Consider the following 51,697-nt stretch of genomic DNA (forward strand, 5'->3'; position numbering starts at 1 on the left):
GAACTTCACTAAGAGACTGTATTCTACTTGCAGCATGTGAAGCACATGAAACCCTACCACAAAGTCATGAGTTTCCTGCTAATGTCTTCACTTCTTGCCTTACAACCCCCATCACCTGTTAGTCCACCTGTAAACCATAGAAATATGCATCAACAAGTGGACATGTACATGCTATGCAAACCAACTAAACCATCATGTTGTCATTCCACCAAACTGCTCTTCTTACTGTAACTCCATCTCTGGTATGATTTGACCATTTAAATTGAATACATATATTTAATAGTTAATACATATTTATGAAAAAAAATGTTAAAAAACACAGAAAATACAAGTCAAAACAGATGTAAATGCACATGTCCCAGTGGTAAACTCCCTGAAGTGGCTACAAGTCATGAAACTAATTGCTTCATGTCCTACAATTGCAACTCTGGTAAACTAAATCTTGATTCCTGATCTTTCGTTATTCGTAGAATTACTAAATATAAAAATCTTACACATCATGTTGTTGTTCACAGGATCTTTGAGTGAGGCACAATCTTTGAAGAAGCAATTTTCCAGCAAAGCTGTATTAATCATCTTATTGTTATGCATGGTGATCACAACTCTTGCAATTTTCACTTCAGTAATGTGCCTCTACATATATCGAAAGCATACATGCCCTAAACATGCACCCTCCTTTATCATCATCATCTGATAAAGACACAAGTTACAACAGGGAACAATCACAAGCTTTCCATATTCTGAATTAGTTTGTCCATAATCTATTTGATAAAACTGAATTAGTTTGTCCATAATCTATTTGATTAGTTTATTCACAATATGTCTTTTTTATTGTTTGAAATATTTTCCAAACAAGTAAAAGTCTTGGTATTGGGATCTACATCAGTGCTAATGTTGTTCCATGACAACAGGGACAATAAATTCAAAAGAAAAGAAAAAAAGGTAACCTATTACCAAATTTACAAAAGTCCAAGACAATTACCAATCCAAGGTAACCTACTACCAAATCTACAAAACTATCTTCACATTCATCCCAATAATTACATCACCAAAATCATTCCAGGAATATTAATTAATGCAATTGACTAATATGACCTTATGTAGTATAGGTATCTTTTTGCACTTGTTTCATGTGTCCTTTATGGCCTTGGTTAATCTAGTACAGGTATTCTTGCTTACCATATGTTGTTTATCCGTAACTTTATAAAGTTAATTTATACCTTTCTTATTTACATGGCAGTTGCAATTTGTGGAAGTGCTCCCTAAAAAGGTTGTTGATATCTTGAAGGAAATTAGGTAGGCCTCAAAGAATAAAGTTTTTGGAATCCCTCATGGATTACAGTCATGGTGATGATTTGTGCCTTAAATTGTTGCTTTCCATGATAAAAGCTGTTCCTATTAATGTTTTAGTTGGTCGTTTAGTTACAAAACTTCTTTCAACCTGCATGAAGTTAACCAAGAAAAGAAAAGGAATAATTATTTAAGTTCCCATTATTAACAACTGAGTATTTTTTTATTTGCCCATTGTTGTTTCTTCTTTAGAGTTGGGCTTTATATATCACCATCCTTTATTGTTGTCTAAATTCCATATTTGCCATTTCTCATAATGATTTTCTTCATTTTCCTTAGATGCACACCTGCTACCTGTTGACTTGCCAGAGCTGAAATCTTTGACCAACAGGTAGTTACACCTTCTTAAATTATGGAAAAATTTGTAGAAGGTTGAATATGTGTTTGGATAATATCATTTGTATAGATTTATTTATTCTGTGTTAGGTAATGGTTGTTGAAATCCATTGGTATAGGTATAGGTAAAGAAGCATAATTATCTGTCCTAATTATATTTGGTGTTATTTATGTTTATCTTTGTACATAATATAATTTGTTTGATGACTAATAAAATTTAGCAGAGGCAAAGTAAAGAATAAATCCTATTTACAAAATGATCCAAAGAATCATTTTAATATTGTATTGTATTGCATGTTAAGTTACTGATTTGCCATGTGCAGGTTCTGATAGCTCTAGCAACCTCCTTCCATGCCCAGCAGCCTCTCAAAGTTCCTGCAATACGTTACATTTACTTACTGTTCTATTGTATTGCATGTTTTGTTTTCCATGGAACGATTATTTGTATGACATTAAATTTATGCAATGGATTCTATTTTTGTATATGATATTTTATTATCTATTATTAAACATTAAATACAAATTTAATTTGAAAATAAGCAAATCTATAAATAATATTTTTTTAAACATTTAAAATTATGATACGCAAAAATGTGTGTCATCTTCATTTATGACATGGCCTTTCTTGACAGGGGCTTCCTTGATACGCATTGCGTGTCATAAACACGCGCGTCGTAAGGTTACGACACGCAAATGCGTGTCGTCTTCCTTTATGACAGGGCCTTCCTTGATACGCATTGCGTGTCATAACCGCGCGTCGTAAATGCGCGTCGTCTCTCTTTATGACAGGGCCTTCCTTGACACGCATTTGCGCATCGTCTGAGCGTTTTACGATGCGCAATGAGCGTCGTAAAAGGCCTTTTTTCTAGTAGTGCTATTATCATTTTTGTATGTCGTATACATGGTTTTCGGGTATGGGTGACCTTAATATTGGTTACGGAAGTATTGTTTAGAGCGGGCTTGGGTTTGACAGATGTCCTTGGTTATTGGAAATTCGGATGTTGAGGCAGGATTGTTTAGTTTTTCAGGTGTGGCTTTGGATCTGCGTAGAATTCAATTTTGGCATGTCGCGATGGAAGGGTTGGTACTTTAGATTAATCCAACCAGTGTTTGATAACATTTTTGTTGGCTTTGGAAGTTTTATCGAGCTATTTTCATATTGGTGGGATATGTTCGGTTTCAATCAACGTATGAGATCGTATTCTTCCACCAATCATGAGGAGGTTTCAATTAGTGGTTAAGGTTCATCATCTCGATTAGATCTACTGGAACCACACCTGATGCGTAAGGTTTTTGAGGAAGAAGGAGTGTAGTAGATCTAGGGTTGGCTATGTGTTTTCCCTTGAGGATATATGTAAACACTTGGCTCGAGTTATTCGCATGGTTTGTTAATTGGTTTGTAGCCCTTAATTTGGAACAAGAGTGCAACCTCCTATCTCATTCTATGGTTGTGTGCGACCATGTTTTTGCCTAAAATTTGAATTCGTAGCTGCTTGTACTGTGAAAGGAGTTATGCATGATAGAAGGGTATGACCCGTATTCGTGTGAGGTTAACATTGAGAGGGATGTTGATTGGGTTCATGCAAGTAAGTGGATTGATGGTTGGGTATCTTTAGGCCCCTATGGTGCTGGTCGTGAGTCTCCATGATAGTAACGGAATAACGGCAAGATCGGCTTAATATCATAAGCCTATCGTTTTAGTGGTTAGAAGGTGTCACGATGTATCGTGAACCAGTGGTCGTATGATTCTTATGGGTGGGACCAGGTAGTCATTTGAATGAGACTCTTATGTCTCGGAGCGTTAATCCTATTGGCATGCTTGGGTTTTAGTGCATTCTTGGGAGTCGGGAGACTCAGTGACCAGCTGGTTTGGATCTTAAGCATAGTAGAAGTGTGTTTTGGTGGGTATATTAGTTATGCATCGGAAGTCACTTGATGAATGTTTGCAATAGGGGACCCTGTTTTCTTGAGGATGGTTTGTTATGGGTTTGGTTACCAACATTGGGTCTCGGTTCTAAAATCTCGATTCATGAGGTTCATCGTAAATATCTCAAGTGATTTGTTAGGTGAATGTACACCCGAGTTGATAAGGGATTCGGATTCAATGTGAAATTCTTGGATGGAGCATCGTTATGCTTGTAAGAGCAGTGGGTTGATGATGACTTGGCAGGAAGTCAAGCGTGTATTTAAGGTTTTTGGGCACAACTTCCGGATTTGAGATTTTTGGAAATTCACGATTGGGATGTTTTAAGTATTCTCTCGGCATTAATTGGTGGTGTTCATGGTCAGGGAACTTGGGGTGGGTATGACGAATGGATGTTCATCAGTCTCAGGGTATGGTTTCTGAAGTCAAAACTGACGAGTTCCAGGTTTCGGGAAGTGTATTGATGGAGTTGGTTTGTGGTTATAGTTTTGAGAGTTTTTTATTTGAGCGATTTTCACTGAAGTTGGGTGTTATAGGTTAGTTTTGAGAAATTTCATTGTCAAGTTGCATATTTCTTGCTTATGATGTCATCCGGAGTTTTGGAAATCATGGTATTCCCAACCTTTTGGGTCTCTTAAAGGTTTGGGATGTGCGATCGGATTTGGAATTCATAAGTTCTTGGTTACTATTCAGGATGTGGAACTACAACAACTTGTATATAAGGAATGAGACTTGGAAGAACCCACAAGGAATTCAGAGGAAATTTAAGAGTAAGTTGTAAGAGTGGATTTTGAGAATGAAATCTAATTTAAGTGAGGAAGAGTTGTAGCACTCGTTTTCCAGATTGGTTAAGCCTTTTGTCTTCAAGGACTAAAGATGGAGTTTTGAAGAAAACTTTTTCCCACGACATGATGTTAGGATGCCTACGGCGTGGCCATGTTGGAAAGGAGTGTGTATTTTATGGAGTTCCCACGGCATGTATAAGGCCACAATGGCATGGTAGTTGTTCAGACCCAATCCCATGTATTTTTAGGGTTTCTCCCATATTTAAGCATCTTAACCCCCAGTCTAGGTCTTCTTCTTCAGCCTCCATCCCTTCATCTCTGATGTGTGTAAAACCATCTAGTTTTAATCCTACTAACTTAGACACAAATTAAACACACGAAAGGCAGTGTACCTAACGATTATTAATATAGTTCAAGCAAGTAGGGTATCAAACACAGGGAAGGGGAAACAATTAAAATAAATGCTAATATTATCTAAATAAAACAAGTAATAGAAAAGGGGGTTTCTCTAGTTTTGCAAGACTAGAGAAACCCCATTTTCTATTACTTGTTTTATTTAGATAATATTAGCATTTATTTTAATTGTTTATCGTTCCCTGTGTTCGATACCCTACTTGCTTGAACTATATTACTAATCGATAGGTACACTGTCTTTTGTGTGTTTAATTTGTGTCTAAGTTAGTAGGATTAAAACTAGTTGGTTTTACACACATCAAGTTTTTGGCGTCGTTGCCGGGGAACGGTTCTAAATAGTTAATTTTATTTGCTAATTGTTATCATAATTTTTATTTTATTTGTTGATTATTTTTTATTTAGTTTAATTTTTATTTTTATTTTTATTTATTATGTATTTTCCAAATCTCGATGCTTTTGATGCTTTTCTTGAGGAAGTAGTACAGGGAATTGAGCAAGAAGATGAGGAGTATGACTCAGATGAATATTTGAAGGAATTTGGAAGATGGTTAGATAACATCTTGACCAACACACAAGAGCAATCTGAGTTACAAGAGCTAAATCTACAAGATGAAGAATTTAATCCAGAAAGAGATTTGGAGGAGCTAGAAAGGTTGCTGAGAGAAGGGTTAGACAAAGAATAAGAACAAGCTGAATTGCAGGAACCAACTTGTGGTTTGACCATTACCACGACATGCCCCCCCCCTGTATTTTCAGTTTGTGTTTCGAAGCATGGGGTGATGATTCCAGCTTTGAAGAAAGTTCTGAAGCGTGATCCATTTTTGATTAGTACCCGACGAGTCCTAACCCTTATCAAGATTCTTGGGTTTTACAAATTCAAGCTCGTTTGGCCAATTTTAGAAGCAAAGAGCCAAATTTTACAAATTGGTCCACCAAAGAAAATATTCAATGCAACGAATGGATTGGCATTGAGTTTATTAGAAGTTTATTAAGTTGGGAGTCCAGCTAAAGACTCGCACAAAAAGAAGCGCTTGCGGGAGGCAATCCGTCATTAGAGTTTTCTTTTCTTTTTCTTTTTAAACTTCTAGTTTATTAGGTTAATTTAGGATTTTAATTTTGATGTTTGTTTTTGTTTTTCTATTACTTGTGTGTTGTTTTAATCTTTTCAGTTTGAAGCTTAGGATTGCATGTGAGGGTCGAGAGTCAAGGCTAAATGAAGCAAGAAATTGAGTCTAGGCGAGAGAGGAAACGAAGTTTTGAGTCAAGCTATGAGTCCAATTGATAGAAGGGTTATAGAGTGTTTATTCACTTAAGAAAAATGAGGGGAAGTATTAGTTTATATAACCCCCATACATCAGAAACGGACCTAGGCAGAATACAAACTTGTCCACACAACGGTCTACTCGCCGAGTGCATCGTATGGACTCGACAAGTCCAAGTGAAATTTCGCGACTTTTCTACCAGTCAAGCTACAACTCGGCGAGTTAGCATATCTACTCGACGAATCACTCTTTAATTATATTTTCAAGATTTGACCACATTTGATACGGGCATTGGTTCTTTTCTTTGGAGATCATTTTCCGAGCATTTCCAAGATTTTTTCCCTTATACTTGGAGCTATACCACACGAGATTTTGACACCCAATACATGGATGAGCTATTCCCATGTCTAAAGTCAATTGAAGATGAAGCTTAAAGACGAAATATCAACTTTGCACTACTATCCCAGTGGAGTATGTTCCAATTCTCTCTTTATTTTATTGTTCTTTATCATGCATAATATGCAATGGGCACATTGCATAAATTAAGTGTGGGTAGGGGTTGTTTAAATTAGTTAAAATTTTAGTTAAATTTCAAAAATCTTGAAATTTTAGTTAATTTTGAAATTTTTGCATTAAAATTGCTAGGGCTAATTTAGAAAATTTTGGTAAAGCAATTAGGGATCATGCTAATAGTATATTTGATGATTCTATGAAGACCCAAATGTTTAGTTGAGCCAATATACGTTATAATGCATTTGTGGCCTCCCTTATTCTAGTGAAATCATGGGACAAAAACACAACCTCGCTTAGTTTGAGGATTGCAATATGTTTAGTATCGTGTACTAGAAATGTATCCAGGAAAATATTTATCTTTAATCAATAAAGGTTGAAGTTGAGCGCCCCTGCTTAAGCATGTAGGATTTGAGTGAAAAAAAGTGAGTTACATGTTAAAAGAACAAAAAAAGTGAGAGAATTACAAGAAAAGTTCTAAGAATTCTGGAACAATCAAAGTGAAGATCAAAAGATCAAAATTCTGAAGAAATTCAAAAATTGAAGATACCAAAAATCAATCAAAAAGGTGGTGAATTCAAGGAAGTCAAGATCAAATTATCAATGAAGTGAAGAATTCCAAAGAGCTCCATAGTGGTATCGAAAAGTTGTAATTTTCTAGATTATGTATGCTTGGGTTGCTTGACCAAAAATACCTTGAGGTTAGGAAGTTTTCTAGGGATGGATTCGGAGGGATGCATAAAATGAGCATTGTTCAAAAGAAGTGGGCGAGTGTTTATGAGGATTGTGAGTCTTTAGAATTGAGGAGGATCCTTAGGAAAAACTTTAGACACAAATGCATGCGTTGCGGTCTTGGCATAATGGTTGGGTTCGATTGGGATTGTCTTATGTAATATTAGTGTACTAAAATTCAGTTTTTCTTGGGGGCCAGCAAAAGTCAAGTGTGGGGTATTTTGATATGGGAATATTTAGTTATAAAATTCATAAGGTTCTTTAAATCCTACTAACTTAATCACAAAGATGAACACACGAAAGGCAGTGTACCTATCAATTAGCAGTTTAGTTCAGGTAAGTAGGGTATCGAACACAGGGAACGGTAAACAATTAAAAGAAATGCTAATAGTATCTAAATAAAACAAGTAATAGAAAGGGGGTTTCTATAGTTTTGCAAGACTAGAAACGTAAACAATTAACTAAAACTTAAACTAAGAAACTAAGAGCTAAGCAAATAAAAATCAACTAAATTCAATAATAAAGAGGACTTCTGTATAGGTTCGACTCATTTGTCCCATGGATGATTTCAATGTATCAGATTAATTCTTCATTGGCTACCGACTAAGATAATTAGTTTCACGTTCACTATTACTAATCCTTAGGAAACAAATTAACTCAAGCAGTGGTCAGTTGTCTAAATTAATGGATTTCCTAGTTATTGATTCGGGTTAAATAAGACTTGTAATGGTTAATTAAATTGGTCCTTAAATTAACCTCTTGCTGATGTTCATCAAACAAGCTCAAACATTAACTTACCTATCTTTTAGTTAATTCTAGTTTCACATTCTCTATTCCTAGACATACAACTATGCGGTCACAATAAATCATATGAAATTAATAACTAAGAGATGTTCATACAACTTAATTACTGATTTATTAACAGAAGAATAGTTATTGTTAACACATAAGGTTCTTTAACAAGCTTAATAAAACATAATCACCAATTAAAATTAATCATAATCAAATAACCAATCCATGTTCACAAATTCATCTACCTAAACAGAAGTTATGAGTTTTACCTCATGATTACAGCAGAAAGTTTATCCAAAACGAAATCTAATAGTTTACACATAGTTTAAACAAAAGATTAAGTAAAGAGTAAACCTAAATTGCCTTTTATCTTCTCAAAATTGAAATCTAGGGTTGTTCCACGAGTTCCAAGGATTCTAGTTGCACCTCCAGTAGCAAATTAACCCCCAAGGGTTCCCCCATTCATTAGGGTTCGAATGAGAAGCATTTCTATATATATATATATATATATATATATATATATATATATATATATATATATATATATATATATATATATATATATATATATATATTCTGAAAATAGGGGCTACTCGGCGAGTCCAGTGACCTACTCGATGAGTCCATCACTTAAAATCCCGTGTATGGCAAGGCAAAGTCAAGAATCGCGAAACTTCTGACCAACTCGTCGAGTTGATGACCTACTCGTTGAGTCCATTTGGAATCAACATTTTCTCAAAACATAAAAGTCGCCTGAAATTGTGTCTAGTTTTCATAACATTTTAAATCTCGTCAATCGGAGTTACGGTTCTTGAGATATGACCAAAACACTGACGATGGGTCAAGCTGTCCAGCAACATCCTTCTTTCTTCAAAATTCAAGATCCAAGCTTTCAATCACCAATTCCGCTTCCTTTTCCTTTCGATCATGTCTTTATTTCTGAAAAATGAAATTCTAAACTAATTAAGCACCTTTTGTTCATTAAATGAGACAAAAACAACATAAAGTATTAAGATATTGCATGAATTTTATAACTAAATATGCCCATATCAATCACGAAACCCTTTTCCATGGAAATGAGCTTGGTGGGTTGATCCTGAGGTTAATGTATTATTTTGGTGAAACTTGAAAAAGAAAGAATTCCATCTTGGTGCAAGGAAGCAAGGAGCAAGCTTGGATCCAACATCTTCTTAACATTTCTAAGTTATTGGAGGTATAAAATTCATATCTTGACCTTTTTGTTTCTTGTTTGACGTTTGAGCCCGTTTTTGGATGTTTTGGTACAATTTTTCGATACTCTTGGAGTTTGAGGAAATATAGAGTTTGATATGGTTTTCTCATGGTAATGAACTTCTGAGTAAGTGGGAAAAAGGTTTTATCTTAAGTGTTCTTGATCCCATGTTTGAGTTTTGGTCATATTAAGTGCTTATTGAACTTAGGGCTCATGATTTTACCTTTGGATGAGGTCCTAATGGATAATGTTGGAAACTTTATCCATTAAGTCATTGAGAAGGAGTAGATCTGATGTTTTGGATTTAGATCTATAAGGATTAAGTGCCTGGTGAAGAAATAACACTTATAACAGTTCCCACGACGTGGTAAAGGTGACCACAGCGTGGCGGAGTTTGAAACCTCGATTGTTTTGTCATGGCATGGCCACGACGTGGCAATAGTGTGTATGTTGACTGATTGACGTTGACCGTTGGCTGTTGACTTTTTGACGAATTTGAGTTTTGGTTAAACTTGAGTAGAATTAAGTATGTGTCTAAAGATTGATTTCGGTTTGGCTTTACGAAGCTTGGGTTAGCTGTTTTGTTGCTAAGGCGGCGATTGACCTTCTGGTGAGTAGTTAGGGTAAGTTTGGTCACTATACTGTAGGACACTAGAAATTGTATGTGCTTGTATTATTTGTGACTCATTTGGTATGTGTTATAAGCCTGTGTGCCTTATATATATATATATATATATATATATATATATATATATGTGTGTGTGTGTGGGGGGGGGGGGGTGAAATAGTCCTGATACAGCCTTGTGCTAACATATGAGTTGTAATAAACTCGGGGGGTGAAATAGACATGGTACAGGCTTGGGCTGACATATGAGTTGAAATAGACTTGGGGGTGAAATAGACCCGGTATAGCATTGTGCTAACATATATGTATGGTATGCGGTATTTTGGGGAACTCACTAAGCTTTGTGCTTACGGTTTTTTGTTTCAAACATTTTCAGGTACTTCTAGTTTTAAAAAGAAGAGTCCAGCTTGATCACACTACACCCCCTGAAGATTTATTTTACAATGATTATTTATGATTTTACTCTAATGTTTTGAGAATACTTTTACTCTAATCGTCTTTTCAGATAATGTATAAATGGTTTTGACTTATTTAAAATAAATGTTTTACTCGATATTTTTGGAACGTTACACATAGGGAGTGGTAACACTCCTAGCATTCCATTTTTTCAAATTTAATTATCTTATATTTTTTTAAAGCCAAAAAATTAATATTAAATAAATTTTATTTTTTTAAACCACAAAAATTTAATTTCAAATAAATTATATTTTTTAAAACACAAACATTTCATATTAAATTAAAAATGTTACAACAAATTATAACTTAAAATACTTAGAAACATGTGTTAATATATCAAACTACCACATAATACTTCAAACAACCACTTAATACCTAGAAACATGACTTAATACCTAGAAACATGAGTTAATATATAAAAAAAAATACACTTCATAACTAAAACAAACTTCATAAAAAACACACTAAAGCAACAAGTCTTCCTCTAAAAATTGACCTTCCGATTCGTCTTCTAGAGGCATATTAAGATGAAGATTATCCATCGTCCAACGATGATCAATCAAATGGCAGCAAAGATCGGCATGTATGACTACATTGTACACTATCCTCATTCTCCACATACATTCTCTTCGTACACACATATCACGTTTCATTCATGTTTTGGTATCATATTGTGCAATATGATACAAGTATACATCACCTCTATCATAGTAGAAACATCACAAAACTAAGATGCTTTGGCAACTATCTGCCAATGCTTTTTAAGTGCTTCAAACACTGGTTCAATATCTATTCTCGCTTTTCTTGGACTCTCTTAAATCTGTACCTTTGACTATCATCCGGACATGAAAATGTTTTTACAAAAGTAGAAAGGTTGGGATAGATCCCATCAACAAGATATAAATGAAGAATTTGGGGCAGTACCGTTATACACCTTGTTGAATATTGGTGAATTATTGAGAATATTAATCTCATTAAGTGGACCTGCACTACCGAAAAAGGCATGCCAGAACCATAAATTATGTGAGGCTACAGCTTCAAGTACGATCGTAGGATAATGATAATTACCCTTTATGTGTTGTACATGATACACGTTAGGATACAAATTCCATCTCTAATGCATGCAATCTAAACTTCCTAAAATCCCAGGTAAACCATCCATATTCGCATGATGAGCATACGACTTTTGTATGTTACTAGAAGTAGGATGATGCAAATATCGTGGACCATACAAAGACATGACAGATCTGAAAAATTCATGAAGAGTTTCTCGTGCGGTACGTGCAAACATCCTAAAACTCTTGTCTAGTACACCAGGGGGATGCCATATGATAACATACGAAATACAACAGTGCATTTTTGAATTGGATCAAAGCCTAACTGTGACATCCCCAAAATCACGGCCAGAAAAGACCGGTTTGTTTATGCTTGATAAAATCAGAGTACTTCATTTGATAAAAATGTTGCGGAATTTGTTCCCAGAAAAACATGGTAAATACGTTATTAAAACATTTTCGAAGAAACGTATTTATTTCATTTTTAAAACGTTTGGGATGTCATCGTTAATACAGGAACATAAGCATAAACAAAACTTACAATTATTCACACTAGTGGTCTACATCTCTTTAAATCTCTCAGTGTAATGTCACTTCATATCAACACCTGTGATATAAATAAACTGAGTGGGTCAGGTTGGGAAACCTGGTGAGTACATAGGGTTTTCAACCCACAATAATATAATTATTATTTTTAAACATCAAACAATCAACCCAATTACCCATTCACGTTATCCTCACATTACGTCCCTAAAACATCTAACACAAGGGACCTAGTCAAAGGACTATCATTGGGATGGAGTATATCTGGTGAGCACACAGTTCACACAGTTCGAATGAACACACAGTTTCGAATAAACACACAGTTCAAATAAACACCTACAGGTTGCGAGCCTGCTAGTGTTCCACTGGACTGTCTAGAATAGTCCGTGATCGTCATCTATACTCCGCTAGATGACTAGATCATCAAGAATCGCTATAACGAGGCATCTCATTATTTCATTTTATCACACAGCAACTAATACATCTACCCATGTTTTACCCAACACATTTTGTAGATATAAAATACATATACAGTTTAAATCATTGAAAACATGTATAAAACGTTCATCCAACATAGATAGCAAGTATACAGATAATATACACACACAGCACGTAATTTATATAAAATACTTCATATCTATGTGTAAGCTGAAAGAACTATGCACTCACTTGAGTAGGTGGTGACTCAGTACTCGGACAACGCTTCGATACTCTCAAAACGATATTCCTTCGATAAAACCTAGTACCGATACCACTAGGGTTTAGTTTAACGATAACCGCGACAAATTAATAGTCTGACTATTATTATTATTATGTAAGCATTAATAACACTCAATATAACTCATAATAATAGCCCAAAAAATTATTTTAAGGACCTAATAACATTCTTATATTAAAACATAAGCTAAACTAAAGATAGGATAGGTACAGCTCACTTACAGCGGGTTTTTCTCGAAAACCGGGTTTCGCTGGAGCAGCATTTCCCGAGCCGAAAGGCTCTTTTCTCAGAACTCCGGGAGCCTCGGGGCTTCCTTCGGGTGCTAGGGGGTTTACCTAGGCTTTTAGGGGGGTTAGGGAGCTTAGAGAGAGAGTTTAGAGAGAGAAAGAAGAGGGGTGAGGGGTGAGGAAATGAGGGAACCCAGCACCTCTATTTATAGGGGTGGAATCTGATGGACTCACCGAGTTGGTCCATGTGGTGGCCTTCTGGTGGTGCCACGTGTCCAATTCTGGTGGTGCCACGTCACCCCCTATCGCGTATCAGCCTTCAAACTTAGAAAAATCATAACTTTCGCATACGAGCTCCGTTTTCAACGTTCTTTATATCCACGTGTAGGTAAAATCAATATATACAACTTTCGTTTAGACTCTGTCGGCTAATTGTCGACCGATCTCAAATTTAACACTAGGAGGCGTTTAGACTGTTAAATGACCGCGAAGAATTCATAACTCCTTCATACGGACTCTGTTTTCGTCTGTCTTTTTACCGTTGAGTTTCTATTAATGAGACCTTCAACTCTCATTTAGGTCGCGTAAGCCAAAAACCGCTCGAACTAAAATTCGAGTTTCGGGCTGTACACTGCTAACCCGAATCTTAGAAAAATCATAACTTCCTCATACGAAGTCAGATTTGGGCGTTCTTTTTATCGACGCTCTTAATTTAACATATTCTACGACTTTCGTTTAGATTGCTAAGGATAAATCTCGTTCTATCATAAATTCACTATTTACGCTTCCCGATGTCGTGCCGGTTTTGCCGTAAAACTTCGACGGGCCATAACTTCTTCGTTATAACTCGGATTTCGGCGTTCTTTATATGTACGGAAACCTTGTGACATATTACACAACTTGGTTAAGATTATTTATTCTAAATAATCTTTTTTTCGAAAAGTCATTTTCGACCCCTATTGCCTCTAAATTGACTAGCCCGGATCTACGGGCGTTACACTAACATACCTCTTGCGTTCGGGCGTTGTCGTATATACTTAGGCATTGAACTCATACATTTGACAATATGCATAAGCAAATCTTTATGAACCCGGAACCATCAGCGGAAATAATATCCTTAAAAGAGAGCATGCTCGTCAAAATAATTATTCATGAGATGTTAGTGGGATTATGCACATTGTCTTTAGATATACCATCTTCATTTATGTTGCACATTACTCGATTCATGGTTGTTAAGATATTGTTCTAACACATTACGTATGGAGATGACAAACTGTATTACGCTATCAAAAACATTGCTCAATGAAGATGACGATGATGATGAAGACAATACGAATTTTTTTTTATAAATGAAAGACCCAATTTGTGAGAGAAAGAATGATAGTTTGTGTGTGTGAAATGTTAAGAGGGTAATGTTAATTTATAAGGGTTGGATTGAAATTTGACATTTTGAAATTGGGTAAAAAAAAGGCTTTTTTCAATAAAAAAAAATGTGAAATTTTGTCTGGAAAATGGTGGATCCAATGAAAGTTCTTAAAACCAATCAGATTCAAGCAATTCTTTCTAACTCATCTCTCCAAACTTGTAGCAAGCCTTTCATAGCGAGCCCCTTAGCAAGCGCTAGGGGCGGTTTTCCAAATGTCTAGTGACCTTTAGTGAGGGTGGTTAACGACTCCACTCCTCCAAGCCTTAACCAAGCAGATTTGCATACTTATTTAAAGTATAATTTGAAAAAACTAGCATACGTCATATCTTCATTTTAATTATCAATTTTCTCCAAGCATCAATTTTGCTCATTGTCTCCATTCTAAATTACACTCACTGAACCACCACTTAATCATCAATGCACCACCAGCATGTTGCACGTGTGATTTAAGATAGAAGTTTTGACTGTTAAGCAAGGTTGTAGAACTCGTTACTCGGTACCTGCTCGACCCGACTACTGCGTAGCGAGTACTCGGGGAGTACTCGGATTTGGTAATTAATGTAGAAATATACTTAGGGAAATTATATATGTCAAAATCATAAGTTAAAATCATAAGGTGATTGAAATATATAACAAAATTAGATACATGTGAATACATAAAAACTGAAAAACACATAATGGTCTCACTTCGTGAATAATTACTAAATATTTAAAATATATGTAGTAATAATCACATGTGTGTGTGTTAAATAATAACTCATTAAGTATATTATACATATTAATCACCTAGTTGATCAAGTTTTACAACACTTCTCAGGTCAGTAAGGGGTCGATCGGGGAATACTCGAGATTTTGTAACTCACCTCGGTAAGGGGCCGAGTAGTGAGTACTCGGAGGAGTAATCGGCCAACTCGACGAGTTTTACAACACTGCTGTTAAGTATAAAAAATTATTTGTAAAAAGTTAGTTTGCGATGTTAGATTATATAACATGGCGTTATTTTTATTATTATTATTTTTAACAATATCAATTATTTAAGATTGAAATTTCTTTATAATGAAATAAAGATATGTTGGAAAGTAGTATATTATCATTTTCATAATAGCCATGATTTTGTTATCATATCTTGTGTAATGAATTAGGCTTATTTAAATTATTAAGTTTATCTATGTATTGGGTTTTCTAAAGTTTGGTCTTATAGTTTTAGATACTTTCCAAGAAACGAAATTAAGGTACATGGTTTTTACAATTATAATTTCTTTCATGACCTTAATTTTTTGCTTATGAATTTAAGGATTAATGTTTAAATGAAACTTTTAATGTGAAAAACATGGGATAATCTTGTTGGAACTAGTGAAGTTCCATGAGGAGAGAGACGAATATGTAAGGTATGAAACATACACCTAAGGATTAAGCACTTAGGTTTGTCAATACATAAACCAATGTAATCTTAGAATGAGAAAGTATAGAGAAACACTTTAATTTTCAGAGGAATTCTGATTTTGGTCTAAGAGTTTAAAGTTATTGGTGTTCATTCATTAAAGAATATCAACTTTTTTTGAACAATAATGATTTCAATCTGAGGATAAAGCTAGCGAGAAGCTAGGATTACAAAACATTAAGACATTCAACCTTCAGATCTAAACACCAGTTATCACAATTTGACATACAAGCTCTCCTAGCTCTACTTTTAAGCTAATGGAAGGAAAGAGCCTTAACCTTGGTAATAAGAACAGCGGTGTTCTTCATTTTGCTGTGAAATATAACCCCGTTCCTGAAGGTCCATATCACCCATGAAAAGGCCAATAAGAGAATAGAAATATCAATGTGTTCCTTTTAGAGGTTATTAACAACACAGTCATAAGTGAAAGCATGTTAAATCGAGGTCGTAACAATAAGAAAATCGATCCACTAATTATGAAGATCATGAGCTTACCTCCAAAGCAGTGGAGCAATCCATGAAAACATGACATTCAGTTTCCTATTTAGCATTTTACAAGGGATATACAATAGAACCCACATTAACTCCAATGCGCTCAAGATTTATATGAGTAGGTAATCTACCCAGTCGTGCCCTTCAAACGAGTAAATTAGCTTTTCCCGATCCAATTTCATTCCAAGCGGTCTTGAGCGGATAGTTGGTCATAATTTTAGCATTGATAATCCTCCAAAGGGAGGAGATAATGAATTTTCCATCAGGTTCTTCACTCCATCTCCACTTTTTATTCGACCACAAAAACATGTTTACAAGGTGGATGTTTTGATAATCAAGTACAAGGTGCAATTGTCTAATGTTTCCCCAGATACCACGTCTATTGTTAGTAGATCTAACGTGACCAATTTCACCATCAAAACCATGAATTGCTTGGATAACTCCTTTCTAAAGAGCACTATCTTCATTTTTGAAGCGCCGCCATCACTTGCCAAGTAAATCGAGATTAAAGACATGAAGGATTCCAATGTCAAGGCCTCTATTTTTCATGTAATTGAGAACTCTTTTTCCAAGCACCCAGGTTGTTTAGTAGACATCCAAACTTCCATCCTACAAAAATTATTACATATACTTTTAAGGTGTTTAACCATGCCCACGAGTGCCTTAAAGAGCAAAAAAAAGTAAGTAGCAAGGCTATCTAGCACATTCTTACAAAGGATAAACCTACGGCTAAATGATAGGTTACACACCTTCCATAATGAGAGCTTCTTTTGTAATTTTTCAATCATGGGTAGCCAACTCGAGTTTCCAGACATTTGGGCCCCGGATGGAACTCCAAGATAAGAGAAAGGGAGGGAACCAACCCTATAATTTATCTTGAATTCCATAGACGATATATCTAAGTTACTAACCAGATACCCATCACCTTGCTTTTAGAAAGATTGACTTTGAGATTGGAGGCGATATCGAAACATCTAAGGATGTGAAGAAGATTAAGATCATTCTCTTTAGACCATTCTCCAAGAAAGATCGTGCCATCTTCATATTTAAAGATGGATAGGTTCATGCGATTGTTAGAGAGATTAACACCTTTGTATAAACCTTTTTCAACCGCTTCGAAGATTGTTGCTATAAGACCCCCTGCATTGATGATAAAGAGGAAGGAAGACAATGGATCGCCTAGATAAACTCCTCTTTGGGGTTTGAAGTCTTAGGTAGGATTTCCATTAGCAAGAACTGATACTTTGGCGGAGGAGACACAAGACATAATCCATGAAATCCATTTGTCAAAAAAACCCCATAAGCGTCATCATATTTTTCAAGAAAGACCAACTTATGTTATCAAACGCTTTGTTAAAGTCAACTTTGAAGACAAACATTTGCTTTTTTGGTTTCTTGGCCCAAGTAATTGTGTCATTAACCATGAGAGGACTATCCATGATGTTTCTTCCTTTAATGTATGTTGATTCCTCTTTGCTAAAAATCGATGTAATCAAATTTTTATGTCTCTCCGCGAGAACATTGGAAATGATTTTATACATACACCCCATAAGATTGATTCGTCTAAAATTACCAAGACAAAGGGGATCCTCCACTTTTGGTACCAACATGATAAAGGAAGCATTACTTCCAAATTTTATGATACCATTATCTTCAAAGCACTTAACAACCTTGAATAAATCATTCCTCATAATATCCCAAAAAAAATGTATGAACGTAAAAGTGTACCCATCCGAACCTAGGGATTTTTCATTACCACAACTCCACACAACATCTTTTACCTCCTCTAGAGAAAAAGGATTAACTAACATCACATTTTGAGCATCCATAGTCTTCATCACCTTGTCACTATGAAACCATGGTTTATCTTTGTTTGTTTCATCAAATTTAGTCTTGAAGAACATGAAAACTTTATCTTTAATCATGTTTGGGAAAGTGGTCCACAAACCCCCTATGTTTAGACCATTTATTCTGGAATGATTTTCTAACGTCCCAAAAAATACCGAGTAAAAAATTCATTTTTAAATAAGTCAAAACCATTCACTCATTATCTCAAAGACGATCAAAATAATAGTTTTCTCAAAACATCAGAGTAATTCGTAAATATTTAATGCAGAATAAGTCTCCATGGAATGTAGTGCAATCAAGCCGGTCACTCCCTTTCGAAACCAAAAGTACCTGAAAACATTTTAAGCATAAACTGTAAGCACAAAGCTTAGTAAGTTCCCCAAAATACAACATACCATACATATCATTGTGCCTTTCCCTGGTGTATATTCCAACCTAACATACAACAATAAGCCCAACCCTGGGGTTTCTTACAACCCAATATACAATCATGGGCCCAACCTTGGGGTTTCTTTCAACCTAACATATAATCATAGACCCAACCTTGGGGTATATTTTAACCTAATCTTACATTCAAGAGTTAGAAAGACAACTAGCATTCTACATAACACAATCCAGTGAGCCGACATTGGCGCCTTTGACCCACAAGTATAGTGAGAAGACTCACTTTATCCTGAAGATAACCAAATCACATACACACACACTGTTGTAATAAATATTCCTCACACTGAACATATTCAAAATTAAGCCTAATTAATAATTAGGGTAATAACCCATACTCAAGGTCCACTTAATATTCTCTCATCCTAAGGGTAAAAGACCATTTTACCCTTCCATGGCCTCACCCAACCAAACACAGCCCAAGGAAAAAAACAATGTCCCAAAGAAATCATGGGAATATGCCCAGTGTACTCCACACTTACGCCCCTCATACTTATTGATCACCAAAAAGGAAGTGGGTTGAGACTCATATCTCGTTACGTACCAAAGAGGTACTCCCAACGTACTCGAGCAACATGTCATCCTTGTATTAATCTATTAATACCTTAAGAGCTTTCACCCCAACCTCAGGTATTACCCTAAAAGGCATTCTACTCCATAAAGTTTCCAAGTTTATGCTTTCGCATGGATAGATAAAGATCAAATCCAAACACTAGCTTCCTAACGCCTTCAAATGCTCAACTCTTGCATGAATGATTATAAACTACCAAGATCCCATTTTTTTCACTCTATAAACTCAGAAATGATGGAAAATGCTTCTCATGAGGTCTGTAGTATCCTATACTCAAAATACCCAAGGTCAATGGACAAAAAGCTCATAAAACCTAAAACTAGCTAGATCTATTAAATGAATCATCATTTTTCAAGCTTTATACCTTATGGAGTTAAGAAAAGTAATGTAGGCTTTAGATCCACAAGTATGAGCTTCAACAATCAACAAGCTTGGACTTCTCTTTCTTCCAAAACGCACCGAAAACACATAAAAATGCTCAAGATTTTCTCTAGAGGGTAAGGTTTCAAGTTGGAGGTTCAAGAGGGTGAAGGTTGATGTTAAGAAGGACCCCAAGGGGTTAGAGTCCTTAAAAAGGGCTCAAACCCAAGAAACTAGGGTTTTAACACTAGAACGGTACACCTAGCATACCATAAGTTACGCACAGCGTAAAACCCTAAAAACTCCTCCCCTTCATGTAACATCCCAAAACTTCTACATAAAAATTTTCATTTTAAACATCCAATAGCCATGAAAAAATAACCAAAAGAGTATCATAATGAAAATAATATCATAGAACAAATCCCAAAATCAAGTAAACGTGGAAAACATGGGCAGATTTGGTGTGATCAATCTAGGCCCTTCCCTTTCGAGTTGGAGGTACTTGAAACATAAATTGAAAATCGTAACCACAAAGCTTAGTGAGCTCTCCCAAAATAAACCATATGATACATACGTAACAGTCAAATCATAACTGGATCTATTTCAACCCCTTCGGTCTATTTCAACCTGTATTGGGTACATTTCATCCCCTTCGATCTCTTTCAACCGGTATGGGGTATATTTCAACCCTTTCGGTCTCTTTCAACCGGTACTGGGTGTATTTCAAAATCTTCGGTCTCTTTCAACCGGTATTGGGTTTATTTCACTCCTTACAACTGTCACATAATCATAACAGTAAGAGTCACATAGACAATAAGCATATACATGCAATACAAGAAATTATCACGAAGTCAATTATCATCCTACCAACATAACATAGTCTAGAGGGACGAAATTGGTGCCTTCGACCCACAAGTAAAGTGAAGGAAACTCACCTCAAACTGAAGATATCAAATCATACTCGAGCTGCTAAAACATAGAATCTTCTCACTAAATCACAAATAATAAAACCCTAATTAGAAAATAGGTCAATAACCCAACCCGAGAGTCCAAACCCTAGATTCTGACTTCAAGGGTAAAAGTTTGCTTAATCCTTGCCATATTAGGCCTAACACACCAAGGCCTAAATATAATTAGCACCAAAGCCCAAAAGATATTCCATGCCCAAAAAGACCCATCATAGAAAAAGCTTGCGGCCCAAAAAGGGCCCAAATTCATAAGCCCAAGGTGGTCCGAACTAAAAGCCCAAATAGCCTATCTAGTGAGTAAGCTAAGCGTACCATTAGTACGCCCAGCATACTGGTGGTCCACAAAATCGGGACTTCAGGTACGTACACGCAGCGTACACCTCTATACGCCCGACGTACACCCCGATTGGCCATATGTTACTTTTGAGGTCTTAATTCGTTAATACCTAACATCCAACTTCAAATCTAAGCTTATTAAAGTGTATTAAGCCATAAAGTTGCAAAAGTTATGCTTTTGTATGTCTTAATGGGACTCAAACAATGGATTTATCCTTCTATACCCCTTAAGTGGTCACTAACTCATCCATGGTTGAGCTTTAACCTACAAGATCTGATTTTTATGACTCCATGCACTCCTAAGTGTTCAAAAGGACAACTTAAATGGTCTGGAGTAGTCCATACTCCATAAGACCAAAGTTATGGGACCAAACTCCTAACTCTACCCACCAAAAGAGATCCAAGCAAGGAACCATCAAGGTAAGAACTTTTTACCTCCAAAAGCTTGCAATGAAGAAGATAGCCCTGGATCTTAAAGCTCCAACTCCAATAATGCACCACCACCAAGTTCCTTCTTTTTCAAAATCACAAAAGAACACCCAAAAACTCTTAATAAGATCAAGAATACTCTCAAGATGGCTAGGGTTTTGAGATATGGCTCAAGAGAATATGGAGGCTGATAAGGTGAGAAATTTGAAGGACTTAATGTGTTTAAATAGGGTGCAAACCCTAAAAATTAGGGTTTTCCCCTGAGTCATGTACACCCTATGTGTGCATGGGTACACGGAGTGTACGTAGGAGACACCCTGCCTCATGCAACCATAGGAGTACAACTAGCATACGATATGTATGCCTAGTATACTCGAGCCCAAAATTCCAAACAAAAGGAAATAATTTCTAGGAGTTTTACCTAAAAAATTGGGTGTTACAACTCTCCCCCACTTGAATCAGAATTCGTCATTGAAGTCCGTTGTCATAAATAATGTGACACCCATCAATTTTGGCCAAGTCAAAGTCAAACTAAGTCAATGAGTCAAACCGGTCAACTCAACTAGTACTTGTATGATAGGACTTATTCTAATATTGCCAGCGTACAACTCTTTATCTTAATTCAAAAAAATTACTTAGAAGTTTCATAGGTTCAGAAATTCTAAACCCTAAGCGAGGTGAGTGATGTATTGATTTGATAAAACACTATTATGTACCTTTCGGGGCGTAAAACACTCATAACGAGGTATAGTGGGTTTTAACAACATTGAATTATGGAGCCAAACACTAAAAAGGCCACAAACAAAGTCTCTCTCAATCTCTCCCACTCTATCTCTATCTCTCCCAAATCTCTGTCAATTTTTTATAAACATTCGTACTATCCCAACCCCTTCCTTTGTTGAAAACAACTCAAAACCAAAGGAGAAAAACCAAAAGGACCCTCTTGGTCTGGAACCCTCTTGAATCAAGGCACCTACTCAAGAACCGGATGGACGCTCCTGACTCCGGACACTCCAAACTCCATACGGACGCTCCTGAATCCGGACACTCCTGACTCCAGATGAACGCTCCTGACACCTGGACACTCCTGACACTCCTGACTCCAAACGAACGCTCCTGGCCCCAGACACTTTTGACACTCTTGACTCTGGATGAATGTTATTGAATTTCGGACACTCCTGACACTCCTGACTCCGGACAAACGCTCCTGACATCCGGACACTCCTGACTCGGACCCCATTCCGGAATTTTGACCATTTCAAACCTTTTATCAAATTTTAGGAGTATTTGACATCGGGAACACTGTCAAACTCCTATTTCTCATGGATAAAACCATCTAAACTCCTATTTTATGCCAACATTCAAGAGTTAGAACACATTTTTATGAATAATGTATAAGACTCATCCCAACACTCCATCAGAATTGCCTTAACCAAATCCACCCAAGAGATCTTATTTCTCACCTTCAAAGTCTCATTTGAATCCACCAAAAACACATTTTTCTCTATACCTCTTTATCATTCATGATCTTCTTGACAAAAAGTATTCAGGAGATTTCCTCCATTCTAGAATCTTCAAATCTTCAAGCATCTTTCTAGTGTCTTGACTTGAAACTTCCCTTCGTCAACTTACCACCTCAAGGAATCACTCAAGTTTAGTTCATACCCCCCCCCCCTTACCATTTCATGTTTTCTTCAAGTTTTAGGGGGGGGGGATACAAGTTACAACACCCATAACATATTCTAAACTAAATCAACAGCTTTCAACAGAAAAGTTATGGTCAATTCACGAACTGTTTTGACCATCATAAACTTCAAAATTTTCAAAAATGTTCAATATGAAAATAGTTCAGGTTTATACCTTTCTAATGACTACTTGCACACATTCATACGATTTTTCTACAATTTATGGGGATTTTTAAAAAACTGTCTATCATATCATAAATGATTTTCGACCAGTCTGTTATTATGGACATTTTAACACTAGTTAGAGACCACTAAAAATCATAATAAAAACCATGAACAAACTAGACACATGTTATGAACTCCCAGAGTTTACGGATTTAGTTTTAGACTTATAGTGATTTTTCTATGAATTTTCTAAAAATAGTGACAGAAAAGTTAAAACTAGTAAAATAGTTTATAAGTTCATTAACATTTTGTAACCTGTTGAGCAAAGTTTATAACAATAAATAGCTAAAATGTTGATTGTATTTCATGTTAGATTACTTCTATGAAACAAAAATAGGCATTCACATAAGGGTCCTTCGTCATTACAAACACATATGATAAACTATAATAGGTATAGTTTATCGTACATTAACACTACCAACATACTAAGGAAGTTACACATATGATAAACTATAATAGGTATAGTTTATGGTACATTAATAAACTATAATAGGTATAGTTTATGGTACATTAATACCAACATACTAAATTTAGCCTGTGTCGTTGTCTCATATTCAATTCCTTGTGACCAAAGAGATACTGGAGACTCTTATGATCAGTGAAAAGCTTACACCTCATGTTATAAAGATAATGTCTCAATATCTTTAGCGCAAATACTACTGCTTCCAACTCCAAATCATAAGTGGGATAGTTTTTCTCGTGTTCTTTCAATTGTCAAGATGCATAGGTGATTACTTTATCTCTCTAGGTCAGAATACAACCTAAACTAACTCCAGATACATCACCATAAACTATGAAGTCTTTAACTCCGTTAGGTAAAGAATGAATCATCACTTCACACAACTTCTTCTTTAATTCCTCGAAAGCTTCTTCGTACTAAAGCTATTAACGAGGCTGCTATCGAAGAAAATCCTTGGATAAACCTTTTGTAATATCCAGCTAATCCTAGAAATCTTCGAAGTTTGGTGGGACTTTTTGGTCATTCCCACATCATCACATCTTCAATCTTTGTTGGGTCAACCATTATTCCTTCCTGGTTAACCACATAACCCAAGAATTGGACTTCCCGAATCCAAAAATCACACTTAGAGAAATTTGCATACAACTTCTCCTTTTTCAGGAATTATAATACCTTGTGCAAGTTTTTGTCATGCTCCTGCTAACTCTTCGAGTATACGAGCATATCATTTATGAACACTATTATGGATTTATCGAGGAATGGTTTACAGAACCTATTAATCAAGTCCATAAATGTTGATGGAGTGTTGGTTATCCCAAACGACATAACAAAAAACTTATTGTGTCCATATCTCTTTCTAAAACCAGTCTTTTTATATCCTGCTCTCTCACCTTTAACTAATGTTATCCTGAACTAAGATCGATCTTTGAAAAATAGCTCGCACTCTGCATTTAATCGAACGGGTCATCAATCCTTGGCAAAGGGTACATGTTCGTCATCGTTTCCTTGTTTAGCTCTCTATAATCTATACACATACTCATGCTCCCATCATTCTTCTTTAAGAATAACATCGGATCTCCCTAGGGTGATGAACTAGGGCTAATGAAACCCTTGTCCAACAACTCCTAAAGTTATATCATTAGCTCCTTTATCTCGGTTGGTGCTAATCGGTAAGGTGCTTTAGCTATAGGTGTGGTTCCTGGTAACAAGTCTATCCTAAACTCAACTTGACTATCAGGGGGTAATCCTAGAAGATCTTCAGGAAAGACTTCCAGAAAGTTGCACACCACGAGTATCCTTCACGTCTCCTTCTATGCATCGATAACGAATATCATGTATGATGTACATCCTTTGGACAAACATTTTGTGGCTTTCATCAGGGATATGATTCTAGAATTTACTCTATGTTTGTCCTTATATACCATAAATGATTCTCTTCCAAGTGGTTTGATCACTACAACCTTCTTTCTACACTTGATGTCAGCATCATTTACACTAAGTCAATCCATTCCTAGCACTATGTCGAATCCATTTAACTCAATAGGCAACAATTCGTCATGGAATTTATTCTCATTCAAGTCGATGACGATGTTGTTTATGCAATCACAAATAGATACGAATTTTCCACTAGCAACTTCTTCAACTAGAGCACTATCTAGTTTATCTACATGCAATGATAGTCTTCTACCAAATTAATGTGATATAAAGGAGTAATTAGGTGTAGAATCAAACATTATATTGGCAAGAAAATCATTTACAAGAAAGGTACCTGAAGCAACATCTGCTTCCTCCTTTGTTAATTCTAGTGTTATCTGGAATGCTCAGCATCATTGGTCTTTGCAACCTCCTTCTTCTTTGGGAAGTTCTTCACAATATGCCCTTCTTCATTACATCCGTAACACACCTTTTTATTGGATGTACACTCGTTGATGTAATGACCAATCCTCCCACACTTGTAAAAGGTCAATTCCTTGCCACATTTCTCATAGTGTTTCTTCTTGCACCTCTCGTACCATTTTGCTTCTCCTCCATCTCTAAACTTTTTGGAACTAGAATTTGAAAATATGGTATTCTTTTTGGACCTTGAAGATCCATCAAACTTATTTTTCTCTCCAACCTCCGTTCTCTCCAGACCCTTCTCCCGAAGTTGGATCTCCAAATTCTTGGTTGCTCTGACGACTCCCTTCAAAGTGGTTTCCATCTTTACCATTGGATCAAAGTTCGTTGGTAGTCTGTTACCAAACTTCTCTAACTTGTAGAGTTTAGTAGGCACCAAGTAAAGAAATAACTTTATCTTCTCGGTGAATGTGGTGGCATACTCATCAACGCTCATCTTCCCCTTCTCCGGGTTCTGAAACTCGTTGTTCAAGTCTATCAGATCCACCTATGAGTAGTATTGCATCTTCAACTGCTCTAGGAATGCTTCCCAAGACATCCTCAAGGCTTCTCCCTATGACATTGTATATTCCAACAACTTCCACCAACTTAAAATATCGGTCTTTAGTTGTCTGACTGCAAAGACGATTTTCTGCTTGTTGCTACAGTTGCAACTCACAAATACAATCTCCATCTCGGATATCCAGTCCATATTCTCTACTAGCTTTGGACTTCCATAAAGACTTGGTGGCTTAGTACCCATGAAGTCTTTATACTTACACTCATGTCCATTATTTCCTTCATTCCTTCTCTAAGGGTAGCTCTTCTAACCACTTGAGGTTCTACTCGACTAACAATCCTATTATAATTTCCTTCATCAGAATGTTCTATATTCAACTCAGGTTGCTCAACAAGCGATGTAGCCTCTCTATTGTTCTCACGGATTAGTTGCCTCATTTCCTCTCTTTGTCCGGCTAATAGAGACCTAAGTGTTTCTGTAGTGACAGGTTCAACTATTGACACTTGTTTGGGTACATACTCAATAACTCGTGGCTCAGGTTGCTGGTTTCCATTAGCATTTCCTAAATTGTTGCGTGTTCTTACCATAGCGTTCTATACACCAAAGCAGAAGTTCAGTGTACAGTAACGAGAATTAAGGTAGGGAAAGCTCTATTTACAATATACATATAAATCTCTTTATCATTCCAAACAATTATATGTCAGTTCTAATACTAAGATTAAATGTTTAGAAACCTGAACACATGAATTTTTCAGATTCGATCGACAATAGACCATAGGTTCGATCAAATAATAGCATCCTAAAGCATATAAGGCATCTTATAGCTATGACAAAAATAATTTAGCACATAAGGTTGCGTTCTTTTTTGTGTGCTTGATACAAAAACAGGATGCACACATGCTAATCAACAAAAAAAGAGACCATTGTCCCTCTCGATGGTTTATATATATATATATATATATATATATATATATATATATATATATATATATATATATATATATATATATATATATATATATATATATATAAACAAAAAAAAACATGCATCATTTAAATGCATAAGATTTTTTTAAATTTTTTAATTCAAGTTAATAATTTCCAATCTCTGTAATCGAATATTGATTTAGTAATTACTTGTTGGTTCTTTCCCTTAATTGTAAGGAACGAAAGAAATTTATCAAATAAATACAATCGATTCAAGATATGATTTTACAAGTATTTGGTTCATTGGTTTGTTTTCTAAGTTAGAGTTCGCTGTTGAACTTCCTTTATATATATATATATATATATATATATATATATATATATATATATATATATATATATATATATATATATATATATATATATATATATATATATATAGCGCTAGGTTCAAATGTTTTTGACAACTATTGTGTGACTGAATGCACCAATAGGAATTGAGGAATAATTAAATAATTAAAAAATTGAATAAGGGTAATTATGTAACTTTCGAATGATAATTAAAAAAAATCCCTTAATTAATGGGAATTACCATAAAAATCTCTTTGACCAACTACTTAACCCTAGCCCTAAATCTAACTCATCATCGTTTCTAATCCACGGCTTCTGCTTCTTCTTCTACAATCAATCATCAAGATTCAAAACTCATTACCAGGTAATTATCCTTCTCCAATCAATTATTAAGATTTTCTTTCTTTGAGTCTCCGATTGCGTCTTCATTCTGTGTTCAAGTCAATCTTTCCTGTTTGTCAAAATTAACAATTCAATGATTGACTGATGCTATTGTCTGTAAACGTTTGAATATAGATCGTTTCTTTAAAGCTATTACAATCGACCCATATGTAAAAGACATATCTTGAATTTGTTGCTCATCCGTTCTGTGTTTATCGTTTTCTTTTATTCCCATTATTTCTGTTGACTTGAGTTCATTTGTTTCTTAAAATTGCTAATGAATTCTAAATGAAATTAATCTTTTAAGTATTAACGTGGTGTTGGATGAACAAGATTTTTGGGTCCTGTGATGTACAATTATCGAACAGTTGGTCAAAGAATGAAAAGTCAAAATTGGATTAAACAATTGAAGGTTGTTGTTGCAATGAACTGGCGATTTTGTTTGTTAATCTAGTTTTTGGAACAAGCCTTTACAATGGTGCGATGCCTTGAAGACTGTCAGAACATAGGCTATCGAAGCACTGTTAATTCCATCTCGCAATTTGGTGCTTCACGTTTTTCAGGTTCGTTGTGTTATGGGTCTTGGAATCGGGGAATATGTCAAAATCGGATGTGTGATGCGAACCATGAAATTGGTAATTGTACCTCAATTGGAATGATTTAGGGACTCAATCGGGAAGAACAACGGTCAAACGTGGGCTCCTGTGTGGTTGGTGTGCCACTTCAAGTCTGTTGTTGATCTGATAAAGAAGGCTACAAATTCTTTAAGAATATTTAAAACCATTCTGCAAGAATAGTTTATTCTGTAAGAATATTTTTGTTGTATTCTAAAAGAATTGCAATTAATTATTTGTATGCTTAAGGTGCAGTTGTTAGGATGATGCGGGAATGATGAGGAAACTTATGAAAAAATATATATGATACTTCATTCTCAAAGAATATTAATTCTCAAAGAATGAAGAAAAACAACAATATTCTTTCAGAATTTTAAGATTCAACATCCAAAAACAGCAATATTCTTTCAGAATTCAAGAAGAAAACATGGCACACGATAGTATTCTAGCAGAATGTTGTTATTTTTTTAAGAATGTTATTCATTTTTGTTTATATTCTTTTAGAATTTTTATAACTATATTAAAATGTATAAGACTTTTAGTCTGTAAGAATATGTATAAATTTGTATTTAAGTTCGGATGTATAAGAATATATTAGAATGTTTGTTATTTGAACATCTTATTCATGAATTTTTTTTTTCTTCAGTAATATTCTGTTAGAATAAAATTCTGAAAGAGTATCATTCTAACAAAAAAATATTCTGATAGAATAAAATCGGTAAAAATTAAAATTGAATTAATTAAAAAATTCAGATTTTTTTAAATTAGGAGAATTAATCATCCCTAAAAATCCGAAAATTTCCTTTTATAAATGTAGTTACTTGTCCAAAATACCCTTTTAATAAAAATTGTGTGATTATATGAGACATGCTACCCTATTGTAATATCATAGACCCTCAGATCATGATTGTTGATTATATTCATCCGATGGTCCAGATTTGTGCATTCTGGCACACAATAGTTACTGGAAACAATATAACCTAACCCTATATATATATATATATATATATATATATATATATATATATATATATATATATATATAGGTTTCGTTGAGATTAAAAATAAAATAGAGATCCCGAGATTCAACCTCAGCCACGTATTTCACATCTGCCGCTCTAATCCTTCGGCGTACCGGCGCGGCAGATCTGGTGTAATCATAAATGATTACACAGTGTCACTCATTTCTTTCTCCTCCGCCACCATCCCCACCACCGTAACCGCCACCGCCACCACCACTACCAGCACCTCTGACACTAGTCGACCCCACCATTGTCACCTCCATTACTTATACCACCACCACCTCTTCTGCGATTAACTGTAATAATCATTTATGATTACTCAATTTGTGAACAGACATATATGTATAATAATTTATAATTATGCATATACGTATAAACATGTATAATCCTGTATGATTATACATCTCTACCATATAATCATTTATGATTAGGCATACATCATTGTTGCTGGTACGCTGGAGCATTAGAACGGCAAATACGAAATATGTAGCTGATGTTTAATCTCAAGATCTCTACTTCTTTTTATTCTTAAGTGAACCTTCCCATATATATATATATATATATATATATATATATATATATATATATATATATATATATATATATATATAGTTTTAAAATTGGAATTGATTATGTTATTCAAAAATATCTACAACAAACCCTTCTAGCAAAATAATGATTGGTAGTAAAAGTTGAATGATTTACAACTTGTAAATGCCATATTTTGAAGAGAGAAACAGTTTGCGTAGATTAGTAAGGATCGAGTAACATATGAGAGTTACATATGAGAAGTATAAACTCGACAAGGGACATGATAAAAATATCAAAAATATGTGAGAACCCGACCCCACCTATTTCCATATGGGATATCTTTACAATGTTATCAGGTTCGGGGGTGGGTGCGGGTTGAGTTTTAACCTCATTTAGTTTTCAAGGTCGGGGGCGGAGCCCCCTCGCCAATAGATAACGGGGGCTTCGAAATTATTACATTATATTTAGCTATTGTATTTTCAAAAATAAATATTACCATAATTAGAGTAATAGTATAATATATATATATATATATATATATATATATATATATATATGTTTTGTATTTGAATAATTATGATAAGATTTAAAGTTAAACCAAATAAACAAGTGAAAATGTGTTATATAAGGTTAAACGTGGTTAACGGGGAATTAGGGGGAAATGAGTTAACGTGGGTGGAAACTAGATTGGGATAGGGGTCAGAAAGGGGAGAATTTGGGGTCAGGGTCGTGCAAAACAGGCGCTTTTGAGGGTGGGAAGGCTATTTCCGCCTCAGTTTGTTTTCCTTAATCCTTAAGACTTAGACGCTTAATTATGTTTGTGCTTTTCCACCATATTTCTTGAAGACGTTGTGGAAAGCAAATTTTCAATGCACCAGAAGGCATCCCAAGAATAACACATTATTTGAACGACACTACGAACATGGTGTTGAATACATTGGATGACATGGAGGATAGGAGCTGCATGAACACTTAAAAGAGACATACACATGAACTACACTGCTGATGATCAGTACATGATCTTTCCAATAACAAGTAAATATTGCAACCTAACTATAACTCTAGTTCAAAAGCATCCATGATCACTCTCTAATATGCCTTCTACTTATAAGAGTTTGCTAACAATGCTTGTGATTGTCTCTCGAACCTGAATCCACTGGCTTTCGAATCATCTGCAGACCAAACAAAGATGCCGTTCAGTTTTCCCTTTCTCTTAAGATTCTGGCACGCCGTAAAGAACCCTTTGTCTGGTTTTAAGCCGCCACTCGAATCAGTGCTAAAGCTGACTAACAACTTACGACCATCATAATTAGACGCCTGCTCATCAAAGAACCTGAGAAACTGAGCCACAGTGGTGCCTCTATCGTAAGCATAAAACTGGAAATTGACGTGGTCGAAAACACGTGCATGACTCCTCCATAGAGCTAAGTAATGCCTCTGAACTTCGCCATCATCGAATGGAGCAATTGAAGCAAATGAAATGACTCGATTGTTCTTTAGAGTCGTCACAAGTCGTCCTATGCACTGTGCGAAGATGGTAGGTGAAGCATCGAAATGCTCATAATCGATATCGATTCCATCTAAATGATATTGTTTTATAACACGAGTGAGGGAAGAAACAGCGTTAGATACCCATGAATCTATCGAGAAAGCAGTGAAATCAACAGAACGACTTCCCACACTGTCCCCTCCAATGCTTAACGCGACTTTAACATTCGAATGTTGGCGTTTGATTGAAAGAACCTGAGAGGGGCTGAGATTGTCGGAATCCCAGAAGATATTAAACTTTCCGTTGGTTGGTGTGGGGGAGGATCCAAGGGTGTAATCAATGGCAAAAGAAAGGATGAAATGGACCTGGATATTAGGGTTTATGGGTACATCGGAAAATCGAACATTGTCAAAGTTAGCTCCTATGTACTCACGAAAAACAACAGCTCCTGTGAAGATATGATCTCCATGAGCATGTAGAATGAATAAAGCGAGAAAAAGCTTCCAATGGCTCATGGCTAGTTCTGTATCTGTGTCCTCATATCGGCTTTCTGGCTCGTGTATAAATACTAATTTCCAGGATAATTCCTTAGAGACTTTTTCAAACTAAACCACACGTAAGATTCAGTATTTTGCATGAAACATGAACGTAAATTCATGGTCTTTTTGGCTCTTTAGAGTAAATTATACTGCCTGCAATATTCTAAGCATTTGTAATAAGATATTTTTCTTTCCTTTTGGGCTTTGCTATCTGTTTTATATGAAAACGACAAAGGGAGTCATACATGCATAATCGAGCTATATACTAGTTGTGTTTGGGACCTCGAATGTTTCTTTTTTATCCATAGGGGAGTTGGTACATTTTGTCGACATTCTGTTAGACGAGAACAATAATGAATGTTTTCTAATGACTTTTTCTTCAAATAAGAACATGTCAGATTGGATACGGAACCAGATACGAAAATTGTTTTAAAATAAAAGATTCCACCAACATGAGCTCAAATCAAAACCACAAGGGATAAACAATATATTTGTATCTGTGGGTACCATCTATTTCTTAATTGAGGGTCATGTTGCTTGATGAAAGTGTTAAAATTATCATGATTCATGTATGTAAAACCTAAAGATTTTTAAATGAGTATACTTTGTAAATCTATCAAAATAAATTTGAATGTATTGAGTGTTAGGAAGAATGTACTTGTGTTTTGAAAGATTTATGACAACACTTCACATTTTTAATATATATATATATATATATATATATATATATATATATATATATATATATATATATATATATATATATATATATATATATAACCAAAAAGCTTGTCTTATTCGATTATTTGGATATATGGACCGAGTCTCCTGTTATTTAGTAGTCGTGATCATCCATCACTAATTGATAACTTAAGATTCCTTTTTGTTCTGCATACAGTCTACTAGCCGATATGTAAAACATACATTAATATATTTTAGATTTGGCGCCAAAAATTGTCGCTGCTAAAACTCTGAAAACATGAATAGGAAAAAATAAATAAATAAGCTCTCCTAATTGACTAATTAATTTCTATCAAAAATGTTTTTTTCCAAAAGATTTATTCTGCCTTGTGCTTTGAAAGCCTAAAAATCTCATCAATTAAGGAATTAAACATCTCAATCGCGACAAGCACGGAAAGGGAAAGAGTAATGGCTTTGATTTTTCCATTCCGGAAGTAATCGCAAGGGTCGGAATCGGAATTGAAAACCCGGTCTCCGGCTGTGAAAGGTGAGACGGTGAAATCCAACCAGGAATTGCATTGGTCCCGGTTTGAAAGCTGGGAGTAGGTGACAAGAGTGTGGTCGATTCCGAAGAAGGAATTGCGAGTGAACCATATGATGAGGATTCCGACGTATAATCCGATGACGAGATAGCAGCAGTAAAAAATACGGATGCCACATCGCCCATGTTTGAAGATATCATGTACCTATGTTAAGTCAATCAAATAAAATTACCTTTTTTTAAACTTTTTTTTTTCACCAAAATGGTTTAATTTTTAGTGTAAATAGTAATTAATCTATAACTCTTATAAACCTGGTCCACATCTGCCTAAATCTAAGGTTGTGTTTGGCACGTCATATCTAGTTTATTTTTCGAGTTTTTTTATGTAGTTGTGTTTGGTAAGTTAAAAAATAGTTTATAAGCTAGTTTTTTGAAAAACTACTTAGACTATCTTTTTAAGAGTTTTTTTTTTTCCAAATACACCCCCTTAATTAATTATAGAAACACATACTCTTACATATCCTTTGATGTAATTTTATATATTTTAATTAGTTTTTCAATTCATTTTACCAAACGTTATTTTTTATCAGCTATATGTTAACTTTTTATGTAACAACTAGTTTTTCAATTGGGATAATGACTTGGGAGGGTAATAAGGTTTTCAGCTTGTCCGTATTAGGTCACTAAGGTTTTTTTTGTGCGTATTAGACCAATATGGTTGTTATTACCGTTTAGAAATAGTCCTTTTACCGATTTTAATGGGTAAAAATGACTATTTCTAAACGGTAATAACAACCATATTGGTCTAATACGCACAAAAAAACTTTAGTGACCTAATACGGACAAACTGGAAACCTTATTACCCTCCTAAGTCATTAACCCTAATTATTTAGAAAACATGCTTACTAATCAATGTGACTGATTTGTTTGACTGAACATAGTTGCTTCCATTTAAACTTATCTCACAACCCTTCCAGAACTTCTAAGTCCAGAAACTCATATGATTGATGATCTTCATTACATAAATATGCAACATTTTTATCAATAACTTCTTTTTTGTCATTTAAATGTTTACATGAACACATCCATATGTACAAAAACAAAATCTCACTTTGATACCTCCCATCAATGTCTACATTTGATAACGAATGGAAATGTAAAACCAACAGGGACTTGCAGATGATGTCTATTATCAATTATTTTATAAAAAGCATAACCACAACATGAACTAAGAAACTGAAGTTGCAAAATTAATCAAAATCAACACATAAACAAACATATACAGGCTATATACAACACATAAACGGAAGTTTATAAAGCATGAAACTTAATAACAGGAAAAGTAAAAAACTTAAAGGAGACTTTATAGAAAGAAAGATCACTTTTACTTGCCACAAATGGTTGAAGACATCAACAAGAAGATCAATCTGACCATAGAATCCACATGTTGTCTGATTATGACTTCAGTAGATGAACTACTGAAACGTAAGAATTACAATTGAACTCTATTAGCATTTGAAAAGTGAATTAGTGTTAAAAAAAAATTTGGACCATTTCTTGATTTGTGTGTGTCATCCTTGTTCAGGGGTCATGCTAATCTTCTCTGTATCGTTCCAATTTTATCGGATGTCCCCAAAGGGACGACTATAGATGAAGAGCTTCACCATATAGAGGAGTAGTAGGTTATATGGGACGACACGAGTTCTAAACGAAGTAGTTTACTGTTGATGGTCATATATTCTCAATGTCTTTAAAATTAGGGTTAATGACTTAGGAGGGTAATAAGGTTTCCAGTTTGTCCGTATTAGGTCACTAAGGTTTTTTGTGCGTATTAGACCAATATGGTTGTTATTACCGTTTAGAAATAGTCCTTTTTACCCGTTAAAACCGGTAAAAGGACTATTTTTAAACGGTAATAACAACCATATTGGTCTAATACGCACAAAAAAAACCTTAGTGACCTAATACGGACAAGCTGGAAACCTTATTACCCTCCCAAATCATTATCCCTTTTTCAATTATTAGTTAGTATGTTAAACATAGTCTAAATCAATTCACCAACAATTAGAACCACTTCTTTTTGATAAATAAATAAATAAATAAATAATAATAATAATAATAAAGTTCAAAAGAATAACTATAAGGGTTTGTTTGTAGTTTGGAATGAAACGAATCCTTGATCATTTTTTTGTTAGTTTTTAGCAAATGAATGAATTTTCATTTGGTTTTTGTATTATATATAAGTACAATCATAATTTTAACATTAAATACATGTTTTAATTATAAGCGTAAATTACAAAAATTAGACTTTGTGTTGTTTTCTGAAACTGAAACATTTTGGTGAAGAACCTTGAAATAAGGACCAAAATCGATATGAAAGCTTGAAATAAGTACCAAAATCAAAATGAAAACTTAAAATAAAGACCAAAACTGATAAGTGTTTCAATATTGGACTAAACAAGGTAAAAATCAAAAAGTTGAGGACCATTTTATAATTAACGAACTTTTACTTGTGAAAATAATAAATTAAACATAGTAAAAGCCACTAAACCCCAAATAGTTATGATACTATAAATATTAATAATAATAACAAAATATTTCATGATTTAAAAAAAAAATTAACTAATATAATAAAACAAGTAAAAACTTAAGTCAAGAAAATTACATAAATAAAATTAGGTTACGTAGTTATTTCTTTCTTTCGATCCATCACAGAATGAAAATTACAAGATGGAAGGAGGAATGCTCCATTCCATTCGATAAGGCAAACCAAACGTATTTTGTTTATTCCTACGGAAAGAACCATTTCATTCTTTATCTTATTCCATCTATGATCTAACCAAACACTATCTATACCAATGTTAGCCACTCACCCACAGCCCAACAAGGGCCCAAAATATTAAATTAGTAGTTTTAAGGGTGGCCTTCATTGCCACTATATGTGATTTTAAAGAAAAACATGATGTTAGTAAATAGTGGTTTTGGGCTCCTTTGCCCATCAGCCATCAATGTAAACAAAATCAACCAAATTCGAAAAGATTTCCTTCCATATTGAAACAAAATATCAACAAACACAGAAATATGTAGAAGTGACTTTAATATATCATACAATGGATACAAAAAGAATAATCGATAACCATCACAAAATTGCTACCAAAATCATGTTAATTTGACCTTATCTAATCCAATTTCGTTAACCAAATTTGCAGCGAAAAAACATCTTGATCAAACTATAAATATATGCATTTTTTGTACACGCATTAGATTATTCGAATGTGGTGGAGAGGACGGAGGAGCATGACCAATGAGAGGGAAGGGACTGTTGAACGTTCAAAAACTTGCTGTTTTGTAAATAAATTTTACCTATATAAATACAACATTTGGCCTCTATATTTTCAAAATCATTCTTCTCTTTTATTTAAAATATCACCTAGATGGATTTTTTTTTATAAATTTTGATTCGGATGATGATAAAGAACTTATATCAAAGTTCTTTAATGTTGTGTAACACATAGACAATGAAGAACATACAAATGTAACGTGTACGAGAGCGGTCATCAATCGAGATCGTTAAGGCGTACATGAACTATTATTGTGTGATTATTTTGCTGATAATTATATTTATAGAGCGTTATTTTTACGTATTAGTATTTGAGGCGAGATATGATTATTTTAAACATAAACTAGATGCTAGAGGTAGAATGGGCTTTAGTACTATACAAAAATGTCTGAGTACACTTAGATATTTATTATACGGTATAGCCTTTGATACATCAGACGAGTACTTAAAAATATGAAATGACCGTAATTGAATGTGTAGATTATTTTTGTACATATGTGTGTATGAGGTTTTTAACGAAGAATATTTGTGCAAACCTACTGCATGTGATATTGAGAGATTGTATTTGGCACAGGAAGAGAGGAATGGATTTTTTTAGGATTGATCGGTAGCCTTGATTACGCGTATGTCGCGTGGCGCAGAGCCGTTCCAAACATATTTTTGGCCCAGGACAAGAGAGAAAAAAATGGATCCTTAAAATACATAAATGTTATCAAGTTTTTTTATAATAAATCAATAATTAAAAGAAAACTATCTATACTATCTTCTAAATATAACAATTTCCATAAAAATAAAAAAATAAAAAAAAAAAAATTAAGGCCCCTTTAAAAGATTGGCCCTGGACGGTCGCCCCTATCGCCCACCCTCTGGGATGGACTTGGCGTGGGGAAAATGTCTAACTACGTGGCATGGTCAATTTACCTGAGGTGATATAGGTGAGCCGACTATAATACTAGAAGTTGTTGCATCGCAAGATTTGTGGATATAGCATTCGTTTTCTGGAGATGAAGGGTCTAACAATAACCATAATATTCTTGACATGCAGGGAAGTCAAGGTCAAGCATCAGCGGCCTCATGGTAATATGCAGCCGTTAGATATTCCCGTTTGGAAATGGGAGGATGTTATCATGGATTTCATTACAAAGTTGTCTCGGACTACGTGTGGAGTGGATTCGATTTGGGCCATCGTAGATCGATTGACCAAGAGCGGCATTTTATTCCGATTCAAGAGAGTATCTATGCGGAGAAGTTGGCTAAGGTATACATCAGGGAGTTCGTGGTAAAGTATGAGTTGCCGATTTATGTGGTTTCAGACAGGGACATCCGGTTTACTTTCAGATTTTGGAAGAGGTTCCACGTCGAGTTGGGTACTCGTCTTCATTTTTCGTATGGCCTTCCACCCGCAGACTAACGGTTAGAGCAGAGCGGACCATTCAGCCCTTATAGGATATGCTTTGGGCGTGTGTTTTGGATTTCGATGGGAGTTGAGATATGCATCTCCCTTTGGCGGAGTTTTTGTATAACAACAGTTATCACGCCAGCATTGATGTAACATCCCAAAAATACAGTCTAAAAATTTCGTTTTAATTTAATAATAGAACCTTAGTCATCGAACATCGTATAAATATCATATACAGTGTATCTCAAAATATCAGAGTATAAACATCCCGGGCTGGACAAATGGTGTGTGCACTGCAATCTTCCCAAGCTCATCTTTTGAAACTGAGTACTTGAAACCAAAACTGAATTGTAAGCACGAAGCTTAGTGAGCTCTGCTAAACTACCACATACCATACAATAACATATAAACACATACTGGGCCTTGCCCACTGCATCAGACCGAAGTCCGGAAACCGCATCGGACCGAAGTCCGGAACTAACCATGGTCTTGCCCTCTTCATCGGATCGAAGTCCGAAAACTGCATCGGATCGAATTCGGAACTGACTGGGACCTTGTCCCCTGCATCGGACCGAAATCTGGAACTAACTGCATCGGACTGAAATCCGGAACTGACTGGGACCTTGTCCCCTGCATCGGACTGAAGTCCGAAAACTGACTGAGCATAACATAGCATAGCATAAACATATCAACTAGCATAAGCACATATACTGCATACTGCATCGGACCGAATTTCGGAACACATAATACAAAACATGTTTGAATCACAAAGGCATCAAGCAATCTAACTACTGTATCGGACCGAGGTCCGGAACTACTGCTAACTAAACGGGTTGGCATTGTGGACGTAGACCCGTTTCTACAAGAAGGAAAACTCACCTCACACTGTTGAAGTCCCGCTGACAAAACCATAGCTGCTGGATGATAGATTCCCGATCTGTCAATATCAAAATAACACCCAATTAATAATTGGGTTCCAACACATATACCCATGAGTCCATGCTTGGGGTAAAAGACTACTCTACCCCTAACTTGGCTAGATTCAAGCCCAAGGCCCAATCTAAAGGCCCAAAAGTCCAACCATGGCTTAAAGCCCAACATATGGCCGAATTTTCCAAATTGGGCCCAAACCTCTACATGGACTTCCCTTAAGGCCTAATTGTTCAGTCCAGTCCAACATGTCACATTCTAAGGGCCCAATATCATACAACCATCTAGACCCAAACTTTGGCCCAATTTTCCAAATTGGGCCCAATCCTTCATATGGGCCTTACCCTAAGCCCAACTAATTATTCTAGTCTATTTGATTATTCTTGAATGGCTCATTAATAACCAATTACCAAAGCTCAATTAAAAGGCCCAACACAAAGCCCAAGTGAAATTAGGGTTTCACATAAAATAACAATTAGGGCTAAGTGTTTCTTACTTAACCCATTAAGAACTTAATCCATTAAGGACTTAATCCATTAAGTCCAGTATTGCTTAGATTAATTTTTGCCAATGATTATTATTTAATATTTTGAGTTATTAAATAATTCTCGTGTGTGTCCTAATAAATTCTCAAAGATTAGGGTTTTCTCACTTAGCCCCTTAAGGACTTAGTCCATTAAGTCCTTTATTCTACTAGATAAGTTATATGGAATAATTGGGCTTAGTATACAATCTAATCCCAATGGCCCAAAAGTGGGTCCAGATAAGTCCAAGGCCCAAATACTCATAATTTGGGTTTTCCACCCCAAACATGGCCCAATAGGCCCAAAACAATCTCTAAGCCCATTAGGGTTTGCTAAAGGGGCACCGTCTACTACCACCTCGGGTAGTGGTGGTCAATGGCGGCTTGCGGCGGCGGCCACCACCCCACGGTGGTGGTTTGGTTCTTTTTTTTTCTCATTATTCTTGCTGATTACAGTTACAATGCTTTGAACCAAAATAAACACACACACACACACTAACTAATACACACACACACAGCCACCCTAGTGGTGGCCGGCGGTGGCTTCTCTTGATTTTCCGGTCAACAAACCCAATCATACATCACAAAAATAACACTCATATTCCCTAACTAATTACAAAACAACCCTAGCCACCCACCTGGTGGCACACTGCGATGACAGCCACCACCTCACGGTGGTGGCAGTGGTCAGTCCTTACAGTTCACGAAATCTTCGGCAGTAGCAAACCTGAGACGACGCAACAGGAACAAGGAAGGTGGCGGCGAAGGCACAAATCATCAAGGTAGCAGGCGGCGACCTTGTTGTCGTCGAATGGAATCAACAACAACGATTTATGATGACAGCAGCGACGCACAACTAGTCGGACCTCACTCTTGTCAGTAGAAGAAGTAATGACCACATCGATGTAGCAGTGCTAACAGCACCAGTAGCGGTTAGGGTAAACATTCGATGGCCCTAGTGACACCGGCGATGTGGCTGAAGATGGAGCAGAAGAAGAGAAAGGAGAAGGAGCATCCAAGAACGCTATCACGCTGCCCCGACGTCGCCCAGGTGGTTTCTTCGTTCGCTTATGGCGTCACTGGCAACAATGGTTGTGATGGCGTCTTGATAGTGAGGCAGCAACCGGCGGTCGATGAAACTCCATCTGATCGGAACGCAAGAGGGGAAAACGGGATGATGGCGGCTAGTGAACACGAGTGACGCCCGATGCACCTAAGGGTTAGGGTTAGGAGGAAGTGATGGGTTTATACCCGGTCACATGGGAACTTTGGCCATAATTCACTTCCAGTCCCTTATATCAAATTCCTTTTTAAATTAGGTCCCAATAATTACTATAGAGCCCCCATCTTCATAAATATTTACAAAGTGAATCTAAAACTTACATTTTTAACCCTTGACTACTAAAATTATGACAATTACTCCTTGAATCCAACACCATGCTATATGATTATTGATTTTAGGGCTATTATACAATCATTAATTTATTTATCTAATAAACAGGGTGTTACAATTAATCCGCACCCTTTTGAGATGCTCTATGGGAGGAAATACATGTCCCCGATATGTTGAGGTGAGGTCGGTCAATGAGTCATGGGGAGTACCGAAGTGGTACTCAAGACTACCGAGTTGATTCAGCAAGTTCGGAGTAGACTCCAAACAGGCGGAATAGTTATGCCAACAAGCATCGATCAGATCTAGAGTTCCAAGTTGGGGACATGGTTCTCCTGAAGGTGTCACCTTGTAAAGGTGTCATCTAATTCAGGAAGAGGGGAAAATTGGGCCCCATGTACATCAGTCGTTTTAGGGGTTTGGCTCGGGTGGGGCGGGTTGTTTATCGCTTGTATCTTCCCGAGGAGCTTAGTCAGATCCATAGCACGTTCCACGTCTCTTAGTTACGGAAATGTCTAATGGATGATTCTGTGGTGGTTTCATTAGAGGATATTAAGGTGGATAATCGTCTAAATTATATCGAGAGACCGGTGATGATTCTCGACTGGAAGACGAAAACCTTAAAGAACAAGGTTGTTGAGCTGGTGAAAGTTTAGTGGCAGCAGCGCAGGGGTTCATAATGGACATGGGTGCCGAAGGACGAAATGAAAGAGCACTACCCAAAGTTGTTTGGGGCAATGGACTTCGAGGACGAAGTATGATTCAGGTGGAGGAGAATTGTAACATTCGTAATTTGGTAAATTTCCTTTTAGCCCCTTAATGCAAAATCCTTTTCATTTTGCTCCGTTTCTGGTTGGGGACTTCACCAGCATACGCGGGGCGTACGTGGTGTAGGAGCAAACCCTAATTTTTATGGTTTGCACCCTATTTAAACAACTTAAACCATCTTTGGACATTCTATTGACTAGCCACCATCACCCTATACCCTAAAAATGAAACCCTAAGTGCCTCTTGTGAGTTTTAAGGTTAAAAGTGAAATTTGGTGGTGTTTTAGTGAAAGAAGAAGAAGAACTCTTGGTGGTTGTTTTGGAGTAGATTGGGCTTGTAGATACAGATTCATCATTATCTTTGCAAGCAATTTGAGGTATAAAGTTCTCTACTCCATGGTTCATTGTTCTAGATCTAGTTTTGGGACATGTTTATGCATTTTTGGGTCTTTTGAGCTAAAGTTGAGCTTTTAATCTACTCTAGAAGCCATAGATGTTAGATCTTAGCTCCATGGAGGTTCCTTGTTCATAAAAATGCAAAAATTATGAAAGATATTGGCCCATGCAAGTGTTAAGAGCCTTATCAAGCTTCTTTTTGAGTGTTAGGTCCCATTAAGTCATGTATAGGTGTAAAGTTGCCAACTTTACGTATTAAGTCATCCTTTAGGATCAAATCTGAGAGTTTAGCTAGAGGTCTCAACTGATTAAGTGTTTAATGGAGTGGATTAGTGATTTGGGGAGTACGTTGGGCGTACCCAAAAGGCACGGTGCGTGTATTGGCCCCGAAATGAGTACGCTAAGCATACTCAACATATTGACTTTCAATTCGACTTTCTCGGTTTGGGCCATATCTTGGGCTTTTAAGGTTTGGGCCTTGTTGGGCCATTGGATTTCTGAATTTTGGCTATGATTGGATTATGGGTTTTCTTGGTATTGGGTCCATGATGATTTTGGAGCCCAATTATGAAGTTGGGCCTTATTGGGCCTTATAATGACATTTAAGGAATTTGGGCCTTTTGTATAGATGGCTTGGGCCTTAGTTTTGGGCCAAGTAATAAAGGGGGTAAAAGGGTCTTTTACCCTGAATTTTAGACAACTAACTTAGATTCTTGATTATAGGTCGATATCAAATTATTAATTAGATATTATTTGATGATGTTAGCGCGAGGATTTTCTGGACCAGCAGACCGAGATTTATTTAAGAGATTCAGCAGTTAGAGGTAAGTTTCCTCACTATGTTTAATGGGTCAAAGGCACTAATATCAGCCCATAGTTTGTTATGATTAGTATGCTAGTTGTATGTGTAACTCTTGCATGTGTTATGTGTTATGTGTTTTATGTGTACCGGGCGGGGCCGATGCCAGGTGAGGCCTGATGATTATATTGTATGCTATTTATCTTTGTGATTTGCATTTATCTGTATGATTTTTGCATGTATTTATGTGTTGCATGGTTACCAAGTATGGCCTGATGACTGATAGATCTATTTACTGAGTGGGGCCCAATGTTGAGCGGGGCCTATTATACGTTTTATATGTATGGTATGTGGTATTTTAGGGAACTCACTAAGCTTTGTACTTACGATTTTCAGTTTATGTTTTGGATACTTATGGTTCGAAGGGGAAGAACCCGGGATGATTGTAGTGTACACGCCACATCTTTCTGCATTTTTATATTACTTTGATGTATTTTGATGATATTTATACAGTCGTGGTAGGGAAAGGCAGTTACATGGCATTTCATGAAATAACATGACAAGGGTAACCGGGTTACCCCTTCATATCTTACAAACAGCCAAATTAACCTGACAAAATGGATCTTATTCCCTTAAAAAGCAAGAAATTAAGTTAAGAGACTGATTCGAACAAAACTCAAAACATTGTAGCGTTACAACGTTATTTTCCCTATTTTTTAACCATATTAATTTGAAACGTTTAGCTTTTTAACTTCTATTTTAATATATTAAATTATTTATTATTCTAATTTCAATATTAACGAGTTTCAACATTTGAGGGGGAAGGGCGCCGACTTTTATCATTTAAGGGGAACCGACTAAATGTGCAGTGAGGGTAAAAGTGTCAATCCACCAATATTTAACATAAAGTTCTAACAAATTTAAAGGTAGGTTGATTGAGCAAAAACTAAAACCATAGGTACGAAATTAATACAAATTGAAAGTTTTGACTAAAATCGTAATACTATTAAACTACAAAGATCATTTCTGGTTTAAAAATAAACTAGAAAAGGGTACGCGACACTGCCGCGTTTGGATTAAATTGCAAATCCTTCAAAGTATTGTGGCTAACTATGAAATTCAAAAACTTTGGTGGCTAATTTCTTATATCCGAAACTTCATTGTTCATAAATCCTTTGGGATTTAATTATTGAAAGCTTTGACTAAAACCGTAATACTATTAAACTACAAAAACCATTTCTGGTTTAAAAATAAACTAGAAAAGGGTACGCTGCACTGTTGCTTTTGGATTAAATTGCAAATCCTTCAAAGTATTGTGGTTAACAATAAAATTTAAAAACTTTGGTGGCCAATTTCTTATATCTAAACTTCACTGCTCATAAATCCTTTGGAATTTAATTATATATATAATATAATGCTTAACTTTTTCAACATAATATATTTTATTTTTTAATTTATATATGGTGTTAAATTCAAAATATAAACTAAATATTAATTTGTTTTTTGAAAACATTTTCTTTATAATTATTAACCTAATACATTTAATTTTTTAATTTAAATATTATGTTAAATTCAAAACATAAATCATAATATTAAATAAATATAGAAGAAAAATACACCAAGTCTATATTTAAAAAATAAGTTAATTTTAAATATAATGTTAATATATTTTCATTTTAATCTGCAATGTGTACATAAGACTATTGAGATGATGTGGTTTTAATATTGACCTATTTTATCATAAGTTTAAAATAATCATGATATTTCTATAACAGTCAAGTGTACTGATTCTTAATTCAAATTTAATAAAACATTGTGGTTATTTATAACATGTATTTTCAATATTTTAATCAAATTAACGTATTTTATGCAATACACAAATATTCTTCTAGTTAGATATAAATTAAATATGAAGATTGAAAATTATTCATCATTTGTACGTCCGTTCTCAAATGTCATATTTAAGTACTCCAACATCTTCCAAATTGAAATATTGTATATGTAATAAAAATCTATGTTAGATTAATGTAAACCTAATGATAATTCCAATAATACCGTTCCTTTCCTGAATAATGCTTCGGGGTTTCCTAAGTTGAAACAATCGATTAGGAATGAGATAACATTAGGACATAGAGGCAACCATGGAACTATTAAAAACATTTCGATTAAAAATGCATTAAATCACATAAGTGTCTTGGATTAGTTACTTCTAGAAAACTTTTGCAACTATACAAACATCAAAGAAGTTATTTGGAAATTAAACAACTAATGAATTAGAATGTTCATGGTAACAAAAATACAGGAGAAGAATTTACTTATATGCAACTATAAGTGTAAAATATTGTAAAGGGAACCATCATTAGCATTGAAAACATCAGCGAAGGAAGATGATCTGACCCCGACTACAATACCGACTAACAATTACTTAATTTGAAAGAGAACAGATGGTAGTCATTCGTTATCGTGAAGTATTTTCTTTGTAGATCTTTTGGTTCAACACATATCATATCAAATCAATTTGGGGGATTAAGATGAAAAGATGGATGATTTTTCTCAGGGATGGAGATTAATTGTAACTTATAAAATGATCGATCTTAACATTATTCATAATTATATAAACATCAAAGAAGTTATTTGGATATAAAACAACTAATGAATCATAATGTTCATTGTAATCAAAATACAGATGAAGAATTTAATTATATAACTGTAAGTGTAAAATATTGTAAAGGGAATCGTCTAATTATATAACTGTAAGTGCAAAATATTGTAAAGGGAACTGTCATTAACGTTGAAAACATGGTAGTGAATTTTAACGGACCCTTGTAGACGGCAACAACTATAGGGAGAAATGGTTTAAAAGACTAAAAACCCCATGTGTGCAAGTCTCATGATGGATTTTAACGGATACTTGTAGACGGCAGCAACTATAGCAGCAACTATAGGGACCAAATGTGATCGATCTGGAAAATACAGGGACCGTTGGCATCAATTTCCAATAATTTGGACCAAAAGTGCATACCTCAGGACCATTTCTGTAATTTACTCCAATATTTGTTTGTTTGTTTTTTTTTTTTTTTTTTTTTTTAATTTGACTTTTGGGCCGCTGACTTGATATATTAAAAAGTAAACGATTCCACCCTTGATTCGGGATTTTAAACAGTGCGGCCGTTGTTTCTGACTGTGTACACAGGCCTCAACAGCGAGAACGTGCCGTTTTTTTCCTTAAAAAGAAAAAAGAAAAAAAAGCGAGAATATGTTTTTCTTTTCATAACGTTTACTTTCATTGTTTAAAGTCAACGCTTGCATGTAAACTTCAACGAAAATTGATCCTTTCATGTATTAATATTCCTTTTTTCTTCTTAAATGGTAGATAAAGATTACCATAGAGTCAATAAATGTCGTTTTTTAGATTACTTCACATTGATTGATTCAAAGGTGGTTGATTTACATAAAAAATTGTTTAAATTTTCATTTTACTAATAATTAATGGGTTGGATATGATGATAAAAACTAAAAAGTATATATTTTTATAATGAATAATAGGTTAAACCAAGATTATTAAAAAGATTTCATGTATTTGAATATACTTCGAATCAATTCAAACTATTTGATCCATTTTCATGTAAGCTTAATTTATTAATTACGTACTCATATTTACCAAATATAAACCAAGTCAACTCAGTTGCCTATAAATGATTTGAAATTAAAATTAAAATATATAAATAAGTAAATTAGATTAAGATAGGTACAAAACATAATATCACAAATGTCATGGGTCAACGGGTACTCGATCAAATCTTTTATTACAACTTGGACATAACAAAAGTTTTTTTTTTTTTTGGAATCCCTAACTTCGATTCACCAAACAATTCAGAGCATAAGTTCCCATTTCATCACCTTCCTTCCTCCTCCAAACCTCCTCTCCCTCCTCCATGGCTGACCATTTACGGCTTCTAATTCTTCTCTTATCTCTATGCACTATCTCAGTCTTGGGCAAAGGTAAGCTTACTCTCATCAAACTGATTTGATGTATATGGTATTTAATTTGTCATTATAACTTATATGTAATGCGGGATTTTTGAGATTGATAATATTTGTAGTGTTTGTGAGCATCGATTGTGGGGCTTCGGATTCTTTCACGGATGAAAACTCGATAGTTTGGAAAGGAGATGTTGACTTAATATCAAATGGTGTTACACACGTTGTGCATTCGAACTACTCGGCATCTCATGTTATGGACACCTTGAGGGTTTTCACCACCCGTAAAAAGAACTGTTATTCTATAGAAGCAGAAGAGGGAGGAAAAGTTTTGGTTCGTGCAAGTTTCAACTATGGGAACTATGACCAAAAGTCAAATCCTCCGATATTTGATCTACATTTTGATGGGAACTTTTGGATATCTGTAAATACTTCTCAAGTAAAAATATACGAAGCTATTTATGTTGTGAAAAGGAAAGTTATTAGTGTATGTGTGGCGCAAACGAGGCCCAACAATTTTCCATTTATATCGGCTCTTGAAGTACGTAGTGTCGACTCACAAGTTAACAAATATGTCGACACAAATTACGCGTTGTTCATGAATGCGAGGGTTGCTTATGCTACAAATGAAACTACAAGGTATGCAACTATATTATTCCCAACTTGTGTTTTCATTTATTTTGGAAATATTTAAATATGTAAAACAATTTTTAATGGTTACACGATAGAAATGTTGAAATAAATCAATAATGGACTAACAAATATAAGGTGGCCTAAGACGTTAGTTTGATTCCCTGTAAATTGTTATTTGAACAATATGTTGTCTAGTTAATATATGATGTTTATAAATCATTTAAGAAATATAGATGTCTTTTGAAAAAAGAAGAACAAACAAGAGCAATGACTTGAACTCGATACTTCCAATGAAATGTGGCTATACTTTCCGTTTGAAGCCAACTTTTGATACCCTCTAGGTTAAATGTGTTATCATTTATCAGATTTTTGCATCATGAACTAAAATATGTGAACTATTGTTTATTTTAAGGTTTCCAGCAGACTCTTATGATCGAATATGGCTTCCCTCACCTGGTGGTAATGGACTACTCAATATGAAATCCGATGCATCTGTGATCAATGTCGGTGTGCCCAATAATCCTCCTCAAGAGGTCCTAAAGCATGCAATCATGGTACCAAACACAAGTCAAATGATAACCCTAGGATTACCTACCATTGATTACCCCATTCGTTACCCTCTCTACATAAATTGGTATTTCTCAGAGATTCAAGAAGTCAATTCTACAAATATACGATCTTTCAGGGTTTTAGAAAATGGGTTACCCTTCTCACTTGCGATAATACCTCCTTTCAGAAATGTGATTGTTTATTTCATAAGTAATATTACAGTGACCCCAAACACTAACTTCTCACTAGACCCTATCGGTGCCACACTCCCCCCTCTTATTAATGCCGCTGAGGTTTACTCGATTAGTGACGCCCTAACTAATGGAACCAACAACAATGATGGTATTTTTTCTAATATGTATTTAACTTTTTTAAAAAATTTTAACTTTCATTTTATATATATGACATATGTTCTTATTTTGATATTTTCTTTTTTTTTCGCATTATGTAGTTGAAGGTTTATTTTCTCTCCAAAAAGCATTTGACGTTTTGCAAGAATGGGGAGGAGATCCTTGTCTCCCTTCCCCATATTCATGGGAATGGATAGATTGCAACGATGACGCCACACCTCGTGTGACATCATTGTAAACTTTACATCTCTTTGAAAGTTTGGATATAGTTTTTTTTTTAAATTTCAATTTGAAGTGTTCTAAATTTATTTATTTTCCAGAAATCTTACTGGTTTCAACCTCTCTGGGCCACTTCCTGACTTTAGCAAAATGGATGCTCTTGAGATAATGTGAGTTTAGAAATTAATTAGATAAATGTTTTTCAATGGTTAATTTAGAGTATATTACACGAATGGTCCCTATGGTTTAGGATACTTTTATACATTTGGTCTCTAATTTATTTATTTTAACTTAACATGTATTTATTGTTTGTTTTTGTTACGCATTTGGTCTCTGACTTACCTAAAAAGATTATTTTGCCCTTGATATTTTAATTTATGTAAATAAACACACCCCCAACCCTACTCCATCACCTTATCTTACGTACCTCATCATTTTTTTCTATTTAAATAATAGTCTTTTTAGGTAAGACAGGGACCTAGTGTGTAACAAAAACAAACAGTAGGGACCAAACGTGTAACAAAAACAAATAATAAGACCTTCCAAGTTAAAAAAATAAGTTAGGGACCAAACGCACAAATTATCCCAAACCATATGCATCATTCGTGTAATTTACTCTTTAAGATATTATCCCATGTTTATCGAATAACTTTTATTTTTATTATGTAGAGATTTTCATAATAATAGCTTGACCGGTCCAATTCCTGATTTTATTGGCAACTTGCCAAATCTCAAGCAGCTGTAAGTTTTATTTCTTATTTTTTGTGGGTTTTGTATATAAAATTGTAGTAAACTCTAATATTTAAAAGAAAAACATTTTTGTTATTTTCTACTTTCAAGAATAACTTTCCTAATTTTTAATGAATTCACCTTTTTTAGGTATTTGGCAGATAATCAGTTTAGTGGATCCATCCCAAGATCACTATCAACAAATTCCAATTTAAATCTTTCGTAAGTTTTTTTTAATCAGTTCTTAATTTCTATTAATCTTTTTTAATATATTATTTCTGTCAATTATTCCACAGACTTACAGGAAACCCCTTGTTATGTACAAATGCTAAGTCTTGCCCCGGGAACAACAAAAATAAAAAGCAAACCAGCAAATTACCAGTAATACTCGGAATCACTATTCCAATATTCTTCATTGTTGCAGCTATCATGGGCTTTTTGGTCATAAGGCGTAATAGACGTATGCCACATACAGGTCGGATTATTGATACACCAATTTGTTTATAATGGTCTTTTTGTGGCGTTTACATAGCTTGCATTTCAACATATGCAACTTTATAGTCACGTTCTTCGGGTATTTTTGCTTACTTTTGTAATGAATATTTTCAGGTGATATGAGTCCAAATATAAATGGTCCAAGTAGTACACAAGGAACTATGCCCGATGGTAATGTTGATGACCAAGGTGCCAATAAGTTAAGGGGAAACAAGGAAGAACGGTTTTATGCTTCACCTACACCATTACTCGCTGAAGGTTAATGTATGTGCATCACAATGAGACTAATCGATATTTTAAAAACCATTCTTTGTAAAAAGATTGTTTTATTTTTTTGGAATAGGTTTATATAAAAATGTTGTGTGTTAGTGTATGTTTTGAAGTTCTCTTTTGTAATTATTTGTACTTAGAGTTGGTTTCCATGTTTAGTCCTCATTAACTAGGTTAATACATATCGTATGGTATTGTAAATTACTTTGTATGCTTCTTCTTCAAGAGAATAGGAACAATTTCAACCTTTTCACAAATAGCAAATTTAGGGTTGAGATGGTGTTTCATGTACAAAAATTTCCTTTATGTAACTTTATAACATCAAATTAGTGAAATTCAAACTACAATGTTATTGGAATACATACGAGCATACATTTTGAACCGAGTTGAAATAGCCTCTTGCAAGCTCAAAAACTCGATCCAATAGCTAAAATCAATCAATTTTGGGCATTGGTTTAAGAATTCTCGGCCCAACACCATTTTGGACCGAAGATTCTTTCTTGGGCCTTATTGGGCCCAATTAAACCCAAAAAGGCCATGCATACTCCCAAAATGAACAACCTTCTACCCTGGGCTTTAATGGACCGAAAACCCCTTAATAGACCAAGCCAAAACCGCAAACCCATGCAAGAGGCCATGAAGGCCGAAAGCCCTATGGGGTTTCGGCTAGGGCATGTGTAAAATAATAATAATAATAATAATAATAATAATAATAATAATAATAAGACTTGCCACCTTATTTTTGTCCCACGAATAACAAGGCTTTTGACCACCATGTATCTAGGCTACCTTCACATCAACCATCAAAATGTCAACTAACTCTCAAGTTCTCTCATCTTTTATCTCAAATTTTTTAGTTCCATATTCAAGGAAGGAGTTTCACTTCAAGAAAATCTTAGTCATTTGGTAAGAACTTCGTGTAGCCCTTGTAATTCCAAACATCTTTATGCTACAAACTTCTTGTTTACACACTTTTGTTGTGTGTTAAACTCTTAGAAACACTTGAAAATTTCGAAAATCTCTCCAAGCTCAAGACAAGGCTCAACAACTTCTTCTTCTTCTTCCTAACACACGAAATCAATGTGAGCTTCATACCCTCCCCCTCTTTTTGTGTTTTTCATACTTTTCGGGGGGAGGAGGATACAAGTCAAATCTCGTTTACCCTTTGGATAATTGCATGCATCTTAGATATGGGTTGAAAATGGAACAACTTCTTGAATAAAATGGTTCTTAACATGTGTTAAAATTTGGAAGTAAATGTTGATAACATCTTTATGATATAAAAAGTTTTGTGATCATGGTTATACACTAAAAAATGGCGAAAATATGAGTGTTGTGCTCAAACATGTTTAACTCTAGGACATATACATTTTCAACACTTATACTTACATAAATTTTTGAATATAATAAATTTCAAGGTTGTTATATGCATTCTTGTAATAATCGTGACTTATTTGAGTCACAACAAAATAAAATATTTTGTGTTATAAAACTTGCAAACTATATATGATGTGCTAAATAGATTACAAAACTTGCTTATTTTGCTAAAAATAATTTTTACTAATAAAATAGTCGTAACTATGTTGTCACAATTTTTGATGGCTTAGAACCTAAAGTATTATGCTATTTTCACAACATATATTACCAATAGACACGTGTCTCAACTTATAAAATGGATTTGTCTGAGGAGCTTAGTCAAATTTACAACACCTTCCATGTGTCTCAGCTTCGGAAGTGTGTGGTTGATGATTCATCGGTTATTCCTATGGATGATATTCAAATTGATGATCGCATGAACTATATTGATAGACCAT

The 51,697-nt window shown here is 35.0% G+C and overlaps 1 protein-coding gene, 1 non-coding gene and 1 pseudogene across 2 annotated transcripts; 1 reads left to right on the top strand and 2 right to left on the bottom strand.

Annotated features, from left to right (window-relative positions):
- Positions 1-30,763: 30,763 nt before the first annotated feature.
- Positions 30,764-32,016, bottom strand: LOC145014170 (chitinase 2 pseudogene; annotated as a pseudogene).
- Positions 32,017-34,652: 2,636 nt separating this feature from the next.
- On the bottom strand, positions 34,653-34,755 carry LOC145018973 (U6 spliceosomal RNA). Its single transcript, XR_013667297.1, has one exon. It is a non-coding gene; the product is annotated as a U6 spliceosomal RNA (small nuclear RNA).
- An 11,737-nt stretch (positions 34,756-46,492) lies between these two features.
- On the top strand, positions 46,493-50,140 carry LOC145014242 (LRR receptor-like serine/threonine-protein kinase IOS1). Its single transcript, XM_078972622.1, has 9 exons — positions 46,493-46,659; positions 46,761-47,277; positions 47,684-48,162; positions 48,272-48,404; positions 48,491-48,559; positions 49,059-49,130; positions 49,269-49,340; positions 49,415-49,593; positions 49,728-50,140. Exons 1-9 carry the CDS (start codon positions 46,593-46,595, stop codon positions 49,874-49,876), a joined length of 1,737 nt encoding a protein of 578 aa, XP_078828748.1. The 5' UTR covers positions 46,493-46,592; the 3' UTR covers positions 49,877-50,140.
- Positions 50,141-51,697: the final 1,557 nt, after the last annotated feature.

The sequence above is a fragment of the Lactuca saligna genome, chromosome 9 (genome assembly GCF_052625555.1).
Source record: "Lactuca saligna cultivar CGN05327 chromosome 9, ASM5262555v1, whole genome shotgun sequence".
Classification (NCBI taxonomy): Eukaryota; Viridiplantae; Streptophyta; class Magnoliopsida; order Asterales; family Asteraceae; genus Lactuca; species Lactuca saligna.

Bases quoted from the DNA above. Each gene is read 5' to 3' on its own strand.
- LOC145014242 (XM_078972622.1), top strand. From the start codon at position 46,593: ATGGCTGACCATTTACGGCTTCTAATTCTTCTCTTATCTCTATGCACT. The intron at 48,560-49,058 runs GTGAGTTTAGAA...TTTATTATGTAG, and splicing joins ATGGATGCTCTTGAGATAAT to AGATTTTCATAATAATAGCT. The intron at 49,594-49,727 runs GTCGGATTATTG...GAATATTTTCAG, and splicing joins TAGACGTATGCCACATACAG to GTGATATGAGTCCAAATATA.